Raw genomic sequence first — 72,089 nt, forward strand, 5'->3', positions numbered from 1 at the left:
GCTGTATGACTATTTCCACCTCTTCTACTGCTAATGGACGTACAGGTCTCTTGATGTACTTTTGCAGGGATGTCTGTTGGGTGTCCCCTTAGGACTAGACTTGCAGGGGTACAGGTTTTTGTGTGTTCATATTTAGTAGATTATGTCAAATGCCTTAATGATTGCACCAAGTTGTGTCCTTTCCAGCAATGTGTGACAATTGCTGCTGATCTCTGTTCTCTACATTTGGTCAGGCCACTCTTTTTAATTTCAGCAACTCATGGAGGGGGGTAATGACATCTCAAAGTGGTTTTAGTTTGCTTATTCCAAATGAATTGAACACCTTTCCATATGTGTATTAACCATTTGTATATCCTCTTCAGTGAAGTCCTGGTTGAAGTCTCCTATTCATTTTTCTGTTGGGCAGTCTGACTTTTTCTTACTGTTTTGTAGGGGGTATTTAAATATATATATTTAGCATATGATGAGGGTATGAATTTTAAATACCTACTCTCCCCCATGGCTTACCTTGCCTTTTCATTCTCTAATTGGTGCCTTTTGAAGGAAGATCAGATGTTCTTGATGTTAATGTGGCCACATTTATCATGCTTTTAATGTCCCGTTTTGAAACATCTTTTTCTACCTCCTATATTATTGTGATGGATTGAACTGTGTCCTCATGTTTAAATCTTAATCCCTGGTTCCATGAATGTGACTTTATATGGAAATAGGGTCTTTGAAGATGTGATTAGTTAAGATGAGGCCAGTCTGGATCAGAGTGGGTGTTAATCCAGTTCAAACAAGGAAATTTAGACACAAAAACAAAGCACTGGTGGAGAAGGTCATTGGACGTTGGAGGCAGAAATCAGAGTGCTGTATTTACAAGCGGAGACATGCCCATGATGACCGGCAAACACCAGAAACTAGAAGAGGCAAGGAATGGATTCTCCCCTATAGGTTTTAGAGGGAGCACAGCGCTGGTGGCACCTTTATTTCAGACTTCTAGTCTCTTGACTAGAACGTGAGACAGCACATTGTGTTGTTCTAAGCCACATACTTTATGTACATTGTTATGAATACATTTGTCTTCTGAAATTTTTCCATTTTGCCTTTCACTCTTAATCTATGATCAACCCAGATTGATTTCTCCTTATGGTATAAGGTAGAGAAAATTTTCTTTTCTCTTGTATCCTTTTCATCTTGTCCTTCAGTGTCGTCTCTACCATAAATCAAGTATCCATAAATAACATGGGGGCATCGTTTTTCAGATTCTGTTCTCAACTTGCTCACTCAGTTCTTCCTTAGAAAGAAAAGGTTTTCCCTGGAAAGATTTAGAATAATGACACACCCAAACTTAAGCTCCTCAACGACAAGAATTGTGTCTGGTCCACTTCTTCTCCAGTACCCAGTACACAAATTGAGAAATGTTATTTTAAAAAATATATTTTTATTGACAAATCTTCACACACATACAGTCCATACATGGTGTACAATCAGTGGCTCACATTATTATCACAGCTATTCATCACCATGATCACTTTTAGAACATTTGCACCATGCCAGAAAAAGAAATAAAAATAAAAATACCCCTCACCCCTCCCTCTCATTGACCACTAGTATTTCCATATACCTAATTTATTATCCACCCCATTATTTATTTATTTTTTTATGCATAATTTTTTAAACTAATCTGTCCATATCCTGGATAAAAAAGAGCACCAGACACAAGGTTTTCATAATCACACAGTCACACTGTAAAAGCTATGTCTTTACACAATCATCTTCAAGAATCAAAGCTATTGGAACACAGCTCAAGAGTTTCAGGTACTTCCCTCCAGCCACTCCAATATACCATAAACTAAAAAGGGATATCTATATCATATAGAAGAATAACCTCTTGACACTCTTTGAAATCTTTTAGCCACTGAACCTTTATTTTATCTCATTTCTTTCTTCCCTTTTTGGTCAAGAAGACTTTCTAAATCCTATGATGCATGGTCCTGGCAAATCCCTAGAGTTCTGTTCCACATTGCCAGGGAGATTTCCACCCCTGGGAGTCATGTCCCACTTGGGGTGGGGAGGGCAGTAAGTTCACTTGCTGTGTTGGCTTAGACAGAGGCCACATCTGAGCAACAAAAGAGGTTTGGGAACGGTTCTTAAATTGAAGGATTCATAAGCTCACATTTTCATGTTCAGATTGAGCTAACTGAGAAGCCAAAACTTCATCCAAATTAAAAAAAATTCTTAAGGCAAATGTCCTCATAGATTCAGTAATTAACTAAAAATCCAAACTCTAACAGTGGGTTTTTAACTTTGACTAAAGTTTGGAAACTTTAAAATGGGTACTGATGCCTGAGTGCCACCCGCAGAGATTTGATTTAATTGTTTTGGGGTGTATTCTGGGCATTATCAGTCTTAATGCTTTTCCACGTGCTTCTAATGGGAACCAAGACTGAGAATCAGTGGGAAAAGGAAATAGTGACAGCACACAGTCACTATTATGGTTCCCAAATAAAATACAGAACTCTCAGATACAGCTGAATTTCTGATTTAGCAACAAGTAATTTTTTTTTGCATAAGTATGTCCCAAATATTGAATGGGCCATACTTGTAATGAATAATTTTTAACTGTTCATCTGAAATTCAAATTTAATTGATCAGACCTTTTTATTTGCTAAACTTGGCAACTCCAATTACTAAAAAAATTACTACTCATGAGCTATCCTTTGTAGTCTCACTGTGCTCAGATATTTTCTCTTACTCCAGTACATGGAGGTGCTGTGCAATGCTGTTCTTACTGGATTGATTTCTCCTTGTCCCTTCAGCTGCCTGTACAGCTCTGTCCAGGAAACAAAATTCTCATAACTGTAATGCCTTGTGTCATTAAAAAGGAAAGCCACTCAACTTACTCAATTTAATAGCATGTTGAACTTAAGCAGGCAAATTTAGAAATAAGCCTTTGAAAGATGTGCACAGTAAAATGAAAGATTAAGAGATTAAGTTTACGTAGTCAATAATTGATACATGAAGAAGGAATGACGATTAAAACCAAAAGAGGGTGGGTGGGACACTGTGGCTCAGCAGGCAGAGTTCTCACCTGCCATGCTGGAGACCCGGGTTCGATTCCCAGTGCCTGTCCGTGTAAAAAGCAAACAAACATAAAACCAAATGGGGGGGAGCATGCATGCCTTCTTTTATGCTGGGCTAAGGGGAGTAATTTAATCAATAGGGTGGGTTATAGAACTGTGTCAAAAATAACCAGTTTGTGAAAACAGACAACAGAATCCATGTCATGCCTGAAGGTCCACAAATGCCCAAATTGTCACCATCACTGCATGGTTCATTTTTCACCTCTCTGCTTGGCAGGTGGTGTTATTCTAGAGTTCCCTGGAAGTGTAGGATCTCCTTTTTGCCTGCCATGCTGCCCTGTCCTGTGGTAAGGGAGTTGAGAATCCTGTATATTTGCAGTTCTGCTTCTGGCTCATCATCCTGCAGTATGGGGAAACCACCCCATTTTCAAATTTGGGGGATAGGGTGGGGATTCCCAACTTTGGTGCCAAGCACCAAAATGTTCATTTATTCTCAGATTTGACAATGCTGTCTTGGAGCCAGAAGAAGGTACATTTATGAATAAGTCATAGTTTTTGTTGAGGCAGAGCCCATTATACTAATTTTACAGCACGTTGTCACTTTCTTATAAAATTGCATTTCATCCTAACAATGACTCTGCTAGGGAGATAGGGTAGGCATTATTTTCCTTACTTTACAGCAAGGAACTAGCAAGATTAAATTGCTGCATAAAGCAGTATATCTAGTAAAAATGGCAGGTACCAGAACTCGGGTTTTCTGACTCCTAACTTCGTGCTTTCTCTTGTAAGTTTACTCTCTGAGATACCACTACCTAAACTTGTATGATCCTAGAGATCACTCAGAGAGCTTGTTAAAAATGTATTTATTCCTAAATCCCTCCCCTGTTGATTCTAATACAACGAGGCTGGGCTGTAGATTAAGGACTGCTTTAGAGAAATGGCAGAAACTCATTTAAAAATTATCGTTTGATATATATTACCAGAAAAAGAATAAAAAAACCCACAAAGAACTGTACAACACAAAGAGTGAACCCTGATGTAAATGATGGATGACCATTAATATTATACTTATAATAATATTATTTCATCAATTGTAACAAAAGTACCACACTAATGCAAAATGTTGATCATAGGGAAACCTTTGTGTGTGAAAGGGGATATCTGGTATCTCTATAGTTTCTGCAAGATTTTTCTATAAACCTACAACTTCTTTAATTAAAAAATGTTATCACTGGGATTATTGACTGAGGTTCTAGGAATCCTAGCTGCTTTTGGGAGCAGCACAAATGAATTTTAAGGCAAATATTTACTACATTTTTGGCAAAGGTTTTCATTATTTAGAGTTTACTTTTAAAAATTGTGTTGGCTGTCCTCACTTAATGACAACCAAAGTCACAAAATGTCACTGGGTACTGACTGGGGAAAAGGCTATGTCCTTGAAGTTTTGTTTGGTTTTCTCTATCTATATAACTACTATTTACTAATTATCTATAGTACCCCAGGCACTGGGGTAAGTCTAGGAGTTAAAAAAATTGATCGAGACACACTCTTACCTTCGAGGGGTTCACAGCCCATTGGGAAGACAGATAGGTAAACCTATAGATTATAATCATGGCAATCTATGATATAATAGGGATATGAATTATGCATTGTGAGAGCACAGAAGAGGGAAAATTCTGCTGGGACCAAAACAGACTACAGATGATGCAAAGTCATACGTAGGGTTTTTCTGGATTTTGATGAGTCTCCAGTGTTCACTCCCTATTGCATTGACAACTTCAGGGCTACTCAAACCTTTACATGTAGGGTCTGCTCAGAAGATATGTTTTATTCAGAATGAAGTCAAATGGCTTGTTGTATCCCAGACAGCTGGGTTTCACATGTAATCCCTTCCTGAGGAAAAATCTGAAAATGAAGTCAATTTAACATGAACCAAATGGGCTCTAAGCTTGAGCCCACCCCTTAACCCCACCTCTTCTTTGTTTTGGGGACCTTCTTAGTTTGCCAGAGTTGCTATGACAAATCACACAGCAGGTTGACTTAAACAACAAGAATTTATTGGTTTACAATTGGAGCCTAGGAGTCCCAAATCAAGATGTCGGCCAGGCCATGCTTTCTCCCAGATTTGGTAGTTCTCTGGTGATGAGAGTTCTCTTTCACATGGCATTCTCTCTCCTCTCCATTTTCTCTTGTATCTGTTGACTTCTGGCTGCTCCTAAATGCTTCTGATTTCTGGCTTCTCAGTTTCTTCTCTTTCTAAAACCTCCAGTCCTACGGATCATGGTCCCCACCCTGACTTAATTTGGCCTCATCTTAAATAAGATCTTTGAAAACCCTATTCATAAACCATTCCTTAACTAATAACAACATCTTCAAAGGTCCTATTTACAACTGGGTTCTCGCCCACAAGAACACAGATTAGGATTTGAACATGTCTTTTGCGGGGACAGGGTTCAATCCCCAACAGGAAAAGCAATCACTGCAATGGAAGCCAATAGATTACATACTGCCTGTTCTCAGTGTTTAAAAGCTGTTCCTCCATTTGTAGCTCTGGTTCCAGATGTGCAAAGCCAGAGAGATTGATGGGCTCCCCCAGTGACCTGTGATTATGCATCTTTAGAGCCCTCCATTTTCCTACCCTGCTGGGTTGATCCCATGGACAATAACCCCCAAAAAAGATAATTTTGAAAAGGGTGCCAGGAAGTGTCTCAACTGCTCGGAGTCTAACATTAAGCTGCTATTTGGAGTTCTTCATTACTCTCAGATTGTTTCCTCGTGGAGTTTCCCTTTGTTTAAGACGATCTGAACTCCTTTTCTCTCTGCTGTTACTCTCCCTCCCCTCTCCTCCCTCCTACTTCCCCTCTCTCCAAACTGCCTCAACCATTTTTTCCCCTTGGTTTTGAAGGTGCTGCTATACATAAAGTTGAGAGGCAGCAGGCATTCTAGGGAAGAGGTGAGGTCACAGAAGCTGCCAGTGGAGAGGGCTGCTGGGCTCTCTGAAGTCAAATGGACAGCCTGCTTCATGCTCCAACACCCCTAAGCTTTTATCCTCACCTCAGGCAGTGTTTCTGTCTTACTTTACCCAGCTCCCTGGAATGCTGAGCTCCTTGGGAGGCTGACCCAGGCAAGAGGCTCCTCTCGTACGTGTCTAACCACATGTGGGTAGCTTTTCTCTTGACATGCAGAGAGGAGCAGGGTGGACTGAATGGTTAAATGGCGTCCAGAGGGAGAAATGGGATTGAAACCAATGCACCAAGCATGTTTTCATCTCTGAGATGAAAACCCTATTTCATAAATGACCACAGATTTGCCTGAAAATGGACCGTCCTCGTTTGGAGGTTTTGATAAAAAATATTAAGCCTTTTAAAATTTGGGCTCTCCTGGGGGAAAAAACTTAAGTTACTATGAGAATGGGTACCTGAAACAATCCAGGACTTAAGAACTGTTGAATTTAGATCTTGAATGTTTGAATCAAAATGGGAAAATCAAAGTAGAGAAAGGAATCAGCGTATGTTGTCTGCCTTTTATGTGCCAGGAATTTTACCTACTTGTCTCATTTAATCCATACAGTGGCCCTCTGAGCTGTTTTATTAGAATTATTATTCTTATGTTTCAGATGCCAAAGTAAGTGTCAGGGAGCTTAGGGACTTAGATCACAGAGCCAGTGAAGGACAGGGTCGGGATGCAAAATGAAATGCATCTCACTGTTCACTGTGCTAAGAAAAAAGATCAGTCATTATGTTCCTGACTTGGAGGGGTGAGGTATATGTGATTTGTTCTAAGGTCAGCAGGCACCTTAATCTGACTGTATCCTCACTAGGTAAGCCTGAACAGAAATGGCACCCAGAGGAGTGGGGATTTTATGGAGAGACCTGAAGCATATAATAAAGGTTGGAGGTACTAAGAAATTCTTGAAATCACTCCCTCTCCCTTACTTACTCAATCTAATAATCATTTCCTCCCTCCCTTCCTTCCTCTCTCCTCCTTTTTCCTCTTCTTCTCCCTCCTCCTCCTTATCTCTCTCTCTCTCTATCATTCTATCTATCCACCTATCTGTCTTACTTGATTTAAGAATATGATGTTCAATGCCACAGTTTCAGTCCGTTCAGGAAGATGACCATGTTAGCAAATTGCTATGAAGTTCCATGGCAAGCACTGTTACAGAGGTTTATATATAGTTCAGCAAATAGAGGAGAGGAAAGCAGGTACTTTTGCTTAGGGAAGCAAGGGGAATATAGTGGAAGTGGAATTTTCTCTGGGCCTTGAATGTTGGGTTAAGTTTGCTAGGGATTGGAGAAAAGCCATTCCAGGAGGTATGAAAGCATACTTTCTATTTGGGAAATAATGATGAGCAGGAAGGCTGGACTTTGAAAGCGGTGTAAAAGCAGAGGCTGGAAGGGAAGCCCTGGCATTCTACCTTCTTTTTTTTTTTTATTTTTTTTATTTTTTTTATTTTTTTATTAACGGAAAGAAAAAAAAAAAGAAATTAACACAACATTTAGAAATCATACCATTCTACATATGCACTCAGTAATTCTTAACATCATCACATAGATGCATGATCATTGTTTCTTAGTACATTTGCATCGGTTTAGAGGAACTAGCAACACAACAGAAAAAGATATAAAATGTTAATATAAAGAAAAGAAATAAAAGTAGTAATAATAGTAAAAAACAACAACAACAAACAAACCAACAAGCAAACAAAAACAAAAAAAACCCTATAGCTCAGATGCAGCTTCATTCAGTATTTTAACGTGATTACTTTACAATTAGGTATTATTGTGCTGTCCATTTTTGAGTTTTTGTATCTAGTCCTGTTGCACAGTCTGTATCCCTTCAGCTTCAATTACCCATTGTCTTACCCTGTTTCTAACTCCTGCTGAACTCTGTTACCAATGACATATTTCAAGTTTATTCTCGAATGTCCGTTCACATCAGTGGGACCATACAGTATTTGTCCTTTAGTTTTTGGCTGGATTCACCTGGGGCAGAACAGTCTCTTCAATAAATGGTGCCTAGAGAACTGGATATCCATATGCAAAAGAATGAAAGAAGATCCATCTCTCACACCCTATACCTTCTTTTAAGGAAGGCCTTGAGAAGACGTTTTGGAGAAAAGAGAACTTGATGTGGGTCCTGCAGCCTGGGTAGACTCCCAGACAGAAGCGCACACGACCAAATGTCCCTGGGGGCTAATGCGCTAAACTTACTCTCCTCTCCACAATTTTTCATGTGACAGTAGAAAATGTCGTTCATCTCTTAGAGACCTTTTGGAAAATCCCAAAGAAATTTGGGAGTAATCTGCTTCTTCTTGAATGGATGCTAGGATATTTTTCAACAAGCTACGTCTATTCATTTAAGGGAATTGCCCTTGAAGAAACTGCTCGAAGTTGTTGAGAAAGAATTTTTTTTTATCCATGCACATGAAATAAAGACTAGCTTCTGGATTTCTGGTAGGCACCAAGAGTGTAGTGTGTTTGGTCAACCTTTGTGTACATGGGATGGGATAAAAAATGTAGGAGGAGTCGCATACAGAGTGGACATGTGAATAATGGTGTCGGATGCCCGCAAGGGAGCTAGGCCAGAGGGACTGGGTGGGTGGGAGCTGAGCCCTTTTTAAGGCTTGGGATATTGTTAGGAGAATTCTGGAAATGTCCTATATGGGTAATTGCTTCTACATTCCTTTTGAAAGAATGTATCAAAACTTTTGGGTGAAGTTTGGAGTTCATCCCAGTGAAATGCTTGGCTTCTCTCAGATGGAAGCTAGGAACTGGATACCTTACAGTTGCTGCTGGAGATAAAGACCATGAGAAGATAAGGCACTTTGTTGTATCTCTGACATACCTAGATAGCCAGATCCACTAATTTTAACATTTTGCTACATCTGCCTTATCATTCTATCTACCTCCCTCCCTCCCTCCCTATCTATCTATCTATCATCTTCTGAATATTTGAGAGTAAATTGTGTGCATCATACTGCATGTTCTTTGAAAGGACTCTTTTTTGATGAGACACTACTACAGATGTGTTGCCCAAGTGTGCTGCATATTCCTTGGATTGAAAAGGAATCTTCCTCTCTTCACGCCACCCCACCTCATTCTGGGAAGGTTGGCTATAAAAAGGGGAATCTTTTATCTTTCTTTTTTTTTCTTTTCTTTTCTTATTTAACTATTATCAGGTGTCCTATTTAGGTAGTTGGCTAAAATAGTCAAAATATTTTTATAATAGCTATAAATGGTTTTACAATAATCTTACTGTTTAGGAGGAAGGCTGACGTGTTGGTGTTTGATGGCTGTCACTGGAAGACAGCAGAACAGCCAGCATTTCTTATGGCATTTGGGTAAAATGCACTAATCCTAATCACAAAGCAAAGTATAAAATTTTAGTGGCTTCTGAAATGGTCACTCTTTTTTATGTTCTTTGTCTGAAGCTCTCTGCAAGTCAAGGGAATCTGACATAGCTAAAGATATTAGCTCCCATGAACTGTGTTTATGAGGCCATGTTCACTTACTGACAGAGGGAAGGTGATGAGGAGAAATAAAGTGGAAATAGCATTTTTCAAATAATTAGGGGAATGAAGTAAAACAGTATTACTAATGTTTGGGGAAACTTTTCATTGAAATTCAAGTTATTTTTCCAAGTCAAAAGATATCTTTTTACATAGGAAAATTTAACGTTAAATATTGAAACATAATTTTGCCTTTTAATAGGGCAGGAAATCAGGTATCATAAAATGGAGCATAATATCAACTTTTCTCACAGGATTGGGGAGTAAGCTTAAATTATTAGCATTCTTTTTAACAGCCCACAGCAAATAACATAGCTCAATGTCCTTAATGATATAAATTCTTGTATATTAACAATGGGCTAGAAAATTATAAAGAGGTTCATATTAAGTGGGCATTTATAGCCCATAATGAAGGATGATTACAATTCTTTAAAAAACAACTGGGAAATATGGCTACAACTGATTTTTTTTCTTATCTCTGTTAAGGATAGAGTATAGCTCCTGAATGATGGAGTTACCAAGGATGCATTGAAATGGAAAATTCCATTTCTTATTCTATGTTCAGAGGTAAATTATTCCTCAGAATTCACATTTGAGCTTTTCTATTTTACCAAACAATAGAGACTATAAGGTGGTGGGGTGGGGAGGGAAAGGGAAAGAGAAAGTTTGGTTCAAAAAGAACGTAACATTTGTTTTTTTGCTCATTTTGCTTTTCAATTCACTTTGTTTCTTAAAATAAGACAGTGTGCTGGTTTCAAGCTGTAATGCACCCCAGAAAAGCCATGTTCTTTTAATCTGATCTGGTGGGAGCAGACCTACTGATTAGGTTGTTTCCATGGAGATGACTCCACCCATTCAAGGTGGGTCTTAATCCCTTCTTGGAGCCCTTAATGAGAGAGAACTCAGAGCTGACACAGAGAACAGAGAGATGAGACCAACTGACAGACTTCTGTTGATGCCTGGAGAGAGACAGAAGCTCAGAGCAGAAGTCACAGGAACCAGGAGCTGAAAGCAATGAAATCCGGAAGAAAAAAGTCAGTGGACCTCACCAGGTGACAGAGAAATCACCAACGTGATCGCCCTTTCTTGAGTGACGGTATCCCCTTATTGATGCCTTAATTTAGATATTTTCATGGCCTTAGAACTGTAAATTTGTGGCCTAATAAACCCCGTTTGTGAAGCCAATCCATTTATGGTATATTGCATTCTGGCAGCAAACCAAAACTGACAGTTATGTCTTCATCGGATCTTAAACCAGAAAAGGGGACAATAGCAAATAAATTCTTCAAATTGCTATGTTATGTCACTGATTTGCTGTGCAGTCTTAGAATTCACATCCTTCCTGTGAAATCATTCTCATCTTTTTTTAGTTAAGTGAGATTAATCCATCAGTCTCCTACTATGTTTAAGGGTGCTTCAGGAACTGAGGGCCTTGTCAGTCATTCATTTAGTAAAAAAAATTGCTTGCTCTTAATGCTAGAATCATGCATGTTAGTGGAGACCCATATAATGGAGCCTTGGTGCTCAAGAGGGAAACAACTCAGAAGCTGTAAGAAACCGGCCCATGGCAGGAGCTCAGGGATGTTGCACAGGTAGAAATGGGGCACAATCTCCTTTAAAAAATTTGCTTTCTGTGACTGCTTAATTTTAAAAAGAAGATCAATGGGATGACATATATGCTAATGTTCTGTGAACTAATTTTTTCTTTTGCATTTTCACTTCACTTCACTTCCACGTCCTTCCTTCCTCATTCTTTCCTCCTATATCATTCTCCAAGAGATTCTTACAACCTAGGATGTATTTTTACTTTTCCCATGTTCAAATAATTACATGCTACCACATATTTGCATGTATATAAAAATAAACATATACAAATGTATGGCTTTGTCATCATTGGGTTACATAGAAACAGGATTAAAAAGACAAAGGGCATAGTATGAACTGATCTGATCTTAGAATTTGTGCTAGGAAATTCATCCTCAGGCCATCTAGTATCTTTCATTTCATTCATGCCAAAAGAATAAATAAAATAATGCTCAAACTATGTTTAGTCATTGTGAAAATTGGTCATTAAAAAGTGGAGGCCACACTCAGCACCAAGGGATTGAGAAAATCTTCTTGACCAAAAGGGAGAAGAGAGAAATGAGACAAAATAAAGTGTCAGTGGCTGAGAGATTTCAAACAGAGTCAAGAGGTTATCCTGGCGGTTATTCTTACATATTATATAGGTATCACTTTTTTAGTTAAGGTGTCATGGAGAGGCTGGAGGGAAGTGCCTGAAAATGTAGAGCTGTGTTCCAGTAGTCATGTTTCTTGAAGATGATTGTATAATGATAAAGCTTTCTCAATGTGACTGTGTGATTGTGAAAACCTTGTGTCTGATGCTCCTTTTATCTACCTTATGGACAGATGAGTAAAACATATGGATTAAAAATAAACAAATAATAGGGGGGACAAATGTTAAAATAAATTTGGTAGATTAAAATGCTGGTGATCAGTGAGGGGAAGGGGGAGGGGTATGGTATGTATGAATTTTTTTCTTTTTATTTCTTTTTCTGGATTGATGCAAATATTCTAAGAAATGACCATGGATGAATATACAACTATGTGATGATATTGTGAGTTATTGTTTATATACCAAGAATGGAATGATCATATGGTAAGAATGTTTATGTTTGTATGTTATGCTTAAAAAAAAAATTTTTTTAAGTGGAGGCCACAGCCTCCCTCTCTCTAAGTCCAACTCTGCAAGTGAAACCATTGCCCTCCACACTACGTGGGATATGACATCCAGGGATGAAAGTCTCCCTGGTGGCATGGGAGATGACTCCCATTGATGGGTCCAGCCCTGGCATTATGGGATCAACAATTCCATCCTGACCAAAATGGGGAGAAGAAGTATAAGTAATAAAGTATCAGTGGCTGAAAGAGTTCAAATAGAGTCGAGAGGCTATTCCAGAGGTCACTCTTATGCAAGCTTCAGTTAGGAATTGCTACCTAGCATAACTTGCCAAACCCCAACCGAAAGCATTCCAGCCAATCCTAAAGAACACCTAGGGTAATATATAAGATTCTACAGAAGTTCCATGCACTAGGGTAACTTTCCAGAAATCTACAACCTCCCCAGATGGGTCCCTGGACAAGATAAGTCCTGAAACCTAGAGGGGTCAGCCTCTTCAGAACATCAGCTAGTTCCATCTCCCTACCCCATGTTATTGACAGCCCCTTCCAAAGTGAAAAAGTTAGAATGGACATAACCCAAATATCCCCAAAGAATGGGATAGAAAGGTCAAAGGTGATGGTGGAGTTAGACAGAGAAGGTAGAGTTTTAACCTACCTTTAATGCTGAATCACTGTGTGGGTTTGAATCTGTGGTGGACCCCAGAAAAGCCATGTCCTTTAATCCTCATTCAATATTGCTGGGTGGGTTTTTAAATTTTTTTTTTTTATATATGCTATTTTTCATAAAAAAGAAAAAAGTCGATGGTGATGATAAAAAATTTTTATTCTTTCTAGCTTCCTATATTCTGGAGCAGCTACAAGGAAAAATCTGAGAGGATCGTATGGTAGCTCATGACAAACTCTGGGATATGTACTGTAACTACATCTTGAAGAGTACTTTGAAAACTATTGCTTTATATATTGTTATATTATACAATAAAAAAAGTTAAAAAAAATTCACAAAATAAAAAAATAAAAAAAGTGGAGGCCACAGCAACCAGGAGGTGAAAGCAACAAACCTGGGAGCAAAGGGCTAGGAGATGTCGCCATGTGCCTTTGCATGTGACAGAGAAACCCCGGACGTGATCGGTCTTTCTTGAATGAAGGTATTCCCTTGTTGATGCCTTAATTTGGAATCAACAAATCTACATGCTGGCTTATAGGTAGCTGAACTATGCCTTAGTGCCCAAGATTTGATGCAATGTATTGAATTTATTGACATTTTCTGGAACCTATATAAGGGGCTCTAATGCCCCAGCAGGCAGGTGGGAACCTAGCCTCAACTTTACTGGGCCATAGTCTACTCCTTAGACAGGTGGTAATTAAGTCTTCTTTGTTCAGGGTTAAATGATTCTCAGGTTCAGGTGTGTCTTATCAGTGGCAAGCCGCCCTTCATATTGATTCCAGGGGTAAACTTCCAGACTCTACTAGAGAGAAAGAACAGTGCATTCCCTCAAGTCATTTTGTAAAATAATCACCAGATCCACACGTACACCTGCCCAGGAATGTCCTAACCTTGTCCTCCTTCTCATCCCAAATGACAAGAATGCAGAGAGGAAAAGCAGACTTTACCAAAAGTCCATCACTGTCATTTTGACACTGCCTTGGGTCCTGCTCAGTGATTTACTAGTGCCCAAGCTGTGCCAGTACTTATTGCAAATTGGGCCTCCCTTTTTCTTCATCCTTGATGGTCAGTCCCACAGTTAAGAAACCAGTGAAGCCCTGGAGGGCATCCACAGAAGACTCACTCTATTCACAGGCTGTTGACACCCTGAGCAGTTGTGAGAATTTGTGGTAGAATGCTAGTTTGAATATCTTGCCCTAATTTTCAACTTTATCCTTGAAATCTCCTACAAATGGTTCCCAGGGAGCAACACAAGTTGTGCAGGGATTTGTACATTTGGGGTCGTAGGAGGGGAAGGAGAAGCAGAAAGGGGAAGAAAAGATAGAGGAACTGGGGGCAGAAAGGAGCAGGAGGAGAAGGGAGAGGTTGAGGTCCTGGAGTATCAGTTTCTATCTGGACAGACTCTCCCTCTGGAGCCTGTAATCTTGGGGAGTGCAACTCTTTTCAGTTTGGGAGAGAGAAAACACAAAAATTAGATAGACCTGAGGAAGCCCACATGACCTGAGGGATGAAGTCTGACAGTTGATGGAGAAGCATGGTTGTTGGAGCCATGAACTACTTATTTTGGGTGTCTTCGGAGATAAATTCTTGAGAAAACATAGGCTCTTTTGTCAGATCACTCACTCACAAAGACACACACATACCCCCCACCCCCACTCATCTAAAAGGGGGTAGTGCATTATGGACGTCCACTGATGTCTGTGAAGGTAGAATGCTGCAAACAGATCCTCTTGGAATTTGGTCTTTTCTTTGGGAACAGAGAAAAGATACTCAGATGGAAAGTGTACTTACTAGTCAGGGTTCTCTGGAGAAACAGCACCAATGGAGATTTATCATAGGAATTAGCTCACACTAGTTTGGGGACAGGTAAATCCTAATTCCATGGTGTGGGAACTTCTGGAAGTTTTCGGTGAATTCCCCAAGAGAAGTTGGCAGGTTGAAGAAGAAGGAAATTCTCTCTTCTGATTGCTGAAATCTTTAGTTCTCCTTTTAAGACCTTTACTGGAATGGATGAGATGCCTCTTGTTGCTGAAGACAGTCCCCTCAGTGGATTCTAGATATAGTGAGCCATCAATGCAGTCAACTTACTGAAGATTTAAATCCACGAAATATCCTCAGAGTAATAATCAGGCCAGGACTTGCTTGACCAAATGACTGGATGCCATAACCTGGCCAAGTTGACACATGAACTTAACCATCACAGAAAGTTATGGTCAGTATTTTGTTTAGCTTTAAGTTAATTTTTCGAGATAAAATCAGAATATAAAACTTTGGCATTGTTGAACATCAGTTGTGGTCCTGTTATATTTAAAACTATGTAGATTTTCCTTCGTAATAATTTCTTTACCTGAGCCCATTTGTATTGTTCTTTGAAGCTGAAAACATAAGCTTCTGAATGACCATTGTTTGCTTGGTGTTTTGGTGATCTTTTTCTCTGCATTTACACCAGGGTCCAATGGTGTGGAAAGGTGAAGTGTACTGGAGAGTGGCTATGATTGAGGAGCTTGAAAGAGGTTACAGTTTTATTTAACTGTGAGGTTGGAGAACCATTCCATGTGTGATTTGATAGTCTGTTTTACTGATCATTAAGCCTGTCTTGGGGTTCACAGATATTAGTTAACCCCTTTCCCCCTGTGGGACCTGAAATAACTAAACACAGGAATCTGATAAGGGACAATGTAATAACTTTATTGCTGGTAAAGTTATATTGGGCCATATAGGATTGTACTACACAGCAAGAAGCAGTCCTCCTATTTCTTGTCTCTGAATTTTACTGGCTTAACTAGACAGTTGCACGCTGAACAGCTGGAGAACGAGAGACACTCCATTCCTAGGTAGAAGAGAATATATGAATGCTGTAAACAAGTGAGCTTGAGAAAGGATGCAGGAAAGGGCTGAGTTGCAATGCTTGGGACCCCTTTCCAAAGCTCACCATTTATAGAAGCCACTCTGTCTCCCTTGGGGAGATGCTAATGGAAAGAAGCTAAATTTCCAATTTTTATAGCCCATCGGGAATAACACGGAGTTCCCTAACCAGCGCCTGCAACTTAGCAAGGCTGGTGAGGAACTGACAGCCCCTTTCATTCCAGTCTTGCTTCTGTGTTGTTTTACATCATGATGGGCCCACCAGAACATTAGGGTTGACAACTGTCATCTGGACACAAATTCTGAGGGACTCTCAGCTCTTTAATAACAGTAAGTGGTGAAATCCCAAAGCTCAGAGAAGACAATTCTGACCTACGTGGAGAACAAATCAAGCAGGGATGACATTGAAAAATAATTTCAAAGCATTTTTTGCAGTACTTATCAGAATTCCTTTATCCAGGGTTGTGAGACATAGAAAATAAAAATAGCCTTTATGACAACCATACCCTTATCCCATTAGTAGTATTAGCATTTCCCCCAAATAATCATGCTAATTTTTCTTAAAGCTGCTTTTTTTTGATATATAATTCCCATAGTATACAATTCACCCATTTTAAGTGTACAATTCAGCGGCTTTTAGTGTACCGACAGAGTTGTGCATCCATCATCACTGTCAATTTTCGAAGATTTTCTTTGGCTTAAGGAGACAAACAGCACCCCTTAGCCACCACCCCTGTCCCCAGTTTCCTCAATGTCCCCTTTCCCCTTAGTCCCAGAAAACCACGAATCTCTTTTCTGCTTCTACAGATTTGCCTATTCCAGGTATTCCATCGAAATGGAATCATACAGTATCTTTCCTTTTGTGACTGGTTTCTTTCATAGCATAAACCTCTTCATGGTTCGCCCATGTTGTAGCACGCATCAGTACTTCTTTCCTTTTTGTGACTGGATAATATTCCACTGCATGGGTAGACCACAGTTTAATTATCCACTCACCAGTTGATAGACATTTGATTGTTTGCATTTTTTGATTATCATGAATAATGCTGCCATGAACACTTGCATTCAAGTCTGTGTGTGGACATAGGTTTTTATTTCTCTTTGGTATATGCCTAAGAGTGTAAATCAACCTTTTGAAGACTTGCCATATTCACTTTTTTTTTTGTATGCTGTATGGCGGGGCTCATGTTTCATTCTCTTTCCATGTGAGTATTCCATTATTGCAGTGCCCTTGGTTGAATTTTTGTTTCTTTGGCTTATTGTTTGCTTGTTTTTGGGGGAAGTGCATGGGCTGGGACTCGAACCTGGGTACCCCACATAGCAGGAGAGAATTCTACCACTGAACTATCCTTGTTCCCCCACATGCTCATTTTTTAAAACATTTTTTCCTATGACATTAATCGTCAAAAAATAATAAAGATGGACAGTAAAAGTGGAAAGGTTCTTTCTAATCTCTCTTCATCCCTCCTGCTCTTCAAATTGCATAATGTTTATTTAAACAATGCTTGGAGAGACTTCCTTGCTATCTACTCACTCACCTATCGACCTCCCCCCAAAAGGAAGGGAAAATGGAGAAATTATCTTTCAGTAGAATAAGATGCATAATTAAAATAAAAACACACAGCAAAATTAGAAACTGATAGATTAGTTTCTAGGAAAATGAAAACCCCTGCAAGCCAAGGGCCATTTATGAATTTTCCAAGCTTTCTTGCTCCATAATGCCAAAACCGAGCAACAGTATTTAGTTTTGAAACTAAAACCCCAAGAATCCTTCATGTAAATCTCGACATTAGACCAGTCTTTTCCTTGTCCTGCCCCTTGAATCATTTATTTAAGCGGGCAATAATAAAAGGTGTCAGCAATTCAGCTGTGAGCTCTGGGAAATCTCTGTGCTCACTGACCTTTAAGTGTTTGCGTCTTGACAGGTGAGAAGTTCTTAAGGTTTCCTGTGAGATATGGTGCAGCCAAGGGGTCAGGCATGCTAATGATAAAATTACCATTTACCTTTTACCTCAGCAGGTCCAGTACCTGACATTATAAATGTAGGTAACCTTTCACCTGAAGCTCTCTTTCTTTAGTTCTTCTAGAGGTGATGTCACTGAATGAATGTTACTGCAGCTGCAAATGATGCTTGGGGAGAGAAAGGGCTGAACTCAGTGCATCATTTTTCTTTTTGGTGTCTTTTTTTGGGGTGCCTGTTTTTTTTTTTTTTCTTTCTCACTCACTCTGGATAAAACAATATCTGTCGTGGGACAGAGGGAGGGAAGGAGGCTGCCTCTGTCATGCTGTATTCTTGACATTTTTGAAGGCTGACCATGGCTTGAGTTCTTTTTCTAAAGCTGCAGGTATTAATGAGGTTTCATTGGTGTCCTGCTTTCATCTGGTACAGTGGCCCTGTTCCTGCTGATTCCAATAGAATGCCACTTCATTGCTACTGGAGACCGGATACGGTTAAATAATTAGGAAACCCGATGGCAATTTGCAGATATGCATGCTTCAAGTCGGTACAGAAGGATGCTAAAACAGAGAGGGGGTCCCTCGGTATTAGAAGAGGTCTGAAGAAGCAAATGGCAATGTGACCAAGTCACAGAAAGTTGGTGAGACCTGGTGGTATACAGCACACATCCTAGGTTAGTACTTTGATGCTGATAAGCCTCATTGTGACATCTTCATCAGTCCGACTTTAAGATGTCATGGGAAGATCTAATTCGCTATAAGCAATACTTAGCTAAACATCCTGAGACTCTGGATCAGGCTAACATTGAAATCAGAATGCGTTCTGTATTAAAAAGCAAGATTCATTCTTGAATGCTTACTTTCTGGTGGTGCTGACAATGGAGAATATAAAGAGGGAAAGCAGGAATGGGGGAAAGAAAGAAAGTAAAAGAAAGAAGGGAGGAAAGAAAAAGAGAGAATGAGGGAGGGAGGGGAGGAGGGAAGCAAGAAGAAAGGGAGAAGAGAAGAGGAGAAAAAGGGGTGGAGGAGTGTAGTGAGAGGGAGAGAGCATTGCATTTCATCTGAAGCCTGTTCAGGGCAGGAAACAAGTAACTGGAACCTAAGAAGAGAGAGGAAGTGCTTCCTGTCCCCATGAGGCCGTCCAATGCACAGGGCTCTCCTGCTTTCTCACCTGGTCTCCACCTGCAGAGAGATTGGTGATTAATAAGGAACCAGGAACCCAATGGTCCCTGACCCCTGCAAAGGGTGACTGTCACTTAGATCCACCCTCTAAAGTTGCACATGTGACTTTAGTAACATTTGCCTGGTGGTTATAAGAATATTTTGTAAATAATAATGTCTCAAAACCCAAGAAGTACTGTCCGGTTGCTTACTGTGTTCATTTGGCTTGAAACCTGAGCCTTGCCCTTGCCGTCTGGAATAAATCTTCAGCCACAAAATCTCATTATGGGTATGTTCCAGTAAGGAGATGTAATTTTTTTGACCATTTGCAGCATATTCAAATGAAAGCTGGTGCTAATGAAATTATTCTCATGTAATTAGATATATTAAATAATGTCCCAAGTTGGTTTAATGACATGGTTGGACTGCTAATTTTTATTCTTTCCAGGCACTGAGAGAATTCTCTCTTAAGACTTGTGCCACAAATAGCCTCTGAAGCTTGCCGATTTTGGAATCACTAGCCATGCATCCTCTTTGAGATAATTAAGCCTTTCCATTCCTGTCTTCTGCGAGCTGCTGACCCAGGACGGAGTGCACAGGAAAAGCCTTTCCTTGGAACTCGAGCTCAAATCGATTGTGTTGACAAGGTCCCGGCAGGGACCTCATTCAGCATGAATGGACTGGCAGAGTCATTTCCAGGCTTATCAGATCGTGTTCCCCTTGTCTTGTTTAATTTCTGTGAATCGGCCCCAACTCGGGAGTCCGGACTCATAACAAGAATCCCATTTCCACGGGACAAAGGGCTCAGCCGTGCATTCAGACATCAATTTATCCTCCTCCTTCCTGGGGTCTGGAGTGACATGGAGAGAGGTAGTACTTCTGCATCCAGTATTCTGCTCTTTGGGCCTGGGGGGCATACGCTCAAATGTGTGCAGGGGTAGGGGGTAGGGACAAGGCACCGGAACGGTGGACAACAAGAACACGTGATATTTGTGTGGGATTCCTCCCCGCCCCCCTTTTACACCTTGTCTCCAAATCATTTCATTCATTTGACTTAGAAAAGAACTCTAAGCTTGAAGGCTGTGGGAGCCAATGGCTTCGCTCTGATTGATCCTATGCGATGGGGTGGGAGAAGAGAGGCTTCCAAAGTTCTCCCTTTTATCTCTTCCACATTTACTGCTTCCTCTTTCCTGGGCTCTTGTATACTGAACACAGTTGAGGGCGGACATCCTGCAAAAAGGCAGAAAAGACAATGACACCTGGCCTTGGGAGAGAAAGAGATTCTCTCAGTCCCAGTGAATGATGTCTGTTGGAATAGGTTGGATTTCAGCGCACTTGGAAGTGATGCCATCTATTCCAGAGACACCTATATGGTGTGTGTGTGTGTGTGTGTGTGTGTGTGTGTGTTTGTGTTTGTGTGTGTGAGCTTCTTCTTAATTTTTTCCATACCGACGGCATTCAAAGTATGGCACCATTGGGTGTCTTCTACTGTTTAATGCTGTTGTGTAAATTTTTCTAATGTTTAACTCGGGTCATTCCGGGAATGTATCTAAACTGTGTGGTTACTCTTCCAGGCCGCCAGGGGCGCTATTTGGTATTCTTCTCGGGAGGGGGGGAGCTTTTTCACACCAAACCTGAACACAATTCCTGCTTCTCATCAACCAGCCCAGCCTGACCCTTTCCTTCCAAAGGGTAATGCATTTCTGAGATTGAATAGGAAGCTAAATAGGCAATCCTCTTTGGGGATGTAGACCCCTCTGCCTCAGAAAATGTTTATTGATTCTTTAGGCTTTTCAGAACAACATTAATCATGCAAAAAGGCGAAGACGTGGCTGAGAATCTGGTGGCAGGAGACAGGGGAGCTGATTTTCTTTTTTTTACAGTAAGACATGTCAACGTATTTCTGAAAATTAATCAATAGTCAAATAACTCAAGTGACAGACTGCTCATTCTGGCAGAAACCAGAGTATATAAGATGCCACACAATTAAAACAGCAGCAGCACAGACGGCGTTTTATTTGACACTGCTCAAAGTTCTACTGATCCTTTCGCAGTTAATTCATCTTTTCCCCTGTCAGCCTCTGGAGATAGGAAGATAAAAATAACAGTAAAATGAAATCCAGCCATTACATCAGAAACATAAACTTGAAGAGAGCTCACCACTATTTTATCAGCAATTTTATAGCAAAATATAAGATTATAAATTCCACATCAATTTAAAATACACTGTACAGCATTTCATATTTTTAAGACCTTTTATAGAACACAAAGGACTTTTCTTTCTCTTTTTTTACATTGCTTCAGTGATCATGGGTTTTTCCTTTAGTTGTTTTCCCTTTGGAAATTTTTGAAGTTCACTTGAATTATGAAGTTTTAACCCTCTGATTTTTTTCCGCTCTTAAATGGACTTTTTTCCTACCCGTTCGTCAACACACTATTTCTTTTGTCTTTTTGTGAGCTCTTTGCATGTTGAGCATTGCTGCGGATGCTCACGCGTCTTTAGTAAAGGAGCTAGGTCAGAGTTCAAATTCCTATCTCTACCATTTATTGCCTGTGTGACCTGGTAAAGTATCCTGATCCCTTGAAAACTCCATTTAAGTGTAAAAGGGGAATTGTGGTAGACTCTATCCGTCACGGTGATTGTAAAGAGAAAATGAGTTATGTGCTTGGCATGTGGTCAGCCCACAAAAATGCCACTTAATGTTGCTCGGTTCATTATCATCTTTATTATTACCCCTGTAGACAATCTTTTCTGTTACTCAGTAATTCTTCCTCTAGGAATCTTTATCACCGAGAAATAGTGAAGATCCCCCAAATAAATAATGTTCAAAATGATGATCAGAAGGCACTGGAAAATTCTGAATTATCTTGAATCTTCGAAGACATTATAGCTTGTGATATGTATATAAAAGCATATTGTAAATTCTTAACAATTGTTTATGTGTTACATATAATGACCCTTGGTCAATTAGAATATTTAATTAATCGAACACCTCGGTAGACTGGATAATTTAAATTTCCTATATTCTGTTTGTCATCAGGCAAAGCAACAAATATATAGCGAACAGGAATTATGATTCAATTCTGAGTAGTGAGTGAAACCTACAAATATTAATAGTAATTAATAAATGCTTAATAAATACTTATAAGATTAACCTGGTTGATTTCTAAATTATCTTTTGTCTACAATATTTCTCAGGTTTGAGAGAGAGAGAAAGAGAGCTGACATTTATAAAGTACTACATCGTGAATCTGAAATGATTAGTCACTTAAGAACAGGTTTATTTGGGGGTTAGGTGGGCAGTGTCTGCTTCTGTAAGGATAGGGTAAGTTATAAGTTACATCTCAATGGCTTAGCATAATAAAAGTTTATTTCTTGCTCATGCTGCCTGTACAATACGGTTCTGCAGGGGTAGGGATAGCTAGACCATTTGCAGTGCCCAGTGCAAAAAGAAAATGGTTAAGAATTTCAAGATGGCGACACTAGAACATTAAACCAAGCCAAGGACACTTCTGAGCCTGGAGGTCTGGGCAGGCGACTTTGGGCCTCTGCTCATTGCCCTTTGCCATCAGTTAGAGACCCAGGCTCCCTAAGACGTCATATCGACAAATGCAACAATAATTGCAGGCAGGAGTGATGCATGTTACTTGTCACATTTACTAATAATCTGTCTGCCTAAGTGAGTCTCCTGGTTCTACCTTGTTCTAGAACAGATGAGAAAGAGCTTCTTATCACAGGCCTGGAAGACAAACTGGAAATATTTGGTAGGTAGTGCTAATGATTGCCACTGACTTCCATTTTTTCCTTTGGTTGGAACCAAATTCAGACACTGGAGGAAAGGAGGAAGGTTGCCTGGATGGGAGAGATGACCATCCAACTCATCGGTCCAAGGACAATTTTGTTACGGTGGACACTGCCAATGTCCCACCAGTACCCTCAGCACTCATTGTTCCAGGACTTTCTTCTGAGTAACTCTGGGCTTTCTCTCAGCCCCTCGACTGGGCTTGAAGTGCTAAGGAGTCAACCCTAGGAGCAGCTCTTCACTCTGAAGCAAGTTCTCAGAATTACCTTCAGACCATGTTAGAACACACCCTCAGGAGTTTCTGATTCCGTATCTCTGAGGTGGAACCTGAGAATTTGCTTTTTGAGGAAGTTCCCAGGTGATGCTGAAACTTCTAGGTTCCCTCTACTTTCACTCTCCCTTTTCTGTCTACTTTTCTTCTCTCCCATTCCTCCCTCCACCCCTCACCCCAACCCCCCAGAGCACCTGCACTGCTTCCTGCTCCCTCTGTTGCTTAAGAAAGCAACTGGATGATGCTAATTCACCTGAAAATATTATGGACTGAATGTGTTTCCTCTTCAAGTTAAATAAAAACATTTTTTGAAAATCTACTATGTAGCAGACACATGCTCTAGGCATAGGACTATTAAGACAAACAACATTCACCCTATGTCTTGGTGGTCATGGGGAGACCTTCTAGTTCGCAAACCTGTTTGCAAATGGAGTCACTCGAGGAGCTTAAGAGCTGTGGATTCTCAGACTATGTCCTGGGAGAGTTGAAAGATATGGTGAGGGGTTGTGAAGTTATCATTTATTAAAGCTCTGTACGTGTTTTTGATATGCAGCCGAGTTTGGGAGCAACTTGTCTATTGTCTGTATAGATTCTAAGGATAAGCAAAGCTTTAGCCAAAGAAATGCATCTCTAATGAGGAAATTTCAGGCATGGTGTCAAGCCGGTGGAAGACATGATTTGGGGCTCAAAAGAGCCATCCTAGAACCCCTAAAAAAATCACAAAATGTAAGGTCAGAATTATTATTTTTTATACAAGGATGTTCTTTTATGTGCTTGATGATAATAATGATAAAGGATTATGATACTGAACAAAAAAATTAGAGCTGACTGTAGTGTAGCTAAGAATCCAATTATGGCTTTAGTGGAGCCAGACCTGGCTCATTTCAATGAATAATTCAGGGAATATTATAAAGCTACCTCCCTGAGCGTGTCTTCCTGCATACATTTTTCTGAGGCTCAGGCAATGGACAAAGTGAAAAATTCAAAAGAAAAACACTAAAGTGGCTAAGAGGATCATCATAGGACATCTTCTGATTCAAATCAGGTATTGGAGCTAAAGGTTTGGGCCTGCAGCCATGTGAGCTCCAACTCTTCAAAGACAGGGTTGACTGGCTCTTTCCATGAGTACTTTCTGGGAATTACAAGTCTTGGGTATTATTTTCAGGTAGCAAAGGCACCTGGCATTAGAGATACTAGACTGGGGTAACAGTGGGATAGCTGGAGCCACGTACCTGTGAGTTTGTCACCCAAGCACTTCACAGGCGGGAAACCATTTTTCCTTAGCTCAGCTTCAGAATCCACAACTGAAGTGCCCAGGTGAGCAAAGAGACATATGCGAAGCTCCAAGTGGCAATGGAGAGAAATCTTAGAGTAGAAGGAAATACGCAGGACTCCACGCCATACCTTTTAAGTACAGAACTGCTTAAAATATCATTCTACTTATTGTAATTCGATGTATAAAATTCTGGCAGGCATTTACAATTCAGATCCTATTCCTAAAGGATTCACACTGAAGACCGGCTGCTGATTTATTCCGAGACTTCCCTCTTGTCGGAAGCTGGAGGTAAAATGGACATGTCTGCTCGGAGATGAAACGGCTACCATCCTTGCCTCAGTGCATCATTCACCAGCCGTGCACTGCTGAGGAGCAGCAGCAGCTTTTCTGGTTTCTTTCCTTGGTTGCTGTGTTCTCCTGCCCCCTTTCCTCCAACGCCCTCACCTCAGAGCTTCAAAGTCTTTCCCCCCATCAATCACTGGAATTCAGCTGGTAGCCTAGAAGAGGGGTGGAGGTGGTCAGAGAGAATCACTATCCAAATATCTAAGGAACAAAAACTAAGACCCAATCCCGCCTCTTTGTGCTGGGGGAAGGCAGGAGAGAAGGGAGGAGGGGCCCCCACGAAAACTGGAACCCCAATGGTGGTCAGTGGGGTGCACACAGAGTAGGTGCAGCCCCCTTTGCTAAGGAGAGAACAGCCTCTTTTCTCATCGCTGGCTTCCACAGGCTTCAGGAATGTTCCTGAAGCTACTTTGCCGAGAAAGCTTCCATGTTTCTACTTTTTCAAACCGGGAGCCTTTACCAAAAGTGATGGGTGAATTGGGGAAATGGATTCTGGTGTGGTTAAGCTGCATTTTTCTCACTGCTGAATCAAGGGAGACTGTATTTGTCATCACCAATTATCCACTTTATTTTTAGCTCTTTCAACTGATTTATAGGATGACCTTGAACAAGACCCTCGATCTCTCTGTTCTTTTTTTTTTTTCGTGTGGGTATGTGCAGGCTTTGTTCCCTCTTCTCCTAGTTTCTTCTTATCCTGCCAGACCGTAGGTTTTGTTTTTGGTTTGCTTTGGTTTTTTTTTTTTTTTTGTGCCAATTTGTTATGACCATATTCTAAAAATGGTAAAATGGACCAAAGGAAAATGTATTATCGTGAATGTAGCAAAACCACGGTAGCATTTTGCTGGATTACTTCCCATTCTTTTTCTACACTTTAAAAATATAGTTGCAATCATAGTGCATATTCAATTTTGCAGCTTGCTTTTGTGGTAAGCATTTTCCCATGTTACTAAATAATCTCCATAACCGTGATTTTTAATGGCTTTATAATATCAAAACATACTTCTTAGTCTATACTCCCTAGAAAAGATCCTGAAATTGAAATGCAGAGAAGTCCATTGAGAAATATGGACTTACCCCTTCTCCCTGCCAGATTTCCTCTTGTTAGTTGCCCTTTGAAATATTGGGTGGTTTCTGTTTTAGAAAGGAAACTAGCCCAGTGCCAAAACGTATGTTGCTTCTTTTGTAAAGTTAGTCTCTGCTCATATACCCCAAGTAAAACCACCCGTTTTTCCAGCTCTTGATGAGGGCAATCCTTGAGCTTTGTTCCTGAGTTTGGTGGTGAATTCTACCTTTGCATGTCAAGATTTCTCAAGCTCTACAAGAAATCCTGCTGGGACATGGGGTCTGATACATCAGATCCATATAGAGTTGCTTGATGCAAGCATGTGGGAGAACTTCAGGGAGGGAACTTGCAAAGACCTGCAACTGGGGTACAAGTCAATGGGGAAGTAAAGCCACAGGGCTTACTTGGCTACTTCTTTCCAGATCATTTTAGAAAATGATTTTTTTTGAAGTGTATTTTCCCCCTTGGCAGTAACTCATTTCCAAAGGAGTTTAACATGTCTCTATACACATAGCATACCCGCTTCCCCATCCCCTTTCCCCACCAAGCTATATATACCTCAGCTCATGTTCTCCTCATTTGTTGACTAGATTCTTTGGTCATCAAAACAACTTAGTTAATTCCATTTCCTCCCATCCTCTCCTCATCCCTCCTTGTGCCCTATCTCACCATCACTCAATTTATTCTTCCTCAGAGCCAACTTTCTGCTAGATCCATCAGACCATGTCACTCATCTGCTCAAAATCACATTATTGATGTCATGAAGTCCAGGCTTCTTAGCAAAGCAACTTAGCAAGGAACTTCTCAATCAGATGCTTGTTTTTCTTTCCTCACTCCTCATTTATCCATTCAGAATATCAGCTGGAGGGGTCCAGGAAGGTAGATGTTTAAAAAGCTTTCGGGGCAGTTCTGGTGCAGATGATAGCATTAGCAGTCATTCGGAAATTTCTATGCCAGAAGTGTAGGAAAATGCCATCTATGTCTCCATTTCTCTGCATTGAAAGTCACAGGAGAGGATCTCTTGCAATTTATTTCAATTATTGCACTCTTGGTTTGAGTCCAGTTTGGAATCCTGTTATGGTTAATCCTCCATAAAAGGTTTTGCTTATATTTAAACTCCAGGGTGCTAATGTTGCTTATACCTAAAAATATTGTATATTGTAAACCTTTCTCTGCACTAAATTAGCTATGTTGTTCCTCTATTTTATTTCCGGAGCAGCAGACCTCTTCAGGTCCATGTCAAATCTTAGGAGAAGGGAACATGGAAAAAAGAGGGGGAGAAGTAAGAACAAAAGAAGACTTCCCCATAAAATATAATAGCAAAAATGAGAGATGCAGCGTGCCCCACATTTAAGGAATTAGTTATCACGTGCATGTTCATATAATATCATTGGACTATCAAGAATAAGTATTTCTTCATATGAAAAATGACCATTCTATAATAGTAAGGAGAAAAATCAAGATGCAAAATTGCTTTTAGAATCTCATAGTATAGAAAAAGAGCAGGGAAAGAATTCTCTAAATTATTAAGCTAATATCATTTCTCTACAGGTGCTGAGACTATTTATATTTGAAATTCTTTTCTATTTTTCTATCCAGATAACTTTCAAATTTCTGAGTTAACAGATATTACTTTTGGAATCAGGAAAAAATAAGCTGAGCCAGTTTCTCTTATGAAAGAGAATTTGGCAATGGATGGAGAGAGAGGGGAGGCCTAGGAGAGGAAGGGGTGAGTAGGGCAAGAGGGAGAGAAGAAGCGATGGAGGAAGAGAAGATGGTTACAGAAGGAAAAGAAAAGAAAGGCTATGTGGGAGCATGGCAGTAAGGAAAAGAGCATGGCAATAAGGAAAAGACATGTTTTTGTTTAAAGCATGAGGAAGCACATGTTATTTTAACACTCCATCTTCAAATCAGGACTTCTGATTTTCTAAGCAACCATAGGATGCTGCCCAGAAGACATTATAAAAACACAGCGTTGGTACGATTTACTTGTATTTTTCTTTACAACGACATGAAGAAGTAATGGCTTCTTTTTCTCATCAGAACTGAAAATAGCAATGAGCTCCTGGATATTCCTTTTGATTCATTGGTGTAGTAATAAATGAGCAGCAAAATGGTGGAGCTCCAGTGCTTTAGAAAAACATTTCCTTATGTCCTTTCTGCCTCTCTCCACCATCCCGGGACCTCTCAAGTCAATAGAGTTGGTTATGAAGCTCCAACCCTGAGGACCAGGATGCTCCTTTGTCCCTAAGGTAAGTCCAGGAACTGGCTGCTGCTGTAACTTGGCCCTGACCTGTAAAGGAACCCAAGTCCTTGTGAGATGTGGGTGGATTAGGCCATGAATATGCAGACAGCAGGGCCGAGAGAATGACTACCCAATCCATAATGACTGAATTACAATTTTAAGATGGAATGAGTTAGATAGTTATTATCAGTGTAATTATTCATAAATGTGCCTAATTATTCATAATTATTCAGAAGCATATTACTTCCCTGATTGCCATAAGTGATCTCCGAGGCCAATTACAATTCGATTCTGGTTGCAGGACTGGGTGACTATCAGGCCCTTTGTCTTGGAGAATGCGGAGCTTGGTCTCTGGCCTGGTGGCATCCCCCCCCCCCCCCCCCCCCCCCCCCCCGTGTCCTCTGGCCCTTTAAATACACAACAAACCCAGCTGGTTGCAAAGCCTCCTTCGTCTTTCTTCCCGCTTTCCTGTCCCAAGCTCCTTTTATTTGGGTTCAGGCTGCTCCTTTGAGGGAGTGCGCTGCGGCTGTTTAATTAGGGCTCCTTGTTGTCACTCCAGCATTTGATATCTTAATAGCATTATAGAGCACATGTAGGGAAATAGGGAAAGAAGGCAGGACCCTCGTGCAGCTTGAGGTGATGGGGAGAAGCTGGAAGCTCTGGAAGCCTTGGTGGTCCTTGAGAGGACAAGCTGGGAAGCCTGCTACTCCAGATTTCCTATGAATCTAGAGGGGTCTCTCAGGTCGTGGGGACCTGGCAAACAATAAGGCTGCATACATCTCACTGCTTCTAGGTACACCTCATGCTTCCCAGGACAAATGCAAAACAGTGCAGCCAGGTTTTCCAGAATCATTTCACTCTGATCTCAGAGTGGCCAACCATCATCAGAAAAGGGCTTAGGTTTATCACTTGCCCTTTGTGCAGAGGTTCTCTTGGACTCACAGGCTTTGGAGATGGAGCCACACTCAATTTCTACTCTTTTTTTCTTTCTCTCTCTCTCTCTCCCTGGAAAACATTACAGCAATTACCATTTCAAGTGCAAATTAGCATATAGATTAGTTCTGGGGGGCAGGGAGAAGGAGAGGTGGGTTAAGATCTTTAAAATCATGTATCGTTATGCTGCACAAAGAGTGGGTACAGAAATCTTTCTGGTTCTAGTTTATCTAACCCTGTGTGTACGGGAATGGGGCTGAGGATGGTCATCTGACAATTTCTAATGCAACAAAGGGAACTGAGCTCTGATTGTAGCTGACATATATCTAGGAATTGGGCAGCCTGAGAAGTAACAGCTCTGATCAGTGGAGTTTAAGACTTTTACTACCTTTCATTTCTGGACTGAGAATCCCTGACTTCGTTTAGCAAAAATGCCCTATAATGAATGGGAATCACCCAGTTCAGGCTTTGCATTTGCTCCAAGGACTTAAAATGGCAACCTTTTGACTGAAGGGATAAAAAAGAAAGACAGAGAAAATGCAAGAGTATAATCTAGATTGATACCTATTGGAAAAGGGTGTCAAAAGACAGAATGCCAAAAGGAGATAGGGTAATTTGCAACCTCCTAATATGAGAAAATAGAAATAGATTTATTGAAAAATAAACATTAAGAGGACCCTTTCCCTTCTGCACTGCCCCTCACCCCACATGATTTCAAATAATACAGGAGACTGATTGGTTTACAAACAAACACTGAGCATCTAGCACAACAGCAGATGACACAAAATAGAGGATATGGCATTAGCTGTCGAATTTTCTGTCTACTGTCTTTTGAAGAAATAGTTTAGATTATGCCATTTTGGTTGTGGAAGAAAGTTCAGAGGGGAGGGAGGACTGGAGTGCCCAGGAAATAGGATTTGAGGTCTGACTTGGCCATCAGGTCGGAAGTGCGGAACTAATTAATAAGCATTTGTGAAGACATTTGGTGCCAGGGCAATAGACTGCGGGACTTGGTGGCTAAGTGGCCAGTACAGGGGTGGGTGGTGGGTGGGGGTGGGGTGAGGGGTGGGGAGGCGAGCTTTCCTGAGGCGGCTGGGCTGACCAGACTGGGGTATATTGTTGGGATGGTGGAAGGTAGGTGTAAAATGGGGGATCGGGGGTGTTATAATACCTCAGACAAATATCTTAACCTCTTTCAATCTTAGAAATCTATTTCCATGGGTCTAATAATGTGCACCTTGAAAAATCATTGTGCAAGTCAAATGAGATTTGTTATTTTTCTATATGCAATTCTCGGCACATAGTAGGCATGCGTGCACATACTGGTTTAGTTTCATTAAATGCATACGTGCCCAGGGCCCTGTGGAAAGCACACAACTTCCTCTGTAGCACAGCTGTCAACTAAACTCAGCGACAAAGAACATTAAAGATGTCCTAATAAACAAAACACAGTTTCTCTTAAAAAGAGTGCCCCAAATCCTTTCTGCCATCTCCTTCATAGCTATTCTGGTTGGGAGCAGGCTTGAAGGTAGGATAGAAAAGAGACCGTCCTAGGAAAAAGAGAAAAACAAAGAATATGGTAGGTGGGTAAGGGTGGGTGGGCTGGGAAGACAAATAAATCAGGGGAGGTGGACGGAGAGGATTTCTTCTCCCCCAGTGACTTGTAAGGAGCAAACCCAGAAGAATCTGGTGACAAGCGTGACCGGGTCACCATGACTACACGGCGTACAGGTCAGCACCGCCTCTTTGATTGCTGGAGCCAACTCAACGTATTTCACGGTACATTAGGTAGACTTTAAAACCTAAGCTGAGCCCATGAATGTTTTATCAGATTGCTCGATAAGAAGGGGGAGGGGGAGGGACCCGAGAGAACCATCTGGCAATCTGTAATTGGGCATCGTGTCCCAGGTTCCGACAAAACCGAGTACACAGGCCCTGCTCTGTGTGCGGTCCTTGGCAAGCATCCTTAGCTCTGCTTTCCAATGGTCCCTGATGATTTTTAGGGGCCTCTCTCCCACCCAGAGTCTCCCAAATGTTGGGAGACGCTGGATAAGGAAAGAACTAGCTCTTCAGTCTTGAGTGGGAAATAAAAGAGTCTGACATATAGTAGGTGCTCAATAAATATTTACTGAAGAAATATTTGTTGAAAGAATCTTCCCTTTCACTCGGTTGGAATCCTCAGGTCCTGTGGCTTTTATTGCCTGTCTATCTTTTTCTTGATCTATTTTTTGACATTGATTACTGGCATTATAGTTTGTTTGATTTTTCATCTGATCAATATCTTATTCTTCCAATAAGATTTTTAGCTGATGCAAGATGGGGACCTTTTCTTCTTGTCTCTTCTCCAGCATCCAATGAAGTGATTTGCTGCATACATGCATGGGTTCAATAGTGACAGTGAATGGCAACTGTGATCTAACAGAAAGGACGTGAGATAAAGAACCAGAAAATGTTGGTCTATTTGTTCTCTGACAAGCAGCATGAAAGTAAGCCATAATCTCTCTGAGGGCCAGTTTGATCCTATGTAAAAATATGGATAATTATTCATATCCTATATGAATAAACAGAATCCAATAAGCTGTGTTTGTAAGGCTCAAATAAACTATTGTACGCTTAAGTGTTCCAATGACTACTTTTTGAATCTCATTATGATGGAACTGTATACATATTCGCACTTCTGCACCTGAGGTCTTCCAGTCTAAGGATAGAACTGACCCTGAAAAGCCTTAACGCAATGGAGGCAAGCTAATCTTGCTTTTGACTTGGTTGCAATTGGAATCAGACTAGTGCAAAGCCAGGACGACTCACCTTCCCTTCGGATATTATGTAATAGGTGAGGCTGATGTTGTAAACTGGACAGCCAACCTTGAGTACAAGAAGGAAGAAATATATATTAGCCCTCCCCCCATCCCTCCCCCCACACATACCTTCATCCAAGTAAGAGTTTATACTGGGAACAGCAAAAAAGAGGGACTATCCTTTGTGAAATTAGACAAACAAAACCCAATAAGTAAAACAAATCCCATCAAACTCTGGGCATGAGATTCCTTGGAAGAGAGTTGGGAAAGGCTTTAGGTAAGAATTTCTTGAAGTTGTCATTAACATCAATTATGCCACTGTGATGGGATGGCTGTAATTGAAAATGTACAGTTTACCCAGTTAGCCGTTGGGTGGATTTTCCACTTGTTTGGGTAATCTGGTCCTAGATTTTTTTTTGCTCTTTCTTGCCCTCATTCTGAGTGCTGGTCCCCAATCCATCACTGACATGGCATGGGTCACCATCACAGGTAGGGCATCATGTTTCCTACCTGCTTCATTTTCTTGGCAGCTTTGCGAATGAGTTATTAGGCTTAGAGTCTGATAATGAAAGGAAGGCAAATTGTCTATTAAAGAGTGTGCAACAGTATATTCCCATGACAACCATTCAGGCGATTAAATTCATGGACAGGTGTGCTTGGCAAGGTGTGAAAGTTTCATTCCACACATCCCAATCCGTTGCCCTGTCTCCCAAAGGCCATGAGTTTGGAGAGGCAAACTTCTGTTCCCCTTTCTGTGCCATCTATGCTTGTATCTAATGGTAGTGCTAGTGAGAGGTTATTGGGTGTAGACTATTAAGTGCTTATGCATGTAATCTCATTTGATTCTCCCATCTTTCAGACATAGTTATTGCTCACGCATTTTACAGTGGTTAGGTAGCTTGCCCAAGATGCCAGAATTAAGAAGTGGAGGGACTGGGATTTCAAAGTTGCCTTGTTCCAGAGCTAGATGCCTCATTAGATACTCTGGATACCTCTTTCCTAGCAGCTGGCTTAGGGATGCTATTAGCTAATTTCAAAATACATTTTTTTTGTCTTTACCCGATAGAAAAATTGATTGATGCAAGATAGGCTCCATAAAAAGGAAGAAAAAAATGTGCTCTTGGGTTCCTATAAACATTTTAAGCTTGTAGTTCCATTAGGACAAATTTTGATCATATATGAGACTTAATCTTGGGTCATGAAGAGAGTGGAGAATTTTGTGGAGTCGTCACCTACATTTGAGATGGCTGTGCTTGGGACCAATGACACACAGCCCACACGTCAGAGAATGAGGCAGACCTTCGAGGCCTGAGAGTCAGCTTTTCAATGCAGAACTGTGTATGAGAAAGAAAAAAAAGTATATTTTCTGAGTTAAAGAAGAAATGTACCTTGAACGTCAAAAGTGAAAGGGTTTTGAGTCAAAAAACTTTTAGAAGGCAGTTGGGAATGACTTGGTAAGGGTGGGAGAGAGGCTTCCTGTTAGATGTCTAGGGTTTTGGGGACACTTTGGGTCCTGCCAGAGTGTCTTATCCACGTTACAGACTAATTTAATGCTAACAGGATTCCAGTTAAGATATGTCTGGCTTCAACTTGCACCCATGCTTTTACAGACCACTTGCTTGTCAGGAAGCAAGAAGAGAACATTGGACTGACGAGGTCCTCCCTGTGTTAGTGAAAACCACCCCTCCCCTTAAGGAACTTTGGAACTTAAGGAACTTGTTGACTCAGTAACATGAAGTTTAAGGAGCCGCGATGTGGGAGCAAATGCAGGGGAAGTAGGAATCTCCTGCAGCGTGAGAATGACCGTTGTAGCTATTTTATCTGTATAACTTGCAAGGAACACAACTGGTTTTATTTTAATACCAATCCAATTATTTACATAGTTATGCGTTTCAAGAAATTAAACTCATTTTATTTTTGGAAAGCTATAGCCTAGGGTCCATCAGTCAAAGATTTTGGGATGGAATCAGGCTTTTTTCACTTTCTTCAGTGAATTATTCTAGATTATTCTCTTTATCATTGAGCATGCCATGGCTTTCATTATGATTTAATTTCTCCATAGCAGATACCTCTCTCCTGAGGATGGATGTTGGAGGTTATCGAAATGATATGGTATTTTAAAGAGTTGTCCTGACAAGCTTTGCAGAAGTGCTAAGACTTCGGTAGTGCTCCTGAGAGTGGTGGCCCAATGGCCTTCCATTTTTACTGAGTTTTGAAATCTTCGAGGAAACTTCATTTAACCTGTCTAGTGTAAGACCAGGGAATCAGTATTTTTCATGTGCTCCCCAGAAGATTGTAATTGAAGCTAGAGTTTAGAAATTCTTGAGGCAGATTATTGGCATACAGTGATGTTTACAAGGATATTGCAATGACTCTTTGTGATACAACCAATCACTAAACCTAGCATCCTGAATTTCCATAGATATTGGAGGTCTCAGTATATATATATATATATAATATTATGAGTATGTGTGAGTAATATATGAATGGCACGACTCAACAGCTTTTACTGCATTAGAGATCTTCTTTTGTCCACAGAGAAAGTATCTTATCCCAGCCTATACAGTAAAAGTTATTATTTACTCAGGTTAATTGAACTTCTTGCAGAATACATAATATTTATTTTCATTTACACTTATTACATAAAGTAAGAAACATCTACAAATTCCTTGAGTTTCAAGAAATCTCATTTTCTCATCATAGTACTTTCGGTGGCATTTTTTTCTTTTCTAAACTTTCTATTATGGATATTTTCAAATGTACGCAAAAGTCGACCCACTCCCTTTTTATTAATCACCCTGCTTCGGTAATGAGCCACATTTTCTGCACCTGGTATCTGGGGTTTTCTTTATCCTTTGTCTTTCAATCCTCAATCTCTGATAGAGACCAACTTCCCGTTATAATTCTTCCACTTTCTTTAAAAAATCTTAATAATCGTGGTAAAATATCTCACCAACAACCGTCAGCCATTCCCAGATTGAAGAGGTGGGCTGTCATTCCATTGCAGGTTTGCAAAGTTTCCTGCTAAACCTGAACCCTTAAGCTATGCTCTCGTACACTGGGACATTATTAGCAAGATCTTTCGATTGAATTACAGAATTGCATTCCACCAAGGTTTCAGTTTTGCAGAGTACTTAACATTGAACTAAATGAGGAAGCACAGGAGTAATGGGTCTTTTCGGTAATATCACTTTTTTTCCCCTTCCATAAATCAAAGGCTGGTATTACAGGACCTAAGCTATGTGGCATGAGTGGAGTTAAAAGTATGCGGGGCTGGGAAATAGCCCCCAAATTAAAGCAATTCTGTCATCTCCTGAAGGTTTATTCTTTTTACCTGTAGTTGTTAATATGAATAATTTAAAAATCTGAGAACTCTTCCATGATTTGAAACATTTTTTTTTTTGGTACAGATTCAACAAGAGTTTCCATTGCCCTAAGAACTGAAACAGAATAAATTACCTAACTCGTTTCCACCTTCTGCCACTGACCTATTTTAGGGCCCTCTGATGCAATCCCCATGCAGCTGGGTGCTTTTCCCTCCAGCCTTGAAGATTAAAGTTTATAGGTCACCGGGCTGAGAGAATCTGCTCTCTCTTCTGGGGTGATTCTGGCAACACAGTAAAGAAGGCGTTGTAGGAGAATCTCCTACCCCTAGGCGTATTCGCCATATAAACAGAACAAATAGGATATATACTTTTTATTTAAAAAAATTTTTAATGTGTTTTTATTGTGATAGCGTCACATACCATGCAATCTATGTATTATATTTTAAGGAATTGCCTCCTGCAATTACAGGGTTGGCAGATCTGAAACCCGTAGGGCAGACCTGCAGCCCACAAACTCAGACAAGAATTAATACTGCTCTTTTGAAATCTGACATCCATAGGTCATGCGAGTAGGTTGGAATCTCAGCAAGATTTCTGTGCTGCAGTCTTGAGGCAGAACTTCTACTTCTGTGGGAAGTCTTAATTTTTTGATCTTAAGACATTCAACCGGTTAGATGAAGCTCACCCATATATCAAGGGTAATCTCCTTTATGTAAAGTGAACTGATTGTAGATGCTAAACACATTTACAAAATATTTTCACAGCCGTGTCTAGTGGTTTGAGCAAACAACTGGGCGCCATAACCTGGTCACATGGACACAAAAAATAAGCTATTCCAGAGGAGAAGTAAAAGACCAAACTTGCTCCTGTCTGGGAAGCCCAAACTGGAAGATATTTGTTTCTAACCCAGATTTGTATGGCTATGGTTTTCCCACAGTGGTTCTGAGCCTTGGAGCGCTCTGATATGTACCGTCATTTCAAGGAGAAAGTGAATTTTCTGGAAAGTTTCATAAAACGATCCTTAATTTCATTGTGCTTTAATTAAAAAACTAATTTCTTATAGTGTTGTCTGCAAGTGTAGGGCCAAAAGGATATACTAGAAAAAGGGAGAAAATAAAACTGGAAAAATTTGGGAACCAAGATCCTCTAAGCCTTTTTTTGGGAGTGGGGTGGGGTAGAGTATGTGCAATGGAACTATTCTATCCTGATTGTGGTTTTGACTGCACAAATCTGTAAATACGGTAAAATTCATAGAACTGAGCGGTCAAGGAAAAATGACAGTTTTACCATGTCATAATTTTTACAAATAAAATAAAATACATTATCAATCGTGCGTGTGTATGTGTGTGTGTGTAGTGTGACAACCCCCAACCCTGTTCAGGCTTGAAAGTAAAGAAGCTAATGAATAAATACAGAAAATTCTAGAAAGGGAAAGGAAGCAGCCCCTTGGGATTATTTCAAATTTTTGAAAAAATATTTTTTATTCTTATCATACAAATGATAGTGTAATGACAGATTTTTTTTTAAATTAAATGGAACCTCATAGTTAAATAAATCTATTTAAATAAAAAAAAAAATCCAAGCCCTATAAACTAGAGTCATGCTTCTGCTTTTCCTTCTCTGTACTGGATCAAGACTAGCCTGGTCAGAGCTTCAAGGAGAGAAGGGGAGGGTGATTGCTACTTCAAGTGTGGAATGAGGACCATCAGATTCAGGTATAATGTATCAGAGCTGCATTTTAGCAAGTCCGTCACATGACTCACATGCACATAAAAGTTTGAGAAGTTCTGGTGGGAGATTCTTGTTGCCAAGGAGATTAATGCTGAGCCCTTCCTCTAGGGAAGTTCATGAGCACCCACAGCTCCCCTGCTGTCCGCAGAGTGAGGATGTTTTCTCCCAGCCTCTGTCTCTTAGGGCCCTTTCTGACAAAATGAGACCAGTACGTCAGAGATGTCCAAGAAAACTTATCCTAATTCCATTTGTAACATTCCAGGCAATATGTGAGGACGACTTTCCCCTGCTGTTCTAGCTTGCTAGCTGCTGGAATGCAAGATACCAAAAAGGGATTGGCCTTTAAAAGGGGGAATTTAATAAGTTCCAAGTTTACAGTTCTAAGGCTGAGAAAATGTCCCAATTGCAACAAGTCTATAGAAATGTTCAATCTAAGGCATCCAGGGAAAGATACTGTGGTTCAAGAAGGCTGATGAGATTCAGGGTTTCTCTCTCAGCTGGAAGGGCATGGGGCGAAGGCTCAGCTTTCTCTCCCAGCTTTCTTATTTCATGAGCTCCCTCGGGGGCTTTTTCCTTCTTCATCTTCAAATGTCTCTGGCAGCATGGGCTCTCAGCCTCGTGGCTCTGCTCAGCCCTGCTGTGGCTTTCTCATGGCTCTTTAAAGGATTAATGGGTGGAGTCACAACCCTGTAGGAGCCAAAGGTTCAAAGCAAGACCTACAGAATTTGTTGCAAGCAGCTGGCCTCAGGATGGCGACAGTAAACTGTGGAGATTGTTATGTAGAGCAGTCTGGGAGGAAGAGAATGTTTACCCCAAATGGTTATGTTAAGTATGAAGAACACTGCAAGAACTTTGCTCCCTCAGGAAATGCCTGCATATCTATTGACATCCTGTGGTATATAACTAAGATCTGGTTGAGAATAAAGTTGTCTGATGTCTGATGTAGAGTTAAACTTCAGACCCCCTGAACCCATTTGTGTCTGTCTTTCTTTTCTTCCTTTTTCTCTCTCCTTCTCATCATTCTTTAATATCCTTCGAGCTCTGTTTCAACAGAAAGCAACACAACCCCATGGAAACTATCTGAGCAGAAGTTACTACCCACAATTGGGTGGGTCACATCTCCATGGGAACAATTAAAATGCTCCCAGCCAGCAATACTGAATGAGGATTAAAGGACAAGGCCTTTCTGGGATCCACCACAGATTCAAACGGGCACACCTGCCATCCTAAAACGTCTGCTTTTTCTCTTATATTTGTGGTTAAACTCGCCTCCTGTCTTAGTTCACCAGGCTGCTATGACAAATTCCATGCAATGCACTACATTAAGCAATAGAGATTTATTGGTTTACGGTTTTGAGATTAGAAAACATCCAACCTCAAGATGCCGATTGGCAAGGTGTGTTGTCTTCTGGAGTCAGTGCTGGCTGCCAACAATCGTTGGGGCTCGTTGGCTCGCGTCTCTGCCTCCCATCACATGGCAATGTCCCCTCCTTTCTGGTTCCTTCCTGTGACTTTCTTTGACTTCTGGTGTTTATGAGGCCACCCCAGATATGAATTAGGATTTACAATCATTCAGTTGGGTTACGCCTTACCTAAAAATAACACCTTAAAGAGGTCCTATTTACAGTAGATTCACACTCATAGGGATACAGAGTGAGATGAAAAAATATGTCTAGTTAGGGTCCATAATTCAATTGACCACATCTTCCAAAGCAGGTTGAGGGAAGTAGGCTGCATTGTAAGAGAGTGGGTAGAAGCTGGGAGAAATGAGATGTTTAATTGGAAGTTATGGAGAACCCTGATGAGCAGGGGTAGGTGCTAGGGGCAGAAAAGTTTCCCCTTATCTCCTGTTGCTTGGTGGGGTGGCATTGTTCAATGCAGAGCTTGTGTGGTGGATCTCTGGTACTGGTGCTTTGGTCTGGACATGTTTTCTGACTGCTTACAGCCAAACAGGGTTTTCTCTATGGGGCCACAATGTTATTTCTGTATGTGCTGTCGTGGGTTTACAACCACAAGACCCTATGAGTGACATGGCTGAGATCCATATGTCTTTAACTTTATGCAGAAAAAAAAAAACCCAGTGAAAAATGAGTTGGCACCCGTGGAGATTACTTCCATCATATATTTTTCTTTTTAATTAATATTTCATGACCAGTTAACCAGCAGTCTGTTATCCTTCTAATAAAGCAAAAGGTATTACCACCAATAAAGTATATTTATTGCCCTCATTTTAAATTCTTAATTAAGGACCCATTCCTCATGAAAGTCTTCTTTTAAAATACTGAAGTGCACAAGAAAGAGGGAAAGAAGCCCTTCTAGGTTTAAAAAGAAACACACTGACTTAGGGTGAGTTCATTATAGTGTCTCTTGGACATTTTGCAAAACCCACACAACCACTAGCTTATTATGGAAGAGAGAACAATACAAGTGTGTAAGTAAAAATACGGATCTGTTGTTTACTCAGCGCCCATTGTGTACACAGCACTTGAACGTACAGACTCATTCTCAAATTCGAGGGATTCAGGGAATTTTGCTTTCGTGAATGCAACATAAGAGATAAAATGTAGCTCAAAGGTAAGGGAATAATTCAGGTGGCGCCTAAACATAGAACATATGAGAAAAGGGGCTCGGTACTTATAAGATCACGATGAATGGCTTTAACACATCCTTCTAAGGTCATAGTCAGCATTTTTAGTGGAAACTTAAGTTGTGGGTTCCAAGTGTTGGCATGTGTCTGGCAGATCTGTAGGATCCAGGGTTCTGTGCAGGACAGGTAGAGAATGAGAGTAATGAATTCATTCCAAGGTGGCTAAATATCAACTAGACCAGTAGGTAAACTTAATCCCAAACCAAAACATCTCTGCTTTATTTGCTTAGAGCTCTTGCTTCTAGTTATCAGAGAAGATTGGGCACATCTGCATACTGTTGTCATCCTAGTAGGAACTTTTCCTAACTTCCCCTATTTCGTCAACTATCTCATGACATGCCTTACTATGCTTCACTTTGGAGTCAGATATAGACAATAAAATCATGCTGTTTTAAAGTGAAATGGAGCCTTAGAAAGAATCCACTTTATTCAATTTTTCATTTGAGAGCAAAGGAAGTATAAAGAGTTCAAATAATTTACCCAAGGCGGCACAGCTAGTTAATGGAAAACTTAGGACTAGAATTCATCTCATTGTTTTGTGACCATTTTAGAACTGAAGGAAGCTAAAGTCCCACTTGTGCAGCCCATTTGATCAATGAGCATTAAAAATTCTGTGAAAAGTGCTCTTTAACTTACTGCGTGCTACTTCTTAGTCAACCGGGTAAATCCAAAATGTGTTTGATATACCCCAGTAAGCAAAGAGGGCACTTTTTCAGTAAACTGCAGTTAAAGATATACTTACATTTAGGTGGGTAAGATAATTGCTAAGGCATTATGACAATCCCTGAATGCGAATCAGTATAAATGGAGAATTCTGTTAAAGCAGTCTTAAAAGTGGGGTAATTTTTTTTTTTTAACGTGGGCGGCACCGAGAATTGAACCCGGGTCCTCTGACATGGCAGGCAAGCATTCGTGTCTGCTGAGCCACCATGGCCCACCCAAAAGTGGGGTGATTTTTGATTAATTATTTTGCTAATAAAGTCATTTAATGAATGTTGGCAAATTTACTGAAATCTTTCCAATGTTGAGAACTTTAACTAGGCTGCATATTAGCTTTTTATTTTATTCACTATAATGAATAAGAACACAAAAATATAGTAATATAATTTTAAAATACAAAATGCGAGTAATCTTAGACTAGTAAATGCCAGTAATCTTGGCTTGAACAGTCTGAAAGGTAAAATTATTTCCCCAGTTGTTCATAGTTTCATGTTAAGAGTAATCAATGGACTTATTTTTATTGGTATTTCTGTTCATTGGTGTGTTTACATCTTGTTGGCTCAAAGCTTAATTGAAAAACAAAGCAAAATCACTTTCACTGATAGTAACAGAAATCGTAAAGCTGAGAAAGAACCACTTGTAGATTCATTTTTTAATGATGCTTTATTGAGTTGGGCATAAAAAACAACGAACAATACACCAAACCCACCGTCTTCCAATGACATTGTCTATTTAAGGGCTCAGGTGGTATCACTGAGTGGGGACAGGGCCATAGTGTACCCCCTGTCTTCAACATGAATGGACACGAGAGACTCCCCAAATTCCTTTTTGTTTGTTTGTTTGTTCGCTGCACACATTGGCACATTTATTTTCTTCTTCTTATTATTTTTTTAATTAGAGAGGTTATGGGTTTGCAGAAACATCATAAATGAATGACAGGTTCCCCTATACCACCCTACTATTAGCACTTTGCTTTGGTATGCTACATTTGTTACTATTGATGAAAGCATATTTTTATAATTGCCCTATTAAGTATAGTCCATAATTTAACTGACAGTTCCCTGTGTGTGTTGTGCAGTTCCACGGATTTAAAAGAAATTATTCTAATAACATATATATATAACCTAAAATTTCTCCTTTTAACCACATTCGAATATATAATTTAATGCTGTTAATTATGTCCATATGTTGGTCTGCCATCACCACCATCCATTACCAAAACTTATCCATCATTTCAAACAGGGGCTTTGTACATTTTAAGGCTTAACTCCCTATTCCCTATCCCCACCCGTCCCCTGGTAACCTATTTTCTAGATTCTGACTCTATGAATTTGCTTATTCTAATTATTTCATGTGTTTTAACCTAATTTAAAGCAAACCCAAATATCCTTGACTACTAATTCCTCCCTCCCCGGAGACATTTATTTTTCTTATTCTAATGAATACCCATAAGGTACAATTCCTCAGTTTGGAGACCAGAAATTATTTTCAAAATTAAAATAAGTAATCAGGTATAATGTGCTTCCTGGGCCATGCATATCCACGGGCATTTGCCATTTAAGCTATACCAATGGTATTTAATTACATTTAGATGCCACTAAGAACTCTATATTAAAAATGATGACATGCCCATATATGGAATGGTGAGAGGCTGGGTGTTAAGATAGAAATTACTTCAGCTCTGTGGACTTACTCACTTCTCAAATAAACATTGATTTTTGTGACCTAATCAAATGCTTAGCTTCTTTTAGAATGAAATTGGTAAAGTACAATCAACAGTGACCACAAAATATTCCTCTTAATGCTTAAACTTACCTTTCTCAAGTCTGGATAAGATTTTACATTCCAGACTATGCTTAATCCCTTATCCAGTTTTAGCCCAAGGAATCTATTTTTTGTGCTGCCCTTGAGCTACCTATAAGATTTGCAGATTTCCATTCTACCTTGTATTCTGCCTTTTACATCTGAAATACTGGCAGAAGTTTCAATGAGGTGGGGAGATATTTGAATCAGTATCAGTGAAAACAATTCCAGAAATTGTAATTTACATACTATGGCAGGCCTGGGTGTATTCTTTGATTGTTTGTCTTTTTTGAAAATATTGCTTTTAAAGTCAGAACTGAAAGAATTTTAAGCAGTGTAGCTGAATCAATTTCATGATATAGTAATCTGAGTTTCGCTTTATGAAACTGAACTTGAAATTACACATTTTCCTATTCCTGGACTAATCCTATTTTGTTCTGTCAGAAACTTTTGCACTTTTTTTTTTGGAAGGTCAATTTGTCTTTGCTTGAGTTTGGCAAGGGACTTTCGCCAAAAGCAACAACACTTTTATTTAACCTTTCTTCCTCATTAGATTCCTTCAGTCTATGGAATCTCAGACATTATAGCATATATTTAAGTAGAAAAATGAAACAAAAAGACAATGTTTGATAAAAGGTAAAATGCATTAATCTGAGTGCTTATAAAATTAACTGTGAATAATAGTACCCTTTTGCACAGGAGCATAAAATAGAAAATATGATTCATTTCCGGTTTTGAAACTTAGGTGTTCTTTATTCTGAGATCACCTTATCAACTTCAGTCACAGAGACACCATCTTGCTAATCTATCACCATTCCCAACATCATGGCATTAGTGAAATGTCCTATCAAGTGCATAATATTATATTATGTTGTAATGTCAGATTATGTTGCAATGTCATATTATGTTGTAATCAGTCCTTCCTTCCCTCTTTTCTTGTACAAAGCCACATAATTAAACATTGTTGGCAAATGGGACCCATAGTTTTTGGTGCAATCTTTGAAACAAATATCATGACTCAATCTAGCATATCTTAATCACTGTCCAAAGCCATTGTTGGTCAGGGAAACCAACAACCAACTTCATTACGTTACAGTCAACTTCATTCTGTTCTGCCTCTTTTATCCACTTCTTCAGAAATAGTAGGAGCGAGCATGGTGGAGAGGGAAAGGGCATTTAACTTGGAGTCTAGCCAGCCAGCCACTAGACTCTTAAGGACGAATGTCATTAGACTTTAGTCTCAAAGGAGCTTATTTCTAAAACGTGTTGAGAGGAATCAAAGTCCTCTGCAGAAATCGAGTGAAAGAGGCCTGATCCCAATGTGTCACTAAAAGCAAAATCTAAGAACAATTTTGTGAGTGGTAATAAGGAGCAAGGAGGGAACTTTCAGAGAAAGATGGCAAAAGTCAGAAGATGGTCCAGGTAGTTTTGAAGTATTTCATATCAAAACAGATTAAGAATTATTGCTTGTCCCTGGTGAGGAATAAACGGCGGTTGCTGTCAGAACTCTTTTATATACCTTTGTAGACTGTAAAAGGGTACTACGAAACCATACGTAGTTCTCAGTAATGGTTTAGGTTTAGCAATTCTCAATCCTTTTTTTCATCCTCCTCATAAGGTCTTGAGTTAGGGTTGCCAGATAATATACAGGATGCTCAGTTAAATTTGAATTTCAAAGAAATATATATATATTTTAGTGTCAGTATATCCCAAATATTGCATGGGATGCACTGGTAATACCAGAAGACTTATTCATTTTAGATTTAAATTTAACTGGATGGGCTTTTACTTTTATTGGCTACATATGACCCACCTATCTTGCACACCTTTGTCATCCACTGTGTAGATCTTCCCTGCCTACCAGGGTAGACAAAAATCAGAAAAATGGAAATGATTGTAGGCTCCAGCCTCAATGATGCTTATTTCTGACTAGATTTCCCCTGTATTCAGCTAGTTCTACAACTTACCAGCTGTAAGACAGGCTAATCATTGGGCATGCCTGAGCCTTGGTCTTCTTACTTGCAAATGACAGCATAGATATAAGCTTTCAAGGGTCCCTTCCCAGCTCTAAATGCTGGCAATCCTAGGAAATGCTTCCTAAAGGAGCACTTAAGAAAGCAAGAGTTTATCAAGGCATTAGAAAGCACTTAGCTCTTTTTATGGTTTGGATCAAAAGTATAAGCTGCCATTTCTGGGGAGGCTTTGTAACTTCCAGTTCTTAGCAAAGGCTGAAGTTTAAAATGATTATGGTGCCCCCTAATGAGGAGTCCCTACTTTAGGAAGATAATCATGATGATGAGCACTTAAAAAGATCACTGATTTGAGAAATGACTCAAGTCTTAATGGGTGCTGAGAATGAAGGCTGAGTGATTGCTCCTTTACTGGGCCGCTAGTGTTGATGTTTGTTCTGCTAATTGCACTTAATTTACTGTGAAGCTTGTTCAGAGCCTCCAGTTGCTCTGAAGGATGGCGCTAGTGGGCGAAGCACTGGGCTTGAAGGCTCTAACCCGAGACTCAATCCTGAAGGTGTCTTTGATTTATTTTTAAGGAATGTCTTTGGGGCAGTGCACTGGAGTTCGCTTAGGATGTTGCGTCTTCCCTCCACATTGTTTCTTAGATATTTTATTCATCAGTTTATGAAAACCCAGGACTGGGCAACATGACCAATGGTTTTTTTTTTTTTTTTTTTTTTTCATATTTCAGGTGCAGCTTCATTCAGTGTTCCAACATAGTTACATTACACTTAGGTATTATTGTGCTGTCCATTTTTGAGTTTTTGTATCTAGTCCTGTTGCACAGTCCGTATCCCCCCAGCTCCAATTACCCATCATCTTACCCTGTTTCTAACTCCTGCTGGTCTCTGCTACCAATGATATATTCCAAGCTGATTCTCAAATGTCGGTTCACATCAGTGGGACCTTACAGTATTTGTCCTTTAGTTTTGGGCTAGACTCACTCAGCATAATGTTCTCTAGGTCCATCCATGTTATTACATGCTTCATAAGTTTAGTCTGTCTTAAAGCTGCATAATATTCCATTGTAGGTATACGCCACAGTTTGTTTAGCCACTCGTCTGTTGATGAACATTTTGGCTGTTTCCATCTCTTTGCAATTGTAGATAATGCTGCTATAAACACTGGTGTGCAAATGTCCATCTGTGTCTTTGCCCTTAAGTCCCTTGAGTAGATACCTAGCAGTGGTATTGCTGGGTCGTAATCCATTCTGCCATTCTATGTCTTTTGATTGGGAAATTCAGTCCATTAACTTTTAGTATTATTACTGTTTGGATAATATTTTCCTCTACCATTTTGGCTTTTGTATTATATATATCATATCTGATTTTCCTTCTTTCTACACTTTACTCCATACCTCTCTCTTCTGTCTTTTCATATCTGACTCTAGTGCTCCCTTTAGTATTTCTTGCAGAGCTGGTCTCTTGGTCACAAATTCTCTCAGTGACTTTTTGTCTATAAATGTTTTAATTTCTCCTTCATTTTTGAAGGACAATTTTGCTGGATATAGGAGTCTTGGTTGGCAGTTTTTCTCTTTCAGTAATTTAAATATATCATCCCACTGTCTTCTAGCTTCCATGGTTTCTGCTGAGAAATCTACACATAGTCTTATTGGGTTTCCCTTGTATGTGACAGATTGTTTTTCTCTTGCTGCTTTCAAGATCCTCTCTTTCTCTTTGACCTCTGACATTCTAACTAGTAAGTGTCTTGGAGAACGCCTATTTGGGTCTATTCTCTTTGGGGTGTGCTGCACTTCTTGGATCTGTAAATTTAGGTCTTTCATAAGAGTTGGGAAATTTTCAGTGATAATTTCTTCCATTAGTTTTTCTCCTCCTTTTCCCTTCTCTTCTCCTTCTGGGACACCCACAACACGTATATTTGTGCGCTTCATATTGTCATTCAGTTCCCTGATACCCTGCTCAAGTTTTTCCATTCTTTTCCCTATAGTTTCTGTTTCTTTTTGGAATTCAGATGTTCCATCCTCCAGTTCACTAATTGTAGCTTCTGTCTCTTTAGATCTACCATTGTAGGTATCCATTGTTTTTTTCCATTTTTTCTTCTTTGTCCTTCACTCCCATAAGTTCTGTGATTTGTTTTTTCAGATTTTCTATTTCTTCTTTTTGTTCAGCCCATGTCTTCTTCATGTCCTCCCTCAATTTATTGATTTGGTTTTTGAAGAATTTTTCCATTTCTGTTCGTATATTCAGCATTAGTTTTCTCAGCTCCTGTATCTCATTTGAACTATTGGTTTGTTCCTTTGACTGGGCCATATCTTCAATTTTCCGAGCGTCATCCATTATTTTCTGCTGGTGTCTGGGCATTTGATCAGATTTCCCTGGGTGTGGGACCCAGCTGGTTGAAAGCTTTTTCTGTGAAATCTCTGGGCTCTGTTTTTCTTTTCCTGCCCAGTAGGTGGCGCTCGTGGCGCTCGTCTGTCTGCACGGCAGTCGGCCCGGGAAACCGCGCGTGGAGGTGGGGGTCGCTGGCCGCCGCGGCTTGGGAGAGTGCCGGTCCTAATTGCCCAGCTGGCCCGAAACGCCAAGCCTGACGGGAGGGCCCCGCTATCCAACGTTCCCAGTCAGACCAGGGAGCCACGTGCGTGGAGGGGACCCCAGTCGCCAGCCGCCCCAGCCGGGAAAACGCGCGCCCCTCGGGTAGCTCACCGCAGCAGATTCTCCCTGCCCGTTCAGCTGTTCCAGAATGGGGTACGCTGTCTTTTTGGTCTCTGTCGTGACTCCGGGAGCTGTTTCGTATTGTTTCTGTTTCTTTAGTTGCTTTTCTGGAGGAGGAACTAAGACCCGCGCGTCTTACTAAGCCGCCATCTTCTCCGGAAGTCACCAATGGTTTTTAAAAACTAGTTCAGATTGCTCTTCCTCCGATATGTTCCTAGAGCCTCCCTTTTGAAAGCCAGTGGGTGTCTGAGACTGGGAGACAGTAGGAAGTGGGAATGGAGAGAATGCAAGGGTTAGGACTTGGGGAAAGGAAAGAAAATCTGAGGCTGAAAAGGCTGCGATTTTTTTTTATTGTTGTTCTTTTTTTTTTTTAATTGTGGTAAAATACACATAGCATTGATCATTTTATCCATTCTAAAGGATAGAATTTGGTGGCAGTAAGTAGATTCAGAATGTTGCACAGCAATCACCCATCACTTTTCCCTACATCTGGAAATTTTTCATTACCCCAGAAGAAAACTTCATGCTCATTAAGCAGTCTCCCCTGTTCCTGTGGTCCCTGGCAGCCACAGATATGTTATAGAGAGCTCCTACACTTGGGACCTTGTTCATGGATTTGAGGAAGAGCACTGGCTTTGAGTTGCTTCTGGAAGCAGGACAGATCACAGGGAGACTGAGGGCATAACTAGGAAACAAAGTTCTTCCTGCTGTGAACAGAATGGCATCTGAATGACATGCACACCCAGTAAATCTTAACTGTAGTCCTAAAGACATCTGAGCAGTTTTCCTTAACCTGGTAAGTTAATTTGTCCCATAAAAAGACTATTTTATAAAGATGTTTTAACTGCCCTGGAATGGAAGGCATGGCAGACTCTGCTAGCTACTTATCTCATATCACTTTTGCCCTTCCTTTTTGCTAATTGAACCCTGATTTTTTTTTAAGAGGAATTTATTAAATTGCAAGTTTACAGTTCTAAGTCCATGAAAATGTCCAAATTAGAGCAAGACTATAAAAATGTTCACTCTAAGGCATCCAAGATGGCCGATGCCATTCAGGGTTTCTCTCTCAACTAGAAAGGCACATGGTGAACATGGCAATGTCTTTCAGCTTTCTCTACAGACTTCTTGTTTTATCATGCTTCCCTGAGGGCATTTTCCTTCATCTCCAAAGGTCTCTGGCTGCATGGGCTCTTGAGGCTCTAAAGCTTTTTTCAAAATGTGAACTTTGGTTTTGTTTGGGGTAGTGATGTGTCCAGCTCCAGGCAATGGATCCTGATGGGTCCAAGCAATCACGATAATCCTCTCCCCCAATTTCCAAGCTTCCTTTGAAGCTAGGAGTGGCCAGGGGACCTTGCCATCGCCCCCAAGACAAGAGGAAGTCTGCAGCAGGGGCTCCTGTTCAAAGTGGGCTGAAGTGGAAGATACCACCACTTCCTGTTCTGCCTTTCCTGCCCTAAGATGTCCGAAGCTACATGAGATTACAAGTCAACAGGGTGATGGAGAGAAAAGATCAAAAGAGCCTTGCTTGCTTCAGTGCCCTAAAAATCACTCAGGCCTCCAATCTCTGGACTTTCCATTATGTCAAGAACTCAGGTGTGCCTCAGTTCTTGACCTTGGCCAGTACCATAAGAGGAACTGTTTCTTCCCTCCCTGGTTAATCCCATTATTGAAGCAGAAAGGGATGGACTTACAGATGGAGAGAAAGTGACGTTAACTGGGAAAAACATGACCTCTGGAAACTAAACCACAATATCTAGTATTCTAAGTTTCCTTGATTTAAAGTATCCCTTGGCCAATGTAAAGCAGTCTGTGCCCTGTAGGTTTTATTTTTTTAATTTCTTTTTACCCGCCACAAGGGGATCCATAAAGAACAAGGTAGAACGAGCTGAATAGAATATAATGATAATTAACAGGCGAGAGTGGATGCCATTAGATGTATACATTATATTCACAATAACAATAGCTTTCTTGACCTTGTGAGGCTCCAGTGATCATCATTCCAGAAGACCTGAGTAAGAAATCTTTTTCTCCAAAGATTTAGGAGGACAAAATTGTCTTGTCAAAAAGCAAGACAATTCATTTAACTGGGATAGGAAAGACATCCTGATCAGAAAACCAGGTGTCTCTGGTCCTTCTGCTAAGATTTGTGGTCCTGTATGCCAGCCAGCCAAGGTGAGCATTCCTGAGTAATTAGGCTTCAGTTCATAGGTGGGTGGATACCCATCTCTCTTTGCAAAGCAAAAGTGAGCAGAGCCTCCACCTCTCGCCCACATACTTTTGCAGCAATATCCTGGCAGATATTTTATGACATGTTGCCATGACATAAAGCTCATGTGAACTGTATTACATTTCCCAGAGCCCCGGGCGACTGGGAAAAATTGTAAGTGTTCGAAGTTTAAGCTAAATAATACGCTTTTAATGAGATCATGTGCATTGCAGATCAAAAGCATCCCCCAAAGGTAAAAAGTTCAAAAAGCCCTTTTTTGTTTTTAAGTTTCTGATCCTAAATGTTACACTTCAGCAGGTTTTCCCCTTACCTTTAATCACACAGAGGCAAGAGCCACTTGGGGGTAAATGGATTTAAAAAAGCAGAGGGATAGCAGTATTTTGCAATCTGGGGTGCTGAATATAACAGAGCCTGTGAAGCATTTGGGAATGTTATTCAGGTGGTCTCAGCAACATGACAGAATATTGTCTCTTCAGAACATTGAGGGGAAACCACAAAACAATGCCAAGCTTAGGAGAATCTCAGCTTTGCTCAAATCACATCTGCTTCATGAGACTTTCCCATAAATCTTCTCCATTAGAATGGAGGAGTGTGTGTGTCCATTCAGTGATGAGACATATTGGGGACTTTAGATGCATCATTTCATTTAGTCCTAACAATATGCTTGTGAGGTGGCTGTTACTAATATCTGTTCTCCCATTGAACTTTATTTTAATCATGAATGTGGTATTTATTATAATCAACCTTGTATGAAATTTGCTTTGGTAAATATTAGTCTTCACTGTTAGACGGTGAATGATTAGAAGGCAGAGGCTGTACCACATACTGCTACCATTGATGGGTAAAGTACAAGTTCCCTTCTATACATCATCCTGGTGCTCTCATAAAAACTCTGAGAGTTTGGCATGATTTTGCTCATTTTACCAATAAAGACATTGTTGGAGAGAATGTGAGATTTCTTGAAAATCACTCAACCATTTGAGTGAATTCAACATTGAAATCTGAACTCAGGTCCATGGGTCTAGAGCCCATATTTCTCTACGAGGCTCTGCTGTCTCCAATCTTTGTGTTTCCCCTGGAATCCAGTGATTGTGCAGCTGAATGCTGCCCTTGTGAGTGACAAGTGACCCTATCTTCCAGGTTCTGATCACTGGATCCTAAACAACTTTAACATATTTTGCAAGCACTATCTCAAAAGCTTCCTAACTCCTTATTACTCTCGAGATGTGATTTAAGGACCAGTAGCATCGGGAGCTTCTCAGAAATGCACATTCTCAGGTTCTTCCCCAGACGTATCTGGGAGGGGGCTCGTGAGTGTGGTTTTTATTATGCTTTCCTGAAATTCAGGAAGCACTGTCTTAACTGGTCCTCCTACATCCAGACATGAATTGGATGAAGATTCAACCCGTCTTTCTGGGATCTGCTAGTGATTTTTCTGAACACACTTAGCACCGTGTCTCCTCCCTGCTTAAAAGTCTTCAGTAGCTCCCCATTGCCCATGGGATGTAACGTGAATTCACCTGAACATGTACATGCTTCTATTCAAGCATCTACAGGGTTTCCTTTGAGAGATTTGCTTAAATGACCATTAATCTCATTCATCAGGAGGGTTTTGAGGACTTGGTCTTGTTCACCTTCATATCCCAGGCATTTATCACTCTGAAAACTGTTTACTGAGCAAATTAAGTCAACCTCCTACATTGCATGTCATTTTCTCATGGCAAGAGGGAGCTACAAACTTTATTAATCAATTCGACATGTTTACAAGGATGAATCCAATTCCTTTTTCTAAATTTTTGGATGGTAGGTTTTTCCCCAATTTAACAAACAAATAGCTAGGGCTTGTGGACAAAGTGACAAGTGCAAACCCCATCATTAAAAGTAGTCAGCAAATCAAAACATTATTCTAGTTCAGGAATCCACAAGATTCCTGATGGTATATACCAACCATCCAAGCAGACCCCACACCACAGGAAGGCAATTCTTTATTCATTGACAAAGTATTTTGCAACTAAAAGAGATGAAAAGTAGCTTGTTTCTCTCTCTTGCTGCACAACTTTGATTGACTACACCAAATTTAAAATGTTGCCATTGACAGCTGTGATATGTTTCTTTCTTTTATAGACTCCAGAGCTGGGGGCTGCTTTCCAAGTAGGCAGGGCAGAGGAGTGACAAAAGGAAACAATTTCAGGGCTGTTGAAGAGTCCATTTTATGGATTACTACACGGAGGCTTATAGAGTTTATGTAGTTTATCCAAAGTTCCCTTGGTGAGAGGAAATGGGGCTGGGATTGAGCTCAGGTCTGTTTGATGTAAGAGAAAACACTCTTTCCTCAAAACACTGGCCTCCTAATAGAGGGCTTCTTCTTTTTTTTCACATGGGCAGGCACAAGGAATTGAACCCAGGTCTCCACCGTGAGCAGGTGATAACACTGCCACTGAGCTACCATTGCCCAGCCACAGAGGGCTTCTTATTGGTGGGCATTAGAACCAGAAGAGAAGCTTAAAAAAAAAAAAAGACAGATTTCCTGTGTTTAAAAATAAATAAATAAATTATAGAACTGGAAAATAAATTACCACACATATATACACAAAGCTCTCTAGGTGCCACCATAGTCCCATAATCCTAATAAATTAGAATCATGGGGGAAAAGCAAAGGAGATTAATTTTTTAAAGAAAGTATTTAGTTTTTTGCTTGTTTATTTATCTATTTTTAGTTCATTGGGTGATTCTGATGCTCAGAATTGTTTGCAAAATATAGAAACAGGCAGACCTCATATTCAGAGGAATCTGAACCTATTTCTGCTGTCTTTAATCAAGTAGTTTAAAGGATGGTTCCCAAACTGCAGGTGCAGTATCCCTTGGGGACTTGTTAAAGATGCAGATGCAAAGGCCCCACCCAAGATCTATGGAAAGAAAATCTCTAGAGGTGGTGCTAAGCTATCTGTGTTTTAATAGTGCTCTGTGATTCCAGTGCTTGCTAAATTTTGAGATACACTGATCTAAATCGATAGCTGCAAAAGTATAGATATTTCAGAGAAGGTCAGACTTCTAACATATTATCAGTCATTTGTGGCTTAGTGTAAATGCATGCTAACCTCTCTGGGAGGTGGGGGGAGACAAGGAAGCTAAGAGTGCTGGAGAGAAGGGAGAGAACATCTCTGGAGTAAGCAAGTGAAGTGGACTAACCAAGAACAATCTCCATGACTTCCCAATTTTGCCTCCAGCGAGCCTTGCCTGTGCTAGCACCTGTCTTTCTTCTAAGAAGTAAATGTCAGAAGTAGTTTACTTTGAAGGTGACATAGATGTTTAATGCCTCAAACAGCAAGAAAACCACCAGATGGTTTTATGATTTGATAATTTATCTTTTCCAAGTAAGTACACTTGGCCCAGGTAGAATGTGGTGGCTTAATTTGGGTTTTCAGAAAGGAATTCTGTGAAACTATTTCTTATTTTCTGAAGGCGCATCTGATCAACTTTTTTTTTTATTGAAGAATTATGTTCCTTTGGGCTCAATGTATTGGTTAAAGGAAGAGCCTATGGATTTTTCAAGAAACAGTATCACTTGAGATTCCTATGGTTTAATAAACATTAAATGAAGGCCTCAAATCTTCCTTTGGCACAGACAAAATGGACATGTAAATTTTTTCCTTCCTTTAAGAATATTCAAAATTTTGTTCAATCAAGTCTATTCACTGTATACCCTATTAGGTATTGGGGATACAGTGATGAACATGACAGAATCCTGATGTCCAAATAGCTTTTAGACCAGAGAGCAGTTTGCAGTTAAAGTTGACACCTTACTATATTCTCCATTAGAAATTTTTCTGGCCAACTTATATCAAGCTATTAGTTACATAGCTGTCCATACAGACTAGGTCCCTTGCCCATAAGAATACTGAATACATATATAAAATCAAAGAAAATAACCATGACTTTGGGTATTTCCAACAGAGGGAATTTAATATAAGGGATTGGTTCCATAGATTATAGAAGGACGAAAGGAACAAACATGGGACAGTGAGGCAACTCACAGATTAGCAACACAAGGAAGGTTCTGTATGGACGCTGAGAAAGGTGGTGCTGTCAGACCTCAGAAGATGGCTGTTTTGGATGGGAGGTAGAATCCCAGTGGGGACAGCCCTGTGGAAGACAGAATCTTGGAGAAATACAGCTATTGCTGGAGATGCTGCTCAAAGTAGAGTGGGAAGGAGAGAATGCCTGGTGTCTCCCTTCTTCTGTATTCCCATCTTTTGCCAGTGCCTCCCACTGAACAAACCTAAGCAGAAGGGAAGACAAAGGAATGAGGACAACATAATTTCCAGTGATATGGGGCAGAATAGGGGGAAGGAAGGGAATGGATCTGAGAGAAAACAGACTGATGATTGGTGTTTTAGTTTGCTAAAGCTGCCAGGATGCAATATAACTGAAACAGAAAGGCTTTTTAAAAGGGAATTTAATGAGTTGCAAGTTTACAGTTCTGAGGCTGTGTAGACAAGGCTATAAAAATGTCCAAACTAAGGCATTCAGGGAAAGACACTTTAGCTCAAGAAGGCCAATGATGGTTGGGGTTTCTCTCTCAGTTGGAAAGGCACATGGCGACATCTGCTAACTTTCTCTCCAGGCTTCTTCCACTGCTTCCCTGGGGGCATTTTCTTTATGCATCTCAAAGGTCTCTGGCTGCATGAACTCTAAAGCTTTTTCCAAAATGGTTCCCTCTAAAAGAGCTCCAGTAAGCAACCCCACCTTGAATGGGTGGAGACACATCTCCATGGAAACCAACTAATCAAAAGTTACCACCCACAATTGAGTAGGTCACATCTCCATGGGAACAACAAAAAAGATCTTACCCAGCAATACTGAATGAAGATTAAAGAACTTTCCTTTTCTGGGGTATACAACAGATTCAAACCAACAAATTGAGAAACTCCAGCTGTCATGTTCTCTGATGGGATTTCTGGGAATTTGGAAAAAGTTTTTCAGGGAAGGTCAGGCTCACCAACTGGGGTGGGGGCAGTGATGGGGAGATGCAGCATCATGGAGTGTGGCAAAGAGGAGATCAAAGCCACACAGAGATTATGATTTCATCAAGTCCTTTGGGACCAAGATTCTTGGACTCTGTCCTTAGTGCACTCAGCTCTCTTCTAAGCCTCATACTTGATTCATTTTTTTTTTCTTTAATACTTTCCATCTTGCAGCAGAGCTCCATGTCCTGAGGACATAAGCCTGACATTGAACCCACACAGTTATCAATGTGTCTACATGGATTTGCCTCTTAGACACTCAGAGAAGGAACACTTAGCTCAAAATAATAAATTGCAAGCACTGCGGCATTCCAGACAAACAGGTTTTGGGCGAATATATTCCACAGGAGTGCAATGGGCTTCTGCCTTCTCTATCCTGAATATGTCTTTTTAGAAGTTTTATCTGTCACTGTTTTAGCTTTGTAAGTTGGGTATAATGATTCTAGCTTAGGACAGTGCTTCTTAAGTATCTTTTTTGTATTTAAATTTCCAAACTATTGTGAACCAATCCTATTGGAAAATAGAATTTAAAATGATACTAGAAAAAATTTAATAGAAAAAGTACAAGTTCAATAAAAAAAAATTAGGTCCAACAGTCATACAATAACTTTGTCCAGTTGCTTTAAAAGTTCTATTTCTCTCCTTACCTCATTGCAGATGGGTGGGTGAAGCAATTGGTGGACAAGCTCCAGTCTCTGGGTCCCCATGTGCTTAGAAAAGACCAACTGTGCAGGAAGAAGATCAAAAGTGATGGTGGAATTATACAGAGAAGGTCAAGTTTAACAAATGAGTATGAGTACTGAATCATTATACTGATATTTCTTTTAGTCTCCAGTACCTTAGAGCAGCTAGAAGTAAAAACCTGAAAGTGTGGAATTGTAACCCATGCCAAACTCTGAAATCTGTTCTACAACTAATTGTTGCAATGCACTTTGAAATTTATTGCTTTTTGGCATATATGTTATTTTCACACACACAAAAAAAGAAATAAAAAGAGGAAGAGTATAACAGAGAAGATAGAATTTAACAAATGAGTATGACTGCAGAATCATTAAATTGATATTTCTTTTGGTCTCCAATGTCTTGGAGCAGCTAGAAGAAAAAATGAAAAATTATGGAACTGTAACCCATATCCAACTTTAAAATCTGTTCTGTAACTACTTGTTAAAATGTACTTGGAAATGTATTGCTTTTTTGTATATATCATATTTCATAGTAAAAAAAACATTTAAAAATGAAAAAAATAAAAAGCTTAAAAATATATATATTTTTAAAAAAAGACCAACTGAAGTAGTGTCACGACTGCAGGAGGCCGTGGGGTAGGAGGCTTATTTTCCCCCCTGTCGCCCTCTGACCCGTGAGTTCTGGGAGGCTGTGACCAAGATATCAAAAAGCAGGATCCCGTAAGTCAAAGAAACCTGATGCCAAGTAACTCTGAGGAGGACAGTTAACAACAGGGAAGAAGAATCTGACTCAATTCTACTTTTTAGGGCTTCTCTGTGTACTTGGACGCTGAACAATGGTGTCTGAAGCCTTTTCCAACTGCCTCATTTAATGTTCTTTTGATGCTGACAACTTGGAAAAGGCAGCAGACATAGCTAAAAATGACAGTTATCTTCGGGGAAAGGAAAATGGCAAATATTAGACAGAAAAAAAAAAAGTATGAAGTGAATTTTTCACCCTGAAGGGCCAAAGAAATCATTAGAATTTTCTTACAGCCTCCGTCTCCAGACACCTGACCTCGCCTCTGGCTGCCTCATTGCTATTTATATGAGCCGAGATGTTTATCAGCAGCCAGAGATGAGATGGGATGAGAACTGTAGGTGCTTAGATGTGGTCCAGACTGAGAGAAAACAGGAAGCCCTCAGATCTGTTGTTTTAGATCTGGATTCTAAATTAGTCACCTATAGTACATAATTAGCTACTCTTCTCCCAATACATGTGTACACACATTTTTATTTTCTTTCCCCCAAATAGCACAGTGAGCGAAACCCAACTTTAGGGATTGATAACTATGTCTCTTCTACAAGATACAACTTTATTTATAGAAGGGCATATTTACATAAATAAAATAAAATTAAAAATAGCTTATTGCCCTTTCAGTAGGACAAAGTTCTAAAAAAAAAAATGACAAAATGGAAAGTTCGAAATCCCTCTTTTCCTCTTGCCACTTATTTAAATCTAGCAACCTTGTTGAAAGAGTTGCCATTTCTGAAATGTTGGTAGGGTGATATTACTGAAGTTAAATACATACCTATGGAATATATAGTCAAATGCAATTACCTACGGATGTAGGTTTTTTTCTGGTTGAGAAATAGTTCTGTTTAATGCCCTTTATTAAAGTTTAAAGGAAGTGTTGACTTGGCACTGGGAAAAGGGATAGGGAATGAGCTTTCTCAAAGTTGACATTTAGGAGCTGTTGGGCTGCCTCAAGCTGCTGTCACTAAGTCACTGTCCTGGCAGAAGGCAGGAACGTTTGTGAAAGAAAGTTAAATAACAGCCAACCCTCACCTCTGCATCAGCCCCCCCAAATTCATCTCCCAATGCGTCTCTCTGGTTTTCACTTGTCTATGTTCCTAGCAAGTTTGATCATCATTCTATCAGCCTTTGAAATCCTAAGCCACGGGTCAGGGCGGTTATCAGAGAGAAGCTTGACTACATTCCCCTCATACGGTTTTGGCAACAGATTTTAATTTTTGGAACTTAAAAATCTGTTCCCACGCTATCTGACGAGTTAAAGTTTTTCCATTTCAGCCATTAGCAGGCTTTAAAAAAAAAAAAACCCACCCAAAAAACCTCTGTATGTGTTGAAATTCTCACCACTGTCAAACATCTGCTTTTTCTCGGAAGATCACATCCTCTTCTTTTCGAATAGGTTGTGCATTTACGACCTGAAAACTCTGACCCCCTGTTGCCTAGCAACCGAAATCCTCAGGCCTCAGCCTGGGTGGGTGAGAAGGAAAAAGGTCAATTAACGTGGCAGGTTTGTCCTTATCAATATGCTACTGTGGCAGTTACTTTTATTTCTTTATAGTAATGTATCATAATAAGTTTTGTAGGTCTTCATACTATGGTTCTCCCTTTTGAATAAAAGCATAACTAAGACTTGAGGGGATGTCTGATATAACAGAAAATGTAACCATAAAAAAAAAAAAAACCCAACCCAGAATAGAAATCTTTTGACTGTCGACTATCCTGCCGGGCTGCCTGAGGCAGTTACACATTTCCATTGAGTTATTTTATGATCAGGCCAGTATGTTATTGAAATATTATCTCTTTAGCCTTTCTCATTCTGATAAGAAATGACAGGCTCTCAGAACAGTAATACATACAGAGTACAAAATATGGAGCTAGGGACAAAATTCAGCCTGGGTACAAAATATTGGCTTTGGAGAATTTGCATGCAAAATCATCGTCCTTGGGTTGCATTTTAAAGAAGGCACAGCCTCCATTCTAACGTCCACTTTAGGCAGGATGAGAATTTGGAGCCTCTGCTAATGTTAACATTTGCCCGTGTTGTCAAACAACATTGAGAAAAAGCGTATATTGTTTTTAGAATTCTCATTTAAGATATGATTTCTTCAGCAAATCATAAAATGCTGGAATGTGTAAGATGCACAGGTTAACAGTTACAATCGAGATCCAGAGGGTCACTGATGAAAAGGGATAATTAAAAATACAAGGTTGAGAGTTAAAAATGTTGAAGTTGGTCTGATTTAGAAATATCTTGGAAACAATCTGTGATATGCATAAGTTTGATGTCTTATTTATAGACCTTTCCCAGAGGCCCTGATCATTGCTTATTGATTCTTGATTTTCTCATAACACATCAACAGTTGCACAGACACAAATAAATGTGGATGTCGAGATATGTATGACAAAGACTGGTCTCTTGACCCCAGGACAGCCAGGTTCTAGTCTTCACTGCATCTGATCAGCCATAGGACCTGGCATCCCTCTCAGGTTTCAGTGTCATCACCTATAAAATGAAGAAATTGAGCTCCACAATTTCTAGCATCCTTTCCTATGATTCTCTCATTCTCTGTCAGTTACATTTTTTCTCTGTTCTCTCTCCTGCCCTCTCTCTCAACAGAGGTACAAACAATCACATTTTTGTTATGGAAAATATGCCGGACAGGTGATTTTTGCATAATCACCGCCTTGTATATTTTAAGGTTTTCTGCCCTTCTGACAAATGACATTTAAGAGGATGTAAATTTAGTTATCCCCGATTCGTAGCATCATTTTTTGAGTTGTATAAATTGACCTTCCCGAATTCGAAGTTAGCATTTTCCACAGCTCGGCTCAGTGTCCGTGAACTTAGGGGATTCATGATCAGTTTTGCTTTTCTCTTCTTTTCCTTCCTTTCTGTCTGTCTCTCTCTTCCTTTTAAATGGCATTAATGTAGAAGCAGATGTTGTCTCCCTCCTCACAAATGCTGCACAGTGAATCATCTTAGCCTCTCTCTGTAAAATTTTAACTTAATGGAGTCCTGGCATTTCTGATGAGATGAGGAACTTAATTTTATAGAACAACCTATTGAACAAGCTGTTCTTGGGCATTCCCATCTCAACTAAATGTTAAAAGTATTAAAATTCACATTAGCACAAGAGGAGATTTTGCATGGGTAATCCTTTAATACAGCGTTTTATGACTCTATTAGCTGCACAGCAGCTGGTGACATGATGAATTTAATCCATTAAAAAATTCAGTAAGAGGTTTAAAAGTCAGCTTTTTAAAACATTATCTTGCTGCAAGGAAAGAGAACTTCTCCTCAGGGCCAGAACAGGGTGGCGTCACACTGTGCCAGGTACTGGAAGCACACCTGCATGACAAACTTTCATCTGCTCGGAGATTTTATGGCTAGAACAAGCTTAGGAGAATGAGTGAGAACTCAAGACATGGGGGAACCAGAGGGGGCTGAAGTGGTCAGACATGCCTGCCTCCCATCTTTCATTTTCTCCTTGCTTTTCAGGGAATGTTTCATTTAAAAATTAAAAGATGGTGCTTTTTTTTTTTTTTTTAAGCTCTTCTATTTACTCATCAGTTTACTTATTTACGTAAAATCAGAACTTCACTGAGCCTTTATTTAGTGATGTCATTATTTATCTTCTGGGGACATTAGTAAGAAAATCTTTCCACCCTTGGTATAAAATAAGCATCTGTAAAGTAACTCAAGTGTTAAAACTTTGGCCAGTGGGACTTCCAGGCCCACCAAGAAATCTGTTCCCAGTTTGTTCATCTATGGGGCACTGGGAGGAGCTTTAGAGTTTAAATTATACCTTAGATGCTTTAGTGAGTTACAGACCCATCTAAGAATGGACAGATGGTACTTCCATGTGTTAACCACTAAGTTTTAAATTCTACATTTTTATTTCTAAATTGTGACTTCTTTTCCCAAGAAGAATACAACTCTAGATTGTAGATCCCAACATTAATTTTTGAGAGTTACTAGGTGGGATTAATGGTTCTCAATGTCAGGAGTTTGTCAACAGGAGAACTTCTTGGTGTATAACCAATAAACATTTCTGAGCAGAGGTGATTAACAGGTACCTTGGATTCAATTGTCCAACTATGGCCATTGAGTTTGTTTCTATTTTCAACCTTCGTGAATTAAAAAGATAGGCAGCTGACTTAAGCAGTTTTTTTTTTCCTAAACAGCTAATTTATAAAATACCATGCTCAGGTGAATTCCTTCATGTCATGTCCTCACTTAGCATGATTTGATGTAGAAGGAGAATTGCCATTTCTTGTGGTGCGGCTATTATGGATTGTAAGAGTGAGACCAAAATCCATTCCTCTGCCTTATAGGAGATTGTTAATGGTCCCTAAACTTTAAACAAACTGCCAGGTTGAAAATGGAAATAGCTATTGTGTTTTTGAGTATAAAAATAGGTTTATTTTTCTTCCAACATGGAAAAGCTTCATCTTTCTTTGAGTGTACCAGTGACCCGGATATGAAAGTTTCTTCCTTTTGTCCCATGGAAGGAGACAAGAACATTCTAAGATTTTTATTTTCCATCATGTCCCCCCTCCCCACAAGAAAAATACCATCAATTGTATGCCTGTTAATGGAAAGTTCAATGTATTTAAAAATATTTGACTGGAGAGCTGATAGCTGTTAGCTGGAGTGAAATCTGTTTTGAAAATAGCTAATCCTGTGTTTGAGGCTGATTGATGTAGATGCATTCAGCACCCCCCACCCGGGCTTTTATAAAGATGGATTTCATGGGTGTGCAGTAATGTGTTTCTTTTTCCAATCTACATGGTTCTTGGTGACTGAGCCTGTTGGAAGAAGGGTTATGTAGTCTGAGTGCTCGCCTAATGATACTGCATTTAAGAAAAAATAAAACACACACTCTACTGAAATGAATTCCTTATTGAAAAAAAATGCATAACTGAAATCCAGTTGCTAGTGTCATCATAACCACACACACCATTTCCACGTATACATGGTTTTCATAAGCAACAGAGAGCCTGGTTGACATTTCGGATTTTATAATACAGGATAAAGCAGAAGCAAAATAATCAGATCTCCTCAACAAGCATAGGTATGTTGATAGAATTTAGTATTTGCAAAGAAATTTCAAATGAGAGCAATTTATGTTTCTTGATGATTTGATCCATCCTCATGATTCTTGAGTAGCCACTACTAACTTGGTTTATTCAATGTTAAACACTTCAAATTCTGATGAAAAAACACTTCAAATTCTGATGAAAAAACACTTCAAATTCTTTGATGTTTTGCCCGCTTCCCAGTGGAATGTACTGTAGACATCTCCTTCGCCTCTCCTCCTTCTTTCTTCATTGTAGTTGTTCATGCACTTTTTTTTTTTTTTTGCCATTGCCACTTTCTTCTCTGTCTTTGTCTTCTTTGCTTATTTATTTATTCATTTTTGGCATGGGCAGACACTGGGAATCGAACACGGGTCTCTGGTGCAGCAGACGAGAACTCTGTCACTGAGCCACCATTGCACTGCCCTTCTTAGCTTCATTTTATCTTCATCTTCATTTTCTTTTTAGTCTTCTTCCTCTTCCTCCTTGTCTTCTTCCTCTTCTCCCTCTTTTCCTCTTCTTTCTTCTACTTCTCTTTCCTTTTCTTCTCCTCCTCCAACTGCTCCATTTTTTTATGTCTCCTCCTCTCCCTCCTCCCCCTCCTCTCTCTCTCCCCTCCTTTTCTTTTCCGTCTCCTCCTCCCCCTCCTTCACCACTGCTTTCTTTTCTTCACAGTAAACAATGCAACCTTGACTGCTTTGGCTGAGAAGAGGAGGAGGAAGGCCACAGAGATTTACAAAAGGCCAACAGCATTGACAGTGCTAATACCTGACCCCGGGCTGGTCTACCTATCACAGAGCACTCCCATCTAAGGCAGTGCCTTGTCCTCTGGAAGCTTCAGACTCTCTGGGTAGACAACATAGCCAGGTATGAAAAGAGGATACCAGTAAGGGCCACTCCTCCTGACCTGTGCTCCCATACTTGTCTCCTCAAGGGACAGGCCTTTTGTGGATTTTGGATTCAATGGCGAACAAAGCAAAAGTATGGGTTAGATGATGACATAAGGGAAATGTCAACCAGATAAAAAGAGGAGCTAAGAGAAAAGCCCATCTTTTGAAGGACAATGAGAAGGTCAGCGGCTAGAATCCTTTTTTTCCCCTGACTCTCTGGCCTAATGGTCTTTGTAAGTGGTCTTGTAGAACCATCAGGTTCTCTTGGAGAAGTTTGAGAAAGTTAGACCTAGTGGTCTACTCTACAGACAAAGTGAAGGAAGTTGCAGGTCCCTAATGCAATCCCAAAATGAATTCCCAGTAATCCCAAGCAGTGCTCAAGGGGCAAAATAAGGCTCTTTGGACAAATTCATTTGGAAAATGCTGGACATTACCCAGTCCTCTATGACAATGCTTCTCAAACTTTGTGTGCACCAGAATTGCCTGGGGATTCTTTTAAAATGCTGAAGCTGATGCAGTAGATCTGAGTTGGGCCTGCCTGACATGCTGCATTACTGACAAGTTTCCAGGTGTTGTGACACTGCTGGTCCATGAATCACATTGTGACTAGGAAGGCTTATGAGTTGCTTTCTGTGTCTTAGCCTATTAAAGGCTCGAAGAAATCCTCTACTAATTAACCCTGTTGTGTTTGGCTCAGGGTCATTGTCAAACCATCTCATGATAGAACACCTGTGAAAGCTTTTAGAATACAATTTTGGAAGCATTACACTATTAGCATCTTGGCGTCTCACTGCATTATCAACTTAGAATTCTATTTATTTTTGCATATGTTTATGTGCATGGGAGTGTACAGTCCATAAAAATCTGCATGACATTGTATTTTCCAAAAATATCTACATTACCCATCCCATGCAAGATTTTAGAATCTGTCCCCTCCTCATTAAGAGAAGGAATCTTTGTTCCCTCCATTGACCCTGGGACTTTGTGACAGCCTCGACCAATTGAGAAAGGTAGAACTGTGATTTGTGAGACTAGGTCATAAAGAGTGACACTCTTTCTACCTGCCCTCTCTTGGGACACTTGCTCTGAGCCTTCAGTCAACACGTGAGAAGTCTGGGCACCCTGAGGCTAACATGTGCAGAGAGATCACATGGAGAGAGGGGAGAGGGGGAAAGGAAGAAAGGAGAGAGAAGAGGAGAGGAGAGAGGAGAGGAGAAGAGGGAAGACATTAGCTCAAGGAACCCCAGCTATTCCTGCACCAAGCTCTTTGAATGTTCCCAGTTCTGGCACTAAAAATGTGAATGAGAAGCCTTCAGGTTCATCCCAAATCTAAGTCTGGATGTAACTTCATTTGCCCGACTATTTACTCAGCACATACTAGGCACCCAGCATCTGTTATTCTTGCTTTGGGAATGAACTCCGTAGCTGACTCTGGTTAACCCTCAGATTTATAAACAAAATAAATGATTGCCATTGTACTAAGCCACTGTTTGGGGATTTATTTTTAATGCAGAAATAGATTTCCAGAAGTATCTGGATAATAAAAATTAATCAGATTGAGGACTTGTTTTTCAATATATACTTGGGAAAAAAAAAGTCTGGGGATAATCTTTGTTTGACTTTAGATTAAAAAATAAATTACTCTTAAAATTTTCCAGTGATGGAGTTCCATTGAATTTAGTCAGCATCCAAAACCTAGAAAACGGTCCTTTTCAACTCTTCCAAGGATAAGGTTGCATTCCATAATGCTGGATGGTACAATCTGATAAACAAACAGACACCCATTAAAATGAATGACTGTCAAAATTTTTTCATGCTTATTTGTTATTAACGACTGAAAATGTGAAGGTGCAATTCAAATAGTTTATTATTGTTATATGTTTGTGGCAATATATTACAGCTTACGCCTTGCCTTGGAAGTTGATTACAAGTTTTATGAGACTGAGTGCTTGTTATTGGCAATCTTGATGTTTTCTGTTTCCCTGTAACATGTCACAGGCAATTGATTTATATGTAGCCAATGATTTTTTTATATTATATTGTTTCAATAAAAAAATTAAAGAAGAAAGTGTGAAATAGGGAGTAGGACAAGGACAATGAAGGTTACACCAGTCATCTAGAGGGAATTTAAAGTATATTAGTAATATGTATATTTTCTATGGAATCCGTTCTAAGAACAATTTATATTCCTACTAGAGACACAACAACAAGCCATCAGAGACTTTTTTATAAACACAGGTGGTGCTTATTAACAGAGAAATAAAAATTTTACGCCCCTGATGATTAGCCTAGATAAGTTTTCACACACTCCTGCACTTTTCAAAAATGGATTTTATTTTCTTTCTTATTTTTCTTCTTGATTCTGATTACCTTCATTCTATATGAACAGCTTGAGTGAGTGGTGCAGTGATGCCTAAAATATCCCTGACAGATTTTTGGGAGGAAGACATTAGCAATATACTTGACAATGATCATAATAATAAAATATGGTACCAGACAACATTTAACAGACATGGCCATACAACCTCAATACAAATAAATAAAGACTTCAGGTATGAATAGAAAATTAGGATGTATTCTACAAATAATTGACATAAAGGGGAAAATCCTGTTAGTCTGTTTTATCTGTCATTGTACACAGTGCTTATGTGTTATTACCTGTGTTGACTGGTTATTTGCTACTCTTTCATTATACATTAAAATATAAGAAAAATTTAAGAGGGTTCTGGTGACATAATGGGAATACAGGAAGCATTCCCAATGGGAATGAAATACATAAATGTAAAAGTTTTAATAATTCTACTGTGGCTGAATGAGGTGATGGGCTGAGCATTGAGGCTGATTTCATCATATTATGTGCATTCTTTGAGGAATAAAGAGGCTGTAGAGAAAGTCTTTGAAAGGGAAGCAATAGATTTAAGAAAACTTGAAAATGAAAACTGTAGTGTAAAGAGCTGTGGATATAAATATCTAGAGGGCAGGAGATGTGAGAGATTAGGCACTTGGTGCGATTAGAGGCAAGTAGTTGGGACATGCTATATGACACAAGAAAGTTTCAGAGTACATGATAGAAAGAGAATTTTAAATTTAAAGCATATTGTAGAGAAAACTTAGGGGATGATCTTCAATTAGCTCCCTTTCTACAAACCAACTTTACTTCACATAGTCCTTTGTATCGATTCAATTTCCTATCAGGAAGTTCTGTAAAAATACTGTATGTGAGTATGTATTGGTGAGTATGACAGTGAGTAAAGAAAATTTAAGTATATAAGTGTGTCTGTCTATCATCTATCTATCTATCTATCTATCTATCTATCTATCTATCTATCTATCATCTATCTTTAACTCAATATTATAAACCACGTAAGATGATGGTAGAGAGAAGTAAACTAAAACCATTAAATTTTAATTGGTGTGTTAGTGAGCTGCCGGAATGCGATATACCAGAACTGGAATAGCTTTTTAAAAGGGGAATTTAATAGGTTACAAGTTTACAGTTCTAAGGAGGTGAAACCGTCCATATTAAGGCACCAACAAGAGGTTACTTTCCCTCAAGAAAAGCCAGTGGGTCAGGAATACCTCTGTCTGCTTGGAAGTCACATGGCTGGTATCTGCTAGTCCCTTGCTCCTGGACTCCATTGCTTTCAGCCTCTGTTCCTGCAGGGCTTTCAAATCGGCTTGTCTGGGGCTCGCTTCCATCTCTTGGCTTCCCTTGACTTTCTCCAGGTACTGACTTGCTTAACCTCTCACGGTGATATTTTCTGGGCTCCAAGCATCTCCAAACATCCGTGTCTCTGTTCTCTGACTGTCAGCTCTGCTCTGAAGTTTCTGTCAGCTCTGAGGCTTCCGTTGTTTCTGACTCTTTTCAAAATGTTTCCTCTTTCAAAGGCTTTCTGTAAACTAATCAAGACCCACCTGGAATGGGTGGAGTCACATCTCCATGTAATCAAAACGTCGCAACCACAAGTGGGTGTGACACATATCCATGGAGATAATCTAATAGAAAGCTTCCAACCTACAGTATTGAATCAGGATTAAGAGAAACAGACGCTCCTACAAGATTGGATCAGGATAAAAAAAGAATTTTCTGGAGTACATAATACTTTCAAATCAGCACAACTGGGAAACGAGATAGTACCTAGAGAAAAAAGAATTGTACAAAAGAGGGAATCTATGCATCAAAGCAGGAGCCTCAGAGTGCAGATAAAGAGAGGTTTACCAGTCCAGGTTGTTAGAGGGCTCTGTCAGGATGGTTGACTCATAGTCAAATGAGAAGAAAGGAACTTCTACTCACAGCAAGGGATCCAGCAACTGACACTAAAGAATAGGTTTCTGGAAAGTAATCACTTCCTACACCAGGGCGGCATGTAAGAGAACGGACTCTCCAAAATGAGGGGTTCTAAACTTCATACCCATTAGAATGGCTATTATTTTTTTTTTTTTTTTTTTTTTTACTTTTTTTTTTTATTAATTAAAAAAAGAATTAACAAAACAATTAGAAATCATTCCAATCTACATGTACAATCAGTAATTCTTAATAACATCACATAGTTGCATATTCATCATTTCTTAGTATTTGCATCGATTTAGAAAAAGAAATAAAAAGACAACAGAATAAGAATTAAAACAATAATAGAAAGAAAAAAAACAAAAAAAACAAAAACAAAAAACCTATACCTCACATGCAGCTTCATTCAGTGTTTTAACATAATTGCATTACAATTGGGTAGTATTGTGCTGTCCATTTCTGAGTTTTTATATCCAGTCCCGTTGTACAGTCTGTATCCCTTCATCTCCAATTATCCCTTCTCTTTTTTTTTTTAATTAACGGAAAAAAAGAAATTAACCCAACATTTAGAGATCATACCATTCTACACATGCAATCATTAATTCTTAACATCATCACACAGATGCATGATCATCATTTCTTAGTACATTTGCATTGGTTTAGAAGAACTAGCAACATAACCGAAAAAGATATAGAATGTTAATATAGAGAAAAAAATAAAAGTAATAATAATAAAATCAAAACAAAACAACACAAAACAAAACAAAAACCTATAGCTCAGATGCAGCTTCATTCAGTGTTTTAACATGATTACTTTACAATTAGGTATTATTGTGCTGTCCATTTTTGAGTTTTTGTATCTAGTCCTGTTGCACAGTCTGTATCCCTTCAGCTCCAATTACCCATTGTCTTACCCTGTTTCTAACTCCTGCTGAACTCTGTTACCAATGACATATTTCAAGTTTATTCTCGAATGTACGTTCACATCAGTGGGACCATACAGTATTTGTCCTTTAGTTTTTGGCTGGATTCACTCAGCATAATCTTCTCTAGGTCCATCCATGTTATTACATGGTTCATAAGTTTATCTTGTCTTAAAGCTGCATAATATTCCATCGTATGTATATACCACAGTTTGTTTAGCCACTCTTCTGTTGATGGAGATTTTGGCTGTTTCCATCTCTTTGCAATTGTAAATAATGCTGCTAAAAGCATTGGTGTGCAAATGTTCGTTTGTGTCTTTGCCCTTAAGTCCTTTGAGTAGATACCTAGCAATGGTATTGCTGGGTCGTATGGCAGTTCTATATTCAGCTTTTTGAGGAACCGCCAAACTGCCTTCCACAGTGGTTGCACCCTTTGACATTCCCACCAACAGTGGATAAGTGTGCCTCTTTCTCCGCATCCTCTCCAGCACTTGTCATTTTCTGTTTTGTTGATAATGGCCATTCTGGTGGGTGTGAGATGATATCTCATTGTGGTTTTGATTTGCATTTCTCTAATGGCCAGGGACATTGAGCATCTCTTCATGTGCCTCTTGGCCATCCGTATTTCCTCTTCTGAGAGGTGTCTGTTCAAGTCTTTTTCCCATTTTGTAATTGGGTTGGCTGTCTTTTTGTTGTTGAGATGAACAATCTCTTTATAAATTCTGGATACTAGACCTTTATCTGATATATCATTTCCAAATATTGTCTCCCATTGTGAAGGCTGTCTTTCTACTTTCTTGATGAAGTTCTTTGATGCACAAAAGTGTTTAATTTTGAGGAGTTCCCATTTATTTATTTCCTTCTTCAGTGCTCTTGCTTTAGGTTTAAGGTCCATAAAACCGCCTCCAGTTGTAAGATCCATAAGATATCTCCCAACATTTTCCTCTAACTGTTTTATGGTCTTAGACCTAATGTTTAGATCTTTGATCCATTTTGAGTTAACTTTTGTATAGGGTGTGAGAGATGGGTCTTCTTTCATTCTTTTGCATATGGATATCCAGTTCTCTAGGCACCATTTATTGAAGAGACTGCTCTGTCCCAGGTGAGTTGGCTTGACTGCCTTATCAAAGATCAAATGTCCATAGATGAGAGGGTCTATATCTGAGCACTCTATTCGATTCCATTGGTCGATATATCTATCTTTATGCCAATACCATGCTGTTTTGACCACTGTGGCTTCATAATATGCCTTAAAGTCAGGCAGCGCGAGACCTCCAGCTTCGTTTTTTTTCCTCAAGATGTTTTTAGCAATTCGGAGCACCCTGCCCTTCCAGATAAATTTGCTTATTGGTTTTTCTATTTCTGAAAAATAAGTTGTTGGGATTTTGATTGGTATTGCATTGAATCTGTAAATCAATTTAGGTAGGATTGACATCTTAACTATATTTAGTCTTCCAATCCATGAACACGGTATGCCCTTCCATCTATTTAGGTCTTCTGTGATTTCTTTTAGCAGTTTTTTGTAGTTTTCTTTATATAGGTTTTTTGTCTCTTTAGTTAAATTTATTCCTAGGTATTTTATTCTTTTAGTTGCAATTGTAAATGGGATTCGTTTCTTGATTTCCCCCTCAGCTTGTTCATTACTAGTGTATAGAAATGCTACAGATTTTTGAATGTTGATCTTGTAACCTGCTACTTTGCTGTACTCATTTATTAGCTCTAGTAGTTTTGTTGTGGATTTTTCCAGGTTTTCGACGTATAGTATCATATCGTCTGCAAACAGTGATAGTTTTACTTCTTCCTTTCCAATTTTGATGCCTTGTATTTCTTTTTCTTGTCTAATTGCTCTGGCTAGAACCTCCAACACAATGTTGAATAATAGTGGTGAGAGTGGACATCCTTGTCTTGTTCCTGATCTTAGGGGGAAAGTTTTCAATTTTTCCCCATTGAGGATGATATTAGCTGTGGGTTTTTCATATATTCCCTCTATCATTTTAAGGAAGTTCCCTTGTATTCCTATCTTTTGAAGTGTTTTCAACAGGAAAGGATGTTGAATCTTGTCGAATGCCTTCTCTGCATCAATTGAGATGATCATGTGATTTTTCTGCTTTGATTTGTTGATATGGTGTATTACATTAATTGATTTTCTTATGTTGAACCATCCTTGCATACCTGGGATGAATCCTACTTGGTCATGATGTATAATTCTTTTAATGTGCTGTTGGATACGATTTGCTAGAATTTTATTGAGGATTTTTGCATCTGTATTCATTAGAGAGATTGGTCTGTAGTTTTCTTTTTTTGTAATATCTTTGCCTGGTTTTGGTATGAGGGTGATGTTGGCTTCATAGAATGAATTAGGTAGTTTTCCCTCCACTTCGATTTTTTTGAAGAGTTTGAAGAGAATTGGTACTAATTCTTTCTGGAACGTTTGGTAGAATTCACATGTGAAGCCATCTGGTCCTGGACTTTTCTTTTTAGGAAGCTTTTGAATGACTAATTCAATTTCTTTACTTGTGATTGGTTTGTTGAGGTCATCTATGTCTTCTTGAGTCAAAGTTGGTTGTTCATGTCTTTCCAGGAACCCGTCCATTTCCTCTAAATTGTTGTATTTATTAGCGTAAAGTTGTTCATAGTATCCTGTTATTACCTCCTTTATTTCTGTGAGGTCAGTAGTTATGTCTCCTCTTCCATTTCTGATCTTATTTATTTGCATCCTCTCTCTTCTTCTTTTTGTCAATCTTGCTAAGGGCCCATCAATCTTATTGATTTTCTCATAGAACCAACTTCTGGCCTTATTGATTTTCTCTATTGTTTTCATGTTTTCAATTTCATTTATTTGTGCTCTAATCTTTGTTATTTCTTTCCTTTTGCTTGCTTTGGGGTTAGCTTGCTGTTCTTTCTCCAGTTCTTCCAAATGGATAGTTAATTCCTGAATTTTTGCCTTTTCTTCTTTTCTGATATAGGCATTTAGAGCAATAAATTTCCCTCTTAGCACTGCCTTTGCTGCGTCCCATAAGTTTTGATATGTTGTGTTTTCATTTTCATTCGCCTCGAGGTATTTGCTAATTTCCCTTGCAATTTCTTCTTTGACCCAGTCGTTGTTTAGGAGTGTGTTGTTGAGCCTCCACGTATTAGTGAATTTTCTGGCACTCTGCCTATTATTGATTTCCAACATCATTCCTTTATGGTCCGAGAAAGTGTTGTGTAAGATTTCAATCTTTTTAAATTTGTTAAGACTTGCTTTGTGACCCAGCATATGGTCTATCTTTGAGAATGATCCATGAGCACTTGAGAAAAAGGTGTATCCTGCTGTTGTGGGATGTAATGTCCTATAAATGTCTATTAAGTCTAGTTCATTTATAGTAATATTCAGATTCTCTATTTCTTTGTTGATCCTCTGTCTAGATGTTCTGTCCCTTGATGAGAGTGGTGAGTTGAAGTCTCCAACTATTATGGTATATGAGTCTATTTCCCTTTTCAATGTTTGCAGTATATTCCTCACGTATTTTGGGGCATTCTGATTCGGTGTGTAAATATTTATGATTGTTATGTCTTCTTGTTTAATTGTTCCTTTTATTAGTATATAGTGTCCTTCTTTGTCTCTTTTAACTGTTTTACATTTGAAGTCTAATTTGTTGGATATTAGTATAGCCACTCCTGCTCTTTTCTGGTTGTTATTTGCATGAAATATCTTTTCCCAACCTTTCACTTTCAACCTATGTTTATCTTTGGGTCTAAGATGTGTTTCCTGTAGACAGCATATCGAAGGATCCTGTTTTTTAATCCATTCTGCCAATCTATGTCTTTTGATTGGGGAATTCAGTCCATTGACATTTAGTGTTATTACTGTTTGGATAATATTTTCCTCTAACATTTTGCCTTTTGTATTATATATATCATATCTGATTTTCCTTCTTTCTACACTCTTTTCCATATCTCTCTCTTCTGTCTTTTTGTATCTGACTCTAGTGCTCCCTTTAGTATTTCTTGCAGAGCTGGTCTCTTGGTCACAAATTCTTTCAGTGACTTTTTGTCTGAGAATGTTTTAATTTCTCCCTCATTTTTGAAGGATAATTTTGCTGGATATAGGAGTCTTGGTTGGCAGTTTTTCTCTTTAAGTATTTTAAATATATCATCCCATTGTCTTCTAGCTTCCATGGTTTCTGCTGAGAAATCTACACAAAATCTTATTGGGTTTCCCTTGTATGTAATGGATTGTTTTTCTCTTGCTGCTTTCAAGATCTTCTCTTTCTCTTTGACCTCTGACATTCTAACTAGTAAGTGTCTTGGAGAACGCCTATTTGGGTCTAATCTTTTTGGGGTGCGCTGCACTTCTTGGATCTGTAATTTTAGGTCTTTCATAAGAGTTGGGAAATTTTCAGTGATAATTTCTTCCATTAGTTTTTCTCCTCCTTTTCCCTTCTCTTCTCCTTCTGGGACACCCACAACACGTATATTTGTGCGGTTCATATTGTCCTTGAGTTCCCTGATACCCTGTTCAAATTTTTCCATTCTTTTCCCTATAGTTTCTGTTTCTTTTTGGAATTCAGATGTTCCATCCTCCAAATCACTAATTCTATCTTCTGTCTCTTTAAATCTATCATTGTAGCTATCCATTATTTTTTCTATGTTTGCTACTTTATCCTTCACTTCCATAAGTTCTGCGATTTGTTTTTTCAGTTTTTCTATTTCTTCTTTATGTTCAGCCCATGTCCTCTTCATATCCTCCCTCAATTTATCGATTTCATTTTTGAAGAGGTTTTCCATTTCTGTTCGTATATTCAGCATTAGTTGTCTCAGCTCTTGTGTCTCATTTGAGCTATTGGTTTGTTCCTTTGACTGAGCCATATTCTCAATCTTTTGAGCGTGGACAGTTATCTTCTGCTGCTGGCGTCTGGGCATTTATTCAGATTTCTCTTGGTGTTGGACCCAGCAAGGTTGTAATATTTTTCTGTGAAATCTCTGGGTTCTGTTTTTCTTATCCTTCCCAGTAGGTGGCGCTCGTGGCACCCGTTTGTCTGCGGGTCCCACCAGTAAAAGGTGCTGTGGGACCTTAAACTTTGGAAAACTCTCGCCGTCCTGGGGGTTCGCTAGCCGAAGCGGCTTGAGTCGGCCCGGGGTCCGAACGCAGGGAGGGTTGCTGGTCGCCGCAGCCAGGGAAAGAGCCCGTCCGAATTTTCTAGTCGGCCCTGGGCAACACGCGTGGCGGGAGGGCGCCAGCGGCAGCGGCCCGCCCGAGAGAGTGCACGTTCCCCGGGAGTCACGGGGTCACCGTTCTCCGCGGCCTGGGGGTTTCCGATCCAATTCTCTCAGTTGGTCCGGGGGCTGCGCGTGGTGTGGGCGCCAGCCGTCTTTGTTTCAGGGGACCGCCTCTCCAATTCTCCCAGCCGGCCCGGGAAGGGGGAAGGGAGTAACTCCGGCCGCTTGCCACCCCGCCCGGTAAGGCCCGCGCGCCTCGGCGATCTCACCCGAGCTGCTTCTCTCAGCCAGCCAGCCGTTCCAGGATGGGGTACGCTGTCTTTTTTATCTCTGTTGTGGCTTTGGGCGCTTTCTGTATCGTTTCTACTCCCCTAGTAGGTGTCCTGGAGAAGAAACTAAGATCCGCGCGTCTTACTAAGCCGCCATCTTCC

General features: G+C 39.7%; 2 long non-coding RNA genes across 2 annotated transcripts; both read right to left on the reverse strand.

Moving 5' to 3' along the window:
• Positions 1 to 20,956: 20,956 nt before the first annotated feature.
• On the reverse strand, positions 20,957 to 32,971 carry LOC143669135 (uncharacterized). The gene is made up of 3 exons (XR_013168739.1): positions 32,875 to 32,971; positions 31,649 to 31,705; positions 20,957 to 20,988 (listed from the first exon to the last, which is right to left on the reverse strand). It is a non-coding gene; the product is annotated as an uncharacterized LOC143669135 (long non-coding RNA).
• A 19,747-nt stretch (positions 32,972 to 52,718) lies between these two features.
• Positions 52,719 to 56,705, reverse strand: LOC143669134 (uncharacterized). The gene is made up of 3 exons (XR_013168738.1): positions 56,621 to 56,705; positions 54,448 to 54,525; positions 52,719 to 53,055 (listed from the first exon to the last, which is right to left on the reverse strand). It is a non-coding gene; the product is annotated as an uncharacterized LOC143669134 (long non-coding RNA).
• Positions 56,706 to 72,089: the final 15,384 nt, after the last annotated feature.

Source organism: Tamandua tetradactyla, chromosome 25 (assembly GCF_023851605.1).
Source record: "Tamandua tetradactyla isolate mTamTet1 chromosome 25, mTamTet1.pri, whole genome shotgun sequence".
Classification (NCBI taxonomy): domain Eukaryota; kingdom Metazoa; phylum Chordata; class Mammalia; order Pilosa; family Myrmecophagidae; genus Tamandua; species Tamandua tetradactyla.